Here is a 72,089-nt window from a genome sequence, read left to right as displayed (position 1 = left end):
CTAAAATGTGAGCAATTGCAGCGACATAAATAGTTATAGGATGTTGTTTTGTTACACACAACTTCAAAGAGAGGAGACTTAATTTGCAAGTTAAAAAAATTATCAGCACCAGTTAAAACTTGACTTGCGTCATCCTACAACAACCCTTACCAAACGCAAGGAGTGTATTACATTGCATGCTAGTCAAATTTGAAACTCGGATATGTGAAATCAAGGTCTGAGTCTAGAAAGAATGAGCTAAGTACTCAAGCAACAATAAGTCAATCGAATGAATTGAAGGAAATGGAAACTATCGGGTCTTCTGCTAAGACCGATAAGATGTTAAATCTTACTGGTCTACCGGTCCAAAAATCGTTTGGGTGCTGGCAAGATATTATAAAGGTTCCTAGTACAACTGAAAAATTAAGAATGAATGTTGGGTTGATCTATACTGTAACATGGACAATTGTTGATGAAATTGGGGGAAAACTCATTAACGAATGCAATTCAGTAGGACCCTCGGTCTTCTGGTCAAATGGATGTTTTTTAGAAGATCATTTAGGCCTAAGACAACAAGAAATTCAGGGAGCAAATCAAAGCTCAATGCAAAAAGAACTGAAGACTTATTGAAAACCTCGGGTGAAGCTGAGGAACTGAATAATAACAGATCTGTTAGAACCGACAAGAAGATAGACTCTACAGATTTATCGGTCAATTAGAAACTGTACGCATCTCCAACAAATTATCAAGATCCTATACTGCTGAAATATCTATGTTCAAAGCTGGGATGAATGAACCAAGTGTTGATACTATTCTTAGCCTATTGAACTCAATTAGACATGATGCTAAGGTTGATGATGAATGCACATATCCTAATATTGGGTCAACTAAGGAGGAAGAAGCAAAAGTTGTGTCAAGTGCAGAAGAACATAATACATGAATTACTGGGTCTAAACCTGATGTAGATATAAAAAAAAGTTAACAGTTTTGATGAAATTAAAAACAAATGTACTTAAATTAAGAGGACTTAAATTGCTGGGTCAAGCAGATGAACATCAGGTGCATAATTAACTATTAAAATTGTTGAACTAATGGTGGTATGATAGAAGCTAAAAGTGGGATCCATAATCCATATCTTGTATATGGTGAGAAATAAGGGCTTCGACCAAGAGAAATTTTGATGATAACGATCAAAATATGCAAAAATCTGAAAAAGATGAGAAAAATGGATCTGATTTAGAAACTAACTCGATCAAAATTACTAGTGGGTCTAGGATTGATGCAGCTCAGGGTCAAGACATGGGATTAAAAAACAAGAATGCAGATTATAGAAAGACTTAGAAGCCTCATTTAAATTCTGAAACCAGGACCGATGTAACTCTCGGTCCTTCAGCTAATATTACAAGACTGAATGCTGAGAATTCTGGATCCAAGCATTAACTAACTCGGTCGATATTAACGGTCGATATTAAAAAAGGGTCTAAGTCTGAATTTGTTATTGAGCACAACATGGGAACAAAAGATGAACATGCTGGTCCATCACATGAGAAAGCCAAGAAATCTAAAACAAAGACAGATGCAGAAATCAGATGCAGAAATCAGGACCGAGAGACCCATTAAACTCAGTCCTCCTTCAACCGGGAATACTAAAAACCTCGGTCCGAAATTTAAAACTGAAAATGTTGATATGTCAAAGTTCAAAACCATGGGTCAATTTAATAGGGAAATTGGACGAAATGACCCTAAAAATAGGCCTATTTGCCTCCGTGGTCATCTTTAATAAAATTTGATCTGATGACCACTTATTTTTTTTTTTGACGAATTTACCCTTTTCGCGTAACGCGAAGGGACTTCGCGTTTCGCGAAGTGAGACGCTGTGAAAAGTCCAGAATACCCTTACTATATAATAAAATCCGGCCATCTTTTTTTCATTTCTTTTCTTCCCTTCTCTTTCTTCCCTTCCGCTTTTCTCCTCCTTCTCTCTAATCTCGCCGGCGACGGAGTTCAACGGCGGCACTCAATGAGCTCCACGACGAGCACAAGCACTGTAACAATTGGTAAGTTTATGTATTTCAAGTTTATTATTGTTCATTTATGCATTTTCGAATCACTATGTTGTTTAGGGTTTCATCTGATGATACTTCCCGTTTCGCGAAGTACTTCCCGTTTCGCTAAGTACTTCCCGTTTCGCTAAGTACTTCCCGTTTCGCTAAGTACTTCCCGTTTCGCGAAGGGTTTCCATTTCACAGTATTAATTATCTCGTTTCCAATTTTTCTTGCAGCCGAAGTTTTCGTTTTCTATAATGGAGAGTGGAAAGTTGATGCTAATGGAATATGGTTTTTTGATGCCTCTTCAATCAAAACATTGGATTTACCCCAAAGTACTCGTTATGCTGAATTAATTGATAAACTCCATGAAAGACTTCAAGTGCAGAAATCTACCTATGATTTAGTGCTGCAAGTGAAGTATGATATTCCGAATATCACAAATCCTAAACCCGTTTTTATTGAAGATGATGAGGATCTGAACATATATTTATCACGCTTGATTTTGGGTCGAACTGTGTCACCATTGTGTGTGTCTGTAGTAGAGAAGTCACAATTTACTAAAGAAAAGATACCACTACTTACCTACCCAACTCAAGAAAGTATTCTCACACAATTTACTTAGAAAATTGTACCAGAAGCTTTACCCTCGGAGGTCTTTGTTGAAAGTAATGAAGCCGGAGATAACTCTTTGCCTCACATCCCACTTACTCAGGACTTGCATGCATCGATACCTACACCACATAGTGCGAGAAGAGCATCAACGGGTACACCTACTAGTGCAAGAAGATCATCATTGGGTACACCATGTAGTGCAAGAAGATCATCATTTGGTACACCATCGACAGACATATCACCGACAGACATATCACCGACAGACCCCTCATTTGCGTTGGCGTTAACTACTGAAACTGTATTGGAAGTCGGTGCCTTGTTTGAAAATAAAAAAGAACTACAACTGATGCTATATAAATATGCGATGGCTAATCATTTTGAATTCAAGGTGGAGAAGTCAAGAAAACATCTTTGGTATGTGAAATGTTTGGATGAGAAATGCAAGTGGAGATTGCGTGCCGTGAAAGGTAAATTATCTGAGATGTTTGAGATCCGGAAATTCGACCAACAACATTCATGCTCAGTTCTATCTAGGCTAGAGAAAAAAATGCAAACACCAGCATGGGTTATTGGGCAGTGCGTGAAGAGTAAGTATATGGACCATCACCATAATCACTTGCCTAAGAAAATAATTGAAGACATGCAGGCAACTTATGGGGTAAATTTGACTTATAATAAGGCTTGGAGGGCTAGGGAAATGGCATTAGTGGCGGTGCGAGGAACGGTTGAGGATTCATATGAAAAATTACCCTCATACCTATACATGTTGGAGAAGCATAATCCTTGTATCATAACAGACATCCAAACAGACGAGGTCGGGCACTTCAAGTATATGTTCATGTCCCTAGGCCTCTCTATTAGGGGTTTCAAAGCATTTTGTCGTCCCGTATTGTGTGTTGATGCCAGTTTTCTTAAGCACAAGGTGGGAGGTCAACTATTGGTGGCTATTGCATTAGATGCTAATGAACAATTATATCATGTCGCATTCGGAGTTGTTGATTCAGAGAATAATAACTCTTGGACTTATTTTATGCAAAAATTGAGAGAAGCAATTGGATTAGTTGATGATCTCGTCTTCGTATCCGATAGACACCCAAGCATCGCCAATGCCTTATGTGCTGTTTTTCCAGAAGCATACCACGGTGCGTGCACATATCACATAAAAATGAATATCAACGCGAAATTCAAAACTGATAATTGTCATATGGAGTTTGATATGGCTTCTCGTGCGTACACTGTCCACGAATTCAATCGTTTTTTTGACAAGATAAGGGTTAAAGATAATAGGATTGCTGCCTATTTGGAAGAAATTGGATTTCAAAGATGGAGTAGAGCATTTTTCCCCGGTAAGCGATACAATCAACTAACAAGCAATTATGCTGAGAGTTTTAATAGTTAGAGCAGGGAAGCCAGAAAGTACCCCATTTCCTCAATGGCCGAGTATTTAAGATTGACAATACAAGGTTGGTTTAATGAGAGAAGAGAAAGAGCGTCCAACCACCGAGAAGTGTTATCTCCAACATATGAAAAGTGGTTACGTGAGGGATTCGAGAAGGCTAGATTCTATACAGTATCATCGCTTAACCGATTCGAGTTTTATGTGCATGACAATCAGTCTCATTTTAAAGTCAATTTGAAAGACATGAACTGCACTTGTAGGGTATTTGAAGTTTCTGGTCTTCCTTGTACTCATGCAATGGCTGTTGCCCGTCACCGCAATTTGGTTTGTTATGACTTTTGTTCAAGGTATTATTCAGCTCACATGTTCAATCTATTTAACCAATTGTTTAATCGTTTTATTTTCCATTCTTACAGATATTACACAACTGAATCTTGGATGAATGCATATGCGGAGACATGTTACCCTGCTGGTGATGAAGACGATTGGGATATTCCCGAAATGATCAAGGAACGTGTATGTCTAAAACCACCTGTCAAGGTTAAGAAAGGGCGCCCACAAACAAAGCGTAGGTCATCTCAAGGTGAGGTACGTAAGGCTCCGAGACGATGCAGCTCATGTGGTGGACTAGGACATAATAGGGCCACATGCAAAGCAGTCATGCCTGCTCCATCTACTGCAAAAGCATCATCATCTAAGCATCATGACTCATCTTCTCAACAGCACGAGCCATCATCTCAACAATATGAGCCTTTAGATTGATTGGGATAAGTTGTATAAGTGTTTTGGATAAGTTGTATTATGTTTTGGATAAGTTGTATTATGTTTTCGGATAAGTTGTACTCGGATAAGTTGTACTCGGATAAGTTGTACTCGGATAAGTTGTAATCGGATAAGTTGTAATCTGTATGTTGTATCTAGTTTATCTGTGTACTGAAGGAGTACTTATCGTTTCGTTAAGTACTTAAAGCTTCGTTAAGTACTTAACGCTTCGTTAAGTACTTAACGCTTCGTTAAGCACTTAACGCTTCGTTAAGCACTTAACGCTTCGTTAAGCGCTTCGTTAAGTAAAACTTGGTTTAAGTGAGTTTAAGTTAGTTACTTGGTATGATTTATGTACATTGATTTATATGTTCAATTCTTTGGTATGTAAATATCAGACTACCAACCAACCAGACTACATTAAAACTACAAATATTTTAACATGAAATGTAACTTAAGTTGAAGTTCTACCCAAAAAGTAATACAAGTTCAGAATATATAAGCACAAGTCAAGTTCTATCCAAAAATTAATAAACGATTACAATACAAACTAAGGTTCTGTAATTTGATGAAATAACCGGACCGCCATCTTTTGTCGAAAAACTCCATTTCATTGGAAGTCACCTTCTCTACACCTAAACCAGCAGTCAAGTATTCCATGTGCATAAGCATAAATACACCACAATCCCCACTTTCTGCTGCTCTAGGGACTTCCCCATATTTGGCGACTGCATTTTTGGCTGGATGTGGCAACCTTTTATATGTCAGTTTCTGGAAATTGAAATTAGGATACCGTTGTAGCTCAGCATCACTGGCTCCCATTGCATATATTCGTGGAAACATCTCACACAAAGGTCTCATGTATGGATCGAGATTCCTATAAATACTCGAGTCGCAGTCATAAACGTCAATGTGATTATCTTGTACACGAACGACGCACAGTACCCAATGCTTGTTGCCAATGTTCAAAGGCACGTAAATATCGTCTACTAGTGTCCATTCTGGCATATGTCTATGGTCCGCTCCCCAGAAGTACTGAGAAAATACGTCTGCTATTGGAAATTTTTCAGGATCTTTTTTAAAGTTCGGGTACTCTCGCCTCATCATATCTGCTAATAAGCAATCCCCTATTGATACTTTACAATGTTTATATGTCTTGGGATATTGCTCAATCCTTTTGCGCAACAAGTGGCAGACTGCGTCGATTTCCTACAAAATGGGGGAAAAGGCAGCATATATCAAAAACCTTATTCATAAGTTAAAGAATTAATATGAAATGCAAGACTTACAGGATCTTTAAGCCATGTGCACTTTGTTAGAACTCTAACAAACAACTTCTTTCGTGCTTCGCAAGTAAACACAGTCTTTGTCTCATCATTGGTAGCTTCATCTTTCAACCAATTCTGTAATTGAACCAACAACTCATCATCAAATTTTTGAAGGGGATTGATAGTTAATGGATCATTCGTCTTTGGCTGTTTTGACAAAGAAGGGTTGGTGTAGTCTTCATCTTTCTTCTGCTTCCTCACTCTTTTTTTGGGAACTACTCCTTTAGGTGGAGTGTTGTATAATTCGAAATCATCATCATCGTTCTCATCCTTCCCATCCCTCGAATCCTTCCCATCCTTCCCATCGTTCTCATCCTTCCCATCCGTGGCATCCTTCTCAACCTTGACTTTCTTCTCAACCTTCCCAACCTTGAGTTTAACCTTCCCAACCTTCCCATCTTTGGCTTTCTTCTCAACCTTCTCAACCTTGACCTTATCCTTCTTTTTCTCAATTATTCTTGCATCATATCGGAGAGCAACATCTCCCCACCATCCACCTTCACATCAGTCTCAATCTCCCCAACATGCACCTTCACCTTGACATCATTCTCAATCTCACCACCATCCACCTTGACATCATTCCCAATCTCACCACCATCCACCTTGACATCATTCCCAATCTCCCCACCATCCACCTTCACATCAGTCTCAATCTCCCCACCATCCACCTTCACATTATTCTCAGTCTCGTCCACCTTCACCACACTATCCTCCGCCTTCACATTATTCTCAGTCTCGTCCACCTTCACCACACTATCCTCCGCCTTCCTATCCTGCAAAAATAGAATAACGGTGTGGTCAACGTTTACTTCCCGAAACATATGACTTCGCTAATCAAAACTTACCTCAGTTTTATCCTCCACCTTCACACTCTCCTCCTCCACCTTCCCATCCTTCATCTCCATCTCATTCGTCATCATCTCCTCCACCTTCCCATCCTGCAAAAAGAAAACAACAGTGTGGTCAGCGTTTACTTCCCGAAACAACATTTGACTTCACTAAGTAAAACTTACCTCAGTTATATCCTCCACCTTCTCACTCTCCTCCTCCACCTTCCCATCCTTCATCTCCATGTCATTCGTCTTCATCTCCTCCACATTCCCTTCCTGCAAAAATAAAACAACAGTGTGGTCAGTTAAGAACAACAAAAGATAAGTACTTAACGAAGCGTTAAGTACTTAGCGAAGCGTTAAGTACTTAGCGAAGCGTTAAGTACTTAGCGAAGCGATAAGTACTTAGCGAAGAGATAAGTACTTAACGAAGCGTTAAGTGCTTAACGAAGCGATAAGTATCTTTATCTTACCTCAGTCTTGCCCTTCTTTTCCAATTTGCTCTTCTTCTTCTTCTTCCTCTCCTCCTCCATACTATCTAATTTGACTATTAACGTGGCCATCCTTTGGTTGGATTTGGCTAATAACTGTTCGCACATACTAACAACCAACTTTTTCATATAAGCCTTGTGATTTGTTTGAGTTTCTTCGTAAGCTGTTTTCATCTCTTTGAGCTCCTCCTTCACCTCTTTGATGAGCTCCTCCTTCAGCGCTTTTACCTCCTCTTTCAGCTCTTCACATTTACATCCAACAGAAGATGTTGGAGGTAATCCAAGACTAGTAGCGGATGGGGGGCTAGGAATGTTGGCAGGACTAGATTCATAAGCAAGCTTCCTCTTCAGGTTTACTACTTCTTTGAGATTAAGCACAGCCTTTCTCTTCCGGGTGTTTGGTTTGGAAGTAGGTTCTTCATGTTCATCCTCAGGTTCACTTCCCTCCTCTTCATCATCATAATCCTCCTTCACTAACTTCCCTTCTGTAAATCCCTCAAAAAATTCATCAGTTGACTCATCTATTTGTTCAAAGTCCTCACCACTGTATAACCTCTTCTCCATGGAGGACTCTTCCATCTCAGTCAGATCCGTTGTCTCCAGGGCAGTCTTTATCTCGATCAAGGTGTTCTTCCTGTTGGAATGATAGACTAACAACCTTGGGCGTAGAGGATCATTAAGCTCATTCTTTCTAGCAAATTTAGGAACAAAACCTTTGATGACCTCATATGTCCACACTTGAAATGCCAGTGCAAACCCATAAATGTTATAAGCAAAAGGAGCATAAGGATCAGTACTCTTTTTCTTCTTCTTATAATATTTGTGACTGAGATGTCTCATGTTCTTGTTCAAACCTTTGAGGGTGGCTCTAAAGGTCACCTTCCCCCAAGGAAATCGGAGGAAACTTTCCTCGTCTTCGACCATGTGGAGGATTTTTGCAAATACCACCCTCCTTGGGTCAAATGAAAATAGGTACTGGCAAATCAGGCATACCAGCCTCATCTTCCAGGCATCTTCCTTATCTCTACATTTCAAAAAAGCAGTCTCCAACTCTTGCATTACTACACTCGTCTTCCCTTTAAAATATTTTACCAACAGAGGTGGACAACCTCGGCATTCTTCTTCGTTCACCTCAGGAAACCTTCCGAAGTTTAGGCCCGTCACCAAGGCGTACTCTTTCATACCAAACACAAGTTCTTGCCCATTGATATTGAAAGTTATCTCCTTGGAGGTTGAGGTTACCCTCCTAAGCAACATGTGATGTACAATAGTTCCTGAGAACTGCAACACTGGCGCAAAGACTATATATCTGAATTGGGTATTGTACACCTTCTCCACAAGATCCATTTCCTCAAACTTCATAACAATCTTCTTTAGGCAGAGGGCGCTTTTCCAAGAAATCCGTCCAGGAAAATCAGGAACGGTGGTTTCTGCCATCTACAAAAGGAACAACAACAAAAAATGTAAGAACAAATACATAGACCACACCAAACGTTAAGTACTTAACGCTTCGCTAAGTACTTAACGCTTCGTTAAGTACTTAGCGAAGCGTTAAGTACTTAGCGAAGCGTTAAGTACTTAACGAAGCGTTAAGTACTTAGCGAAGCGTTAAGTACTTAGCGAAGCGTTAAGTACTTAACGAATCCCTAAACCAAAAACAATAACCAACAACCAGAAACAAACATGCAAATATAAGGCAATAATCAATAACCAGAAACATACATTAAACGCTAAACCTAACCAAATAAACTGAAACAGCCAAAACCCTAAAACTAAACATGCAAATATGAAAACCCATAACCAAAAAAAGACATGCAACAACCAAAAAAAAACAAACCTGAGATTTATGGGGAATCAATGATAGAGATGGAGGACACGAGGGGGACGGGCAGATCGGCCTTGTCAAAGTCTTCTTCAGTGAGACGGTTGTAGTAGAGAGAGAGGAATCGAGAGAAGAGGGAAAATGGAAGAAATGAATGTCGAAATGTTTGATTTTTTAAAATATATGGTATGGCGCGTGCATATACGCGCGCCTCTTCGTCTTCCTACGCGCGCGTGCAGAAACGCTAAGTACTTAGCGAAGCGTTAAGTACTTAGCGAAGCGTTAAGTACTTAGCGAAACGTTAAGTACTTAACGCTTCGCTAAGTACTTAACGCTTCGTTAAGTTCTTAACGCTTCGTTAAGTAACTAGCAGAAACGATATCATCTGCAAATATCATCACAGCCAAAAGAACAATCAATAAGATGAACAAACTAATAAATCAATATGAACAAATATGAACATATATGAACAAATATGACCCAATATGAACAAATATGATTCAATATGAACCAATATTAACCAATATCACCAAAAAGAACATATTTAGGGTTAGGGTTTCATTAAGAAATACAAATAAGAACATAAATCTGTTATATAAACATAGATTCGGGGATTAGGTTTCTTATCTTGTAGATTTAGTTCATAGGAGTCGCCGTCGCCGGAGTTTACGCCGCCGGCGACAAACTCAGGAGGAAAGAAAGCATGAGAGAGAAAGAAAATGAGAGAAATGAAAAAATTTGAGTATATATATTAATACTGTTTCACTTCGCGAAACGCGAAATCCCTTCGCGTTACGCGAAAAGGGTAAATTCGTCAAAAAAAAAATAAGTGGTCATCAGATCAAATTTTATTAAAGATGACCACGGAGGCAAATAGGCCTATTTTTAGGGTCATTTCATCCAATTTTCCATTTAATAAACCCAATAGAAAGAATTCAGAAGCTAACACAAACTCTGAAATTGGGGCTGGATTTGATTCAAATGTTAGCACTAAATTCGATGACATGCAATTATATTTTAAATAATATTTATAGATAAATAATCTCGTGCATTTGCACTGATAAGAATATATTTAAAATATTATTTATCTATAAATATTTTAAATAAAATTAATATTATTTAAATTTAATTAATTTAAAATTAGTTTTAGTTTGTAAAAATTAAATTTAATCTTAAACTTAATGTTAACATATATTTTATCCCTTCGACACCCCACTTGACCCCTCAATTGACCTTCATCTAGTGACTCACACTTTTTCATATGCCTTTTTTATCCCCTCGGGGAACCAACCCATCAATCTTAATCGACCTCAATTGATGACACATTTCTTATCTCTCGTCAAACTCAACCACCAATCTTAATTCCGACTTCACACTCGACAAACCACCCACCACCCACCTGACCTTCATGTCATGACCTCACACTCGACAAATCACCCATCACCCGACCTTCATCTCATGACCTCATCACAGTCGACAAACTACTCACCACCCACCTGACCTCTATCTCGTGACCTTACACTTTCAAATGATCGCCAAATCAACCATTAATTTCGACCTCACACTCAACAAATCACCCACCATCCGATCTCCATCTCGTGACCTCACACTTTCAAATTCTCGTCAAACCAACAACTAATTCTGACCTCACACTCGACAAACCACCCATCACCCAACCTCAATCTAGTAAATTTCAAATTCTCGTCAAACCAACTATTAATTCCGACCTCACACTTTTAGATGACTCGTATTCTTTGTTTAAAATTTGCGTCACCATATATTATAGTCAATAATATATTTGTTAGATCAAAATATACAATTAACTTAGGATAATTAGCCAATGATTGTAAAATCGCCAAGTTTTGAATATTTAGCTTAAATAATCAAAAAGGGAGAAATTGTTAAATAAAAATATTAACTATAAGTGTACAAATAAAGAACTGAATTGTGCTAAATCAATTTTGTGCAGTTTGAAGAAAACCGGAAAGGAAAAAGTTATCCGGTAGTTGATCAAATCCGACATTTGATCAAATTTCGGTTTTATCACCAATTCGATATTTTATACTTCGGTACTATATTGGAAACGCATCCGGTAGTTTGTGACTTCGGTATTTTACAAACACGCGTCCGGTAGTTTGTGACTTCAGTATTTTACAAAGGCGCGTCCGATATTTTGCAAGTTCGGTTTTATATTGAGACGTATCTGGTATTATATTAAATTAGTATTTTACAAAGGCACGTCCGGTATTTTGCAAGTTTGGTTTTATATTCAGACGTATTTGGTATTATATCAAATCAGTATTTTATAAAGACGCGTCCGGTATTTTGTATCTTCGGTTTTATATTGGAGTGCTTCCGGTATTATATCAATTCGGTATTTTATGAAACGCATTCGGTAGTTTACAAAATCGGTATTTTACAAAGGCATGTCTGGTAGTTTGTAAGCTTCCGGTATTTTATCAAGAAGCGTGCCCGGTAATTTATCCTAATCGGTTTTTGGATAAACGTCTCCAATATTTTATGAATTCAGTCCTACATAAGGCGCTTTCGGTAATTTCCAAGTTCGGCACTTTGACTAAGCGTTTTCCTGTACCTGATCAATCTCAGCTCCCGATTAAGCACTCGGTATGGGTAGTCTGACACGGCAACAGAATTAGGCTTACAAAAGACTTTTATGAACCAAGACAAGTCAAACCCTCTGAGTTGTACGTTCTTCGTACCTCGTAATCCCATTAATGAGCATTTTGGCTTACTATCATCCAAGTACAGACAAGATCAAAGAAGATCCTCCTTGATGTACCATTCTAGAACTCAACCAATCAAATTAGGACAGGCGTCCTCTGAAGCAATCATGTCTTTTACATGTCCGTTGCAGATTGCATATTTAAGAAGAAGATAGAGGACAATTTGCTTCACCAGCTTTTGAATGATTAACTGCTTTCACAACCTTTTGAAACATCGTTCGTCACCACTCTCTTAAGCTCCAAAAAGTCCTAAAAGCCTTCAAGTTTGCTAGAGTGTTAAAATTGTATTGCATACTATTTATTCTATGTGAGTCCGTGTGAATCCTTAGTATTGTAAGTTGACAGAATTTATTTTTATTCATTAGAGTGTTGTGTTCTAGGAGTTTAGAAATAGACAGTGTTTAAGTCCTGGTTGTCCTACTAGGTTTGTACAAGTGTTGTATTCAAACCAAATCTTCTAGTGAATATTTTTCTCAAGGTTGAGAAGAAGGGATGACGTAGGAGTTTCTACTCTGAACGTCCATAAAATCCTTTGTCTCTTGTGTTCATTCCTTTCAATCCCATTCACTTACTGTTTCAAGTATAAATAAACATTTTCGCACTTGAACTCGGTTCAAGAGTTTGTGACAACTTGCGAAGAATAGAAACGTATATTAACTTCTAACAGAGTTAATATCAAACGAAGTGTGTAAGCGTTCAACATAGTCAGACCCCTTAAGATTGTGAACACTTTAACCGCTAGACCACTTGAGATTGTTAAAATAATTTTATTATTTTGTATATATATATATATATATATTGTATTTAATATTTATTAAGGTAACTACATCTAATAAATATATATATATATATATATATATATATATATATATATATATATAATACATGAGAGAGAAAATAATTAGGAAATAAAAAAATAAAAAATAAAATATATTTATAGTTTTTAAAATCTAAAATTTAATTAAGAAACATAGAGTAAGAGAGATGAGAGATAAAATATCTGATGACATTATACCTAATGATATGTAGATTAATGTACATGTTGACTTTAAACATCAATATATATATATATATATGGAGTATTTATTAAGGTAACTATATATATTTAATATATATATATTATATATATAAATTATTAATAATATATATATATATATATATATATAAAAGTTAATGAGAGAGAAAATAATTAAGAAAAAAAATATAAGATAAAATATATTTATAGTCTTTCAAATCTAAATTTTAATTAAGAAAGAGAATATGAGAGATAAAATAAATAATGAAGAGGATTATACCTAATGATTAATGTGGTGAATGTTGATTTTAAGCATCATTAATTATTTTTCTCTGTAATATAATAATATATTATATTTTTCTTATTTTATAACCATTTTATATCACTAACTCTAATTATATTATAATTGTAACGTGATTTTAATTTTTTTTATCATAAATCAAACTTATCTTAATTGTAAAAATTATTTTGAGGTTACACTTTAATACTCTTAAATTTATTTATTTATTTGTTTATTATTATTATTATGTTTATCTTTATAATCTCTCCAAAATTACCTAAAATATATCATTATTACCACAAGTATTTGATGAAGTTATATATTTAATTTGTATATTTAATATATTTTAGTATCACTATTATATTTATTTTAATTTTGGGATCACAAATTTTAAATTTACATTATGTTTTCCATCTCTAAGGACCTAGCCTAATTGCATCTAAAATTTTCAAAGCTGATTTTGCCAATGCCATTGTGAAAATGGGAGATATTAGCCCTCGTACCTGGGGATAACGGAATCATAAGAAGAGTTTGCAGCACTCTTGCCTAGTGGATTTATAATTCTTTTTATTTTTATTTCCGATAAACAAGTTTATTCATTTAATTCAATCATCTGATACTTTCCGTTATTTTGGTTATTTAATTGTATTTTTCAACTTTGTTTTGTTGTACTATTTATACAAGTGTGGACATAAATAACGAAAGGGTGATATTATGCATGGTGAGATATTGGATAACACAAAATCACAAAATTGCCCATTTTTATTGACTAACTCAAAATAAAGAATACAATTTTAGAAAGTTAGCCGAAGGCTAATAGTTTGAAATGTCACACGACCGAAAAAGTTAACCAAAAGTTAAGTTTAGTACAATCTAAATCCCTTAACAAGATCTACTGGAAAACAAGTGTCGTGCCTCTTTCAGCCGGCGTTCCAATAGCATATATTTATGTTGTTGAATTTAATAAGCTCGTAGTTAAAGTTTAGACGATAATAAGAAATCTCTATTTTATTTTAAAAGGTGTTAAAAAAATAAAAAATAAAAGTGGTGTAGGATTGATCTTGCAAATGAAAAATAAGTGAGGACTTGTTTGATTCATATTTTCATTTTTCAATCCTGTCAGCCAAAACAATGATCCCTATGAGTTATATATATTTAAATAAATAAAACATAAATAAATAGTACTAAATAGTATAACGTTTTCATTTTTTATTGGGAATATGAGAGAACTCGATTACATTTCAGCTTTAGTCGTTTCGTACACTCTTTATCTTCCCTTTTTTTTTTCTCAAAAACGAATTATTCTAATAGAAATAATCAATAGTTAGTGGTACTTAATGGGATCATGGTGTTGGTTATCTATATTTATTTATTTTCTATAAATATTAATGTATAAAAACTGACAATTCCTTAAAAAGGTTCAATGGGTTATGTAACTATGTAAGTGTGCTCTTTCTCATTTGAATGATCAAAGATGGCGGAAGAGTGTTCATCTTCTTCATGCAAGAAAAATGTTGAACTTGAAGCTACAGACTTGACTAAGTTGGTTCTTTCCTGGTCTCTAGACGACATATTTAACGAGAATCTTTACATAAACAAGGTGATCTTCTTACTTTCTTTAATACCCTTCACCATTTTTAATATCTCATGGTCTGTGATGAATACAAACTTGAACTATCTCTTGTAGATTGTGGATATACCATCATCGTTCAATTCAACTGATCAATATTTTGGATCATTTATCTACCCTTTACTGGAAGATATCAGAGCGAAGCTATTTTCAACCCTTGATGACATCTCTAATGCCCCATTTGCAGAAGTGACATCATTAAACTTGTTGAAATCATCTGACAGATTTCTATACAATGTAAGCATTAACCAGTGGATGAAAAAGGGGCGTGGGGAAAAAGAGTCGTACAAAACAATGCCAGGTGATCTTGTATTCTTTTCAAATGGTAAGCCTGAGATTGTATCTGATTTACATAGGTATGGAAGAACATGGACTCTTGCATCCATCATAAATTCAGAGTCCATTCCATTCACAGTCATGGCCTCGAATGAGATAGATTTTAAAGAGGCTAAACAATCGTTGTACATAGTGTTCTTGGTAAATGTATTTTCTGAGAAAAGGATTTGGGACTCACTTCACAAGCCTTGGAATAATATGATCATCCAAAAAGTTATAGGACCTAATTGTGCGGTATGAATTTTGTTTTATAAATACTATACTTGAGATGATAATGTTTGGGGATTTTGATCATGTTTTTGTTATTAATTAAGCAGGTTGTTGAAGACTGCAGAGTTTGTGTCCCTATGAATAGTCTGCAGTTGGCTGCAATATGTGATGATAATATCTTATCCGAGCTAAACCAATCCCAAAGGGATGCTGTTGAGTTTTCACTTCTCCGAATCAACTGTTTGCACAGACCCTCTTTAGAACTCATATGGGGTCCTCCGGGGACTGGGAAAACTAAAACTATTAGTCTAATGCTTTTTAAACTCTTGAGTACGAAATTCAAGACTCTTGTTTGCACCCCAACAAATATAGCAATAAAAGAAATTGCTTCTAGGTTACTAAAGTTACTCAAAGATTCTTGTAAAGGGGATTTGCTCTTATTGGGGAATAATGATAGGCTGAAAGTAGATGGTTGTCTTGAAGAAATCTATCTAGACTTTCGCGTTGAACGTTTGACTCAGTGCTTTGGTTCACTTGGGTGGAAACATTGCTTGAATTCAATGAGTGTTTACCTTACTAATTGTGTTCAACAATATGATGTTGAAAAGGGAAATGGAAAAAGGGTATCTCTCCTTGAGTTTGCAAGGGAAAGATTCGATCTTGCTGCTTCAAGTTTGAGAAATTGCATATTCACATTATCTACTCATCTACCACAACATTTTATCAAGGATCTCAATATGATGGAAGTTATCCATCTTATTGATCGATTGAGAGGACAGCTATTTGATGGAAATGTCTCACCGGTTGAACTAAGAAAGATCCTTTCCCATGATTTTGATGATGATTCATTATCATCCTTGCCGTTACAAACAAAGAGAAAGACTGTATCAGCCTTAAAGGACCTTCAAGTTTCTCTTCACCATCTCGAGCTTCCAACTAACATGAAGGAGAATACTGTGAAGGAATTTTGTCTTAATGGGGCTTCTTTAATTTTTTCAACCTCTGTGACCTCATATAAGTTGCATTCTGCGAAAATGGAACCCTTCAAAGTGTTGGTTATTGATGAGTCATCACAAATGAAGGAGTGTGAGTCAATTATACCACTTCAACTTCCTGGAATCATGCATGCAATTCTTGTTGGTGATGAACATCAATTATCAGCTATGGTAACTAGCAACGTAAGTTTCTTTTAAGAAAATAATTTTTTTTAGTTTGTTATATATTTTTTGATAAAACAGTTACTTGCATGCATGGGAATTCATAGGCTTCTGAAAGAGCTGGCTTTGGGAGAAGTATGTTTGAAAGACTTGGTTTGATGGGACATTATAAGCACCTTCTTAATATGCAATACAGAATGCATCCGTCAATAAGTTTATTTCCAAGTTCAAAGTTCTATTCCGATATGGTAATGAACGCAGAGAATGTCACGAAAGATTATGAAAGAAACTATCTCAAAGGACCAATGTTTGGGCCATATTCTTTCATCAATATTTCTAGCGGTGAAGAAGAAAAAGAAGAAGAAGCTGGGCGTAGCCTAAGAAATCTTGTTGAGGTTACAGTTGTCTTGAGGGTACTGCAGAATCTTCACAAAAGTATGTAAACTTATTTTCCATATCATGATGAAGATATAAAGCAAAAAAATTCTAGTATTGATGTTTTTTCTTTGTTATTCACAGATTGGAGTGTCTCGAAAAAGAGGCTTAGCATTGGGATTATATCGCCATATGCAGCTCAGGTTGCAGAAATACAAAAGAAACTTCCATCTACTTATGAGAACCTTGATGGGTTCAAAGTGAAGGTCATGTCTATTGATGGATGTCAAGGAGGAGAAGAAGATATCGTTATGATATCGACTGTAAGATCTAATGCTCATGGAAATGTCGGTTTTATGTCTAGTCATCAACGAACTAATGTTGCATTAACAAGAGCTAGGTACTTATTTTCATGATTATTATCTAATATTTTATGTTTCTTCATATAGTTCTTACTATTTTTTTTGTTTGCAGGCATTGTCTCTGGATTCTTGGTAGTGGAAGAACCTTGGAAAAGAGTAAAACAATATGGGGATCCTTGGTCCGGGATGCAAAGAATCGTGAATGTTATTTCAATGCTGATGAAGATGAAGATCTACTTAAGGCCATATTAAGCATCAAGATAAAACTTGATCAATGGAATGATATGCTGAATGAGAATAGCACATATTTCAAGTATGCACATTGGAAGGTGAGGTGAAACAACTAATTCATCAATGGAATGCTTTGTTTTATTTATGCATCTACTTCATCCTTTATAATTTCCTCCTGATCAGGTTCTTTTAAGCCATGATTTTAAAAAATCATTTTCCAAGTTATGCCCAACCAGCAAAAAGAATCTAGTGATGAAACTGGTGGTTAGTCTCTCAAATGGCTGGCGTCCCAAGTTTAGAAACGTGGATCTTTTATGTGAAAACTCATCATATGTGTTAAAGCAATTCAAGGTTGTTGGGCTGTATGTTGTTTGCACCATTGATATAATGAAAGAGAAAGAAATGTATATCCAGGTTATGAAAATCTGGGATTTGTTGCCTTGTTATGAAGTCCCAAAATTGGTGAAACGTCTTGAGGGGTTGTTTGCCATGTATACCGATGATTATATCAGTTACTGCAAAGAAAAAGTTCTTCATGGGTATTTTTTTTCATTCAGTTATGTTCTTTGATTTGTTAACTTGCAAATAACTGCTTACAAACTATTTTTTTATTGTTGATTTGATTAGGAATTTGGAGTTCCCCATGACTTGGCCAGCAAAGTTTAACATTACCCAATACAAGACTCCTGGTCAGGATGAATGTGAAAATTTGAACCGCGACAAAGTTATTGATAGTTGTAATTATGTTGAGAATTCAAAGGTTAATGAGAGCTTGTTATTAATGAAATTCTACTCTTTATCTTCTGGTGTGGCTGGACATTTATTGTCAAATGAAGAAGGAAAAGAACTGGAGTTACCATTTGAATTATCAGACCAGGAGAAAGGGTTAATTCTTTTCCCACAAAGCACATTTATTATTGGAAGGTCTGGTACCGGTAAAACTACAGTTCTAACGATGAAACTATTTGAGATGGAGCAACGGTATCAAATTGCTTCAAGAGGATTCACTGCTACTTCAAATGAAGTTGGTGAAACTAGTCGACCGAATAATGAAACCATCATCCGCCAACTTTTTGTGACAGTCAGTCCAAAATTATGTTATGCAATTAAGAAATATATTTCTGGACTAAAAAGGTGTGCAAATAAATAAGTTAATGTAGATTGTATATGGACTTCTCTCTGATTTCTAAATGTTATTTTGTGGACAGGTTTGTTAGTGGAGGAGGGTTTTCAGTTGACAACAAATCAGAAGATTCAGATGACAATGCATATGATGATATTCCAGATTCATTTCTTGATATCCCTCCTCAATCATACCCTCTTGTGATAACTTTTCACAAGTTCTTAATGATGCTCGATGGATCATCTGGTCATTCGTTTTTTGAAAGGTTTGTGAGTATTAACAAACATTTTGGAAAAACTTCGAATTCAAAGTCAGTTGCGTTGCAGACATTCGTTAGAACCAAGGAGGTGACATATGACAGGTTCTATTCGTTCTATTGGCCTCATTTCAACTCCAATCTAACAAAGAGGCTTGATCCATTGAGAGTGTTCACTGAGATAGTTTCTTGCATAAAAGGTGGCTTACAAGCTGGGAAGACTTGTAGTGGTAAACTTGGTCTGGAGGAATACCTTTCATTGTCTGATGGCAGGACATCTAGTTTGATCAAACAAAGGAGACAAGAAATCTATGAGATTTTTCTACGTTATGAAAAATTGAAGATAAAAAATGATGAATTTGATTTAATTGATTTGGTTATTGATCTTCACCATAGACTAAGTAGAGAGAAATTTCAGGGCGCTGAAATCGATTTTGTATACATTGATGAAGTGCAAGATCTCACCATGCAACAAATAGCTCTTTTCAAGTATGTTTGCAGAAATGTAGAAGAGGGCTTTGTTTTTTCAGGTGATACTGCGCAGACCATTGCAAGAGGAATAGATTTCAGGTTCGAAGATATAAGATGTCTCTTCTACAATCAGTTTATATTGGAATCAAGAGGAGGGGTTGATAATAATGTAAAAATATCTGATATCTTCAGCCTTAGCCAGAACTTTCGAACCCATGATGGTGTTCTTAGATTGGCACAGAGTGTAATTAACATTATTTACCATTTCTTTCCTCAATCTATTGATTTCTTACATCCGGAGAGAAGTCTTATATATGGGGAGGCTCCGGTTCTCCTTGAATCTGGAAATGCCATTTTAAAAATATTTGGGAGCAGCGAAAGCAAGAGCAGGAACATTGTGGGGTTTGGAGCTGATCAAGTCATACTGGTTAGAGATGATGTTGCCAGAGAGGAAATATCGTACTATGTTGGAAAGCATGCTATTGTTCTTACAATTATGGAGTCAAAAGGGCTGGAATTTCAGGTAACTAAACCGTTTTCTTTTTTTATATTCTGCTTTTAACTTTGGATTTTTGTAGCAGATAATTTGTTATAGGAGGTAACTTATAATACTCTCTTTTCTTTAGTTGTCATTCTTGTATATTTTGATTACTCCTTTTACAATGAAATTATAAAATAACACACAAAACATGACATAGACATAGATAGTTCTTGTCAAGAAGACCCATTCTCTGCTAAATTCATCTTACAATATTTTCTTCAGTTTCTGTTAACCATTCAAACACTTTGCTCGAATCCACAGTAATGTTTGAGGGCCATCTTGAGTTAGAACTCTCAAAGGAAGTTGTTAGTTCATAGCATTCATTGATGACCCCTTCATGGATCATCTAGTTGTTCCTAGTTTAGGAAAGTATGAGGTTGATCACATATTCCAAATATTTTGTACTATGATCCAAATTGACTTTAATGCCAAGTCAACAATGCAATAGAGTACTTCTCCACTGCCCTTGAAACATTTCTAATACTCCAAAGGCATTGTTTAGTTTCCACTGCCACATATCTCATTAATGAACTTCCAAAGGTTTAATGCTTTCTCTAGACATACCCACACACCAAACTTATCCCATAATCTCCAACCCAAAACATTTGGGCTCCTCCACATCAATCCAATATGCCATGCCGAGAAAAACTTGATCCTTGCTAAACCAAATACCTTTTTCTTGGTGATGCTCCCATCCTAAACTACAACTCCCCATTACAAAGAAACCCTATATTTTTATGCGAAGATATTATCTTGTATATTTAAGTGATGTTTACAATGATGCAAGATTACAAAAACAAATAGGTGGAATTTGATTAAATGTTTTCAATACAATAAAGTAGCTGATAGTTGGCCATTGGAACTCTAAATTACTCACTAGTTCTTCACTATGTATGTCACTGTTTTGGAAAATCAACCATACTATCCAAATCTTAATATTCAAGAGAGAACTTGAGTGAATATCATCTCAAAGAACACATGAATGTTGTGTAAAATACTAAAGTGTCTATGTAGGACTCCTTTTCCTAAAGGTTAATCAAGCAACAATATTTGCTAACAATTGTTTTCAGGGCTATCACCTTCTTTGGACAGATCTTCCAACCCTTTCACAATTATAGTTCAATGTCCTTTACTTTAACCCCGACCAGAGAAGCACATTGAAATTGGTTTTTCATAACCGAAAATGTGGTTGATGAGAATATGGATCTCTCCTACATTCCACTATGACATCAAATTGTGGATATCCTTACAAAGGCTCTCCCACAAACAAACTTTGTTAATTTATGAGGACAGTTCGAAAACATTTAGGTATATATATAGAAGGGGTAGTGTAGCAATCTCATTATTTGGGTTTTAAATGCTGCTCATTTAATGTTCTATTTACTTGTCATTCTTACTTGTAATTTTGTTTTGATTACCCTTATACAATGAAATTATTGGAAATAACACACAAAACAAAACATATAGTTATTCTCAATCTTCATGTCTTTCTTGAAACTTTTCAATTTTCACATAATTTCTTTTGACTTTGATGAATCCTCAATAGGATGTGTTATTATATAATTTCTTTGGTTCATCGCCTCTGAAGAATCGATGGAGACTGGTTTATGAGTTCATGAAGTTTCAAGAATTACTTGATGATAATTGCGAGTCCTTTCCAAGCTTCGATACCACAAAACATGGTATTTTATGCTCTGAGCTGAAACAACTTTATGTGGCCATTACTCGCATGAGACAAAGGTTGTGGATTTGTGAGAACAAAGAGGAGCTTTCGGAACCCATGTTTGACTACTGGAAGAAGTTGTTCCTTGTCCAAATTAAGAAACTGGATGATTCTCTTGCTCAAGAAATGCAAGTGAAAAGTTGCTGTGAGGACTGGAAACAAAGGGGCATAAAGGTATTCATCTATTTATTTAGTAGTATATGGTTTTCTAGTTTTGACAATGATTTTCTAGTTTTGACAATGGTTTTTCCTGTTCTGCAGCTATTTTATGAAAACAAATATGAGATGGCAGCAATGTGCTTTGAGAAGGCGGGAGAGTTAACTTGGGAGAGAAGAGCTAAAGCTACTGCGCTTAAGGCTGGTGCTAACTGTCTTCGTGGTTGGAACAATGAATTAGCTTTTTCAAAACTTAGAGATGCTTGTAAAATATTTGAATCTATTGGCCGTCCTGAGTCTGCTGCTGAATGCTTGCTTGAAATGGGAGAGTATGAAAAAGCTGGTAATATCATCTCTTCCATTTACTTTTATTGTTTAACATGATTTTTGAGATCTTTTAGCTTTTCATATAACAATCTGCAATGTACTCCAGGGATAATTTATAAGGACAAGTGTGGGAAACCTGAGTTTGCGAAGGCTGGAGAATGTTTCTTTCTGGCAGGATGTCTTGACCTTGCTGCAGATGTATATTCACAGGGCGGCTTGTTCGCTGAGTGCTTAACTGTCTGCACTAAAGGAGAACTCTTTGATGAGGGCCTAAAGTACATTGAGTCCTGGAGACAACAAGAACTTGCATGTTTTGATGGAATCGCACAAAATTTCCTCCATAGTTGTGCAATGAATTACCATAAACTTGATGACCGAGCGTCCATGATGAAGTTCATTAGAGCATTTAGATCAATAGATGAAATGCGTCAGCTTTTGAAATCTTTAAATTTCAAGGATGAGGTGTTGTTGGTGGAACAAGAAGAATCGGGTAACTTTTTGGAGGCAGCTGAAATTGCAAAGTTGAGGGGTTATCTTCTAATAGAGGCTGATTTATTGGGGAAGGTTGGTCTTTGTAATGAAGCAGCAAGGCTTGTCCTTTGGTCAGTCTTTCAAAACTCTCTCTGGGTGCCTCGAAGCAAAGGTTGGCCTCTCAAGAGTTTCACCCAGAAAGAGGAGCTTCTGGAAAAAGCTATTTCATTTGTAAGTAATGAACCTGACTTCTATGAATTGATATATATTGAGGCCAAGATTTTATCAAGTAATAAAGCGAAATTGTCTGATTTGACTCAGTATTGGCATTCTTCTGTTAGCTCTAAGAGCTTGCGTGGTGAAATTTTGTCTATTTGGAAAATTCTGGATAATCATTTGAATGTACATGCCTCCAAGTATAAATTGGATGATGAACTAGTAGTTGATCCGATTAGTCATTCTGTCGCATCATTGTTGTTTATCTGGAATCTTTGGACTGAAAAGATTGACAAAATCACAGATTTTTTGGAATCTACAAAGACAAAGGATGTTGATGAGAACAATGGCTATGGTCTGTTCTGCTTTGAATACTTTGGTGTAAGGAAGCAGTTTAACAATCTGAATATTAACACCTACCTTTTGTTAAATCCTAAAGCTGATTGGGTAAAACAAATTGGCAGAAGATCTCTTAGAAAGGAAGGAAGCCTACTTTGTGTTGAACTTTCCCATTTTGCCTCATTTGCTTTAAAATACTGGTGTTCAGAATTGGTCAATGTTGGTCTGAAGGTGTTGGAAACTCTTGAAGCCGTGTATGCACATACTATCGAGACGTCTCCATCTCTTTTTTGTAGGACCGTGCCTCTTCTAAAGGTGTTGACCTCTCTAGAGGCCAAGATTTTATCAAGTAATAATGCAAAGTTGTCTCATTTGATTCCATACATGCATGCTTTTGTGAGCAATGGGAATCTGCAAGGTGAAATTCTGTCTATTAGGAGGATTCTTGATATTCATTTACATTCGAATGCATCCAAGTATGATTTGGAAGATGAACCAGTAGTAGTAGACACCAATGGTCATTCAAAGAATGCAATTTCTTGTAACAGTGTTTCTGTCACATCATTAGTGCACTTCTGGACTCTTTGGAGCAAAAAGATAGAAAATAGCATCAAGTATATTGAATGTCTAGTGAAACTTGATGTTGTTGAGAAAAATGGATATGCTTCGTTCTTCTTTCAATATTTTGGTGTAAGGAAGAAGCCCAAAAGTATGAGTACTAGCAACTACCTTCTGTTAAATCCTGAAGCTGATTGGGTACAAAAGATTGACAAAAGATTTCTTAAAGAGGAAGGAAGCTTACTTTACACTGACTTTCACAATTTCTCCTCTGTTGCTTTGGGCTATTGGCGTTCAGAATTGGTCCATGTCGGTCTAAAGGTGTTGGAAGCTCTCGAAGCCATTTATGCATATTCTATCAGGACTTCTCCATCTCTCTTTTGTAAGACAGTGCCTCTTCTAAAGGAGTTGATCTCTATAGAGGCCAAGATATTTTTGAAAGAAAATTTGCCTGATTTGGTTCGATACTTGCATGCTTTTGTGAGCAATGAGAAACTGCATTATGAAATTCTGTCAATTCGGAGAATTCTGGATATTCATTTGCATTCAAATGCATCCAATTATGAATTGGAGGATGAACTTGTAGTATTAGACCCCATTAGTCATGCAGAGAATGTAATTTCTCGTAACAGTATTTCTGTCACATCATTGGTGTACTTCTGGAATCTTTGGGCCGAAAAGATGAACAATAGCATCAGGTATATTGAATCTGTCGAGACAGTGGATATTGATGAGAAAAATCAGTATGCTTTGTTCTTCTCTCAATATTTTTGTGTAAGAAAGAAACCTAACTATAAGAATAATACCAAGTACCTTCTGTTAAATCCTAAAGCTGATTGGGTTAAAGAAATTGACAGAAGATTTCTTATAAAGGAAGAAAAATTAGTCTATGCTCACTTTCGCAATTTCTCCTCTGTTGCTTTGGGCTATTGGCGTTCAGAATTGGTCCATGTCGGTCTAAAGGTGTTGGAAGCTCTCGAAGCCATTTATGCATATTCTATCAGGACTTCTCCATCTCTCTTTTGTAAGACAGTGCCTCTTCTAAAGGAGTTGATCTCTATAGAGGCCAAGATATTTTTGAAAAAAAAGTTGCCTGATTTGGTTCGATACTTGCATGCTTTTGTGAGCAATGGGAAACTGCATTATGAAATTCTGTCTATTCGGAGAATTCTGGATATTCATTTGCATTCAAATGCATCCAATTATGATTTGGAAGAAGAACTTGTAATATTAGACCCCATTAGTCATGCAGAGAATGTAATTTCTCGTAACAGTATTTCTGTCACATCATTGGTGTACTTCTGGAATCTTTGGGCCGAAAAGATGAACAATAGCATCAGGTATATTGAATCTCTCGAGACAGTGGATATTGATGAGAAAAAATGGTATGCTTTGTTCTTCTCTCAATATTTTTGTGTAAGGAAGAAACCCAACAATATGAATACTAGCACCTATCTTCTGTTAAATCCTGAGGCTGATTGGGTAAAAACAATTGACAGAAGATTTCTTAAAGAGGAAGGAAATTTACATTACTCTGACTTTGACAATTTTGCCTCTGTTGCCTTGGGCTATTGGCGTTCAGAATTGGTTCATGTCGGTCTAAATGTTTTGGAAACTCTTAAAGGCATTTACTGGACATCCCCATCTCCGTTTTGCAAGATCATGGCTCTTTTATTACGCATCTTTTTGATTTCAAAATCTCTGGATCTAAAGCTTACTGATAATACAAACTATCATGATTTGGACTCAAAAGCTCTGGATTTAAAGCATATTGATATGACCAACAATCGTGATTTGGACTGGAACCAAACATTTGCTGGCAACTTTTATTCTATTAGAAGTAGCAATGATTTCCAACTTTTATTGCAAGAATCTATGCTTGAAGGTGTCGCGTCCAAAGGTAGTCTAACATATGGGCAAATCGGGAGAATAATGGTTTTGTATCTTTCAACTGGCAGACCAACTGATGAATTGTACAAAAATATTGCAGAAAGGCTCAGTTGTTACCCATCTTGGAGATTGTTCTTTGAGGATCCCAATCACAGCATAGAATCTTCTGCATTCAAGCTCATGATAGCCTTGAGAGATACTTTCAATGCCAACTGGAGAATGCATGATTACATATCGCCAACATGTCTCTTGTATATCTTGGAACGCCTTCTTCTGCTCGCTACCTGCTCCCATAAATTTCTTTACACTACAAAATCTGTTTTTGTAGAATGGCTTATTTATGAGAAACATGGTGAGAATCATACAAATTATCCAGGAAAAGATACACTTGAACACAAAGATTCCCTAGTCGAGATTTTCAAATTTATAGAATACTTAATCATGGAATTCCTTTCTGGCCCCGAAACACAACAATGGATACTGAATTCCGGTGTTAATGTTCTTAACTTCTATTCGACGATGGTGTTGAGATGCGTTATAATGTCTTGCTTGCTTTACTTACATACGGGTAATGACATGTTAAACACCATTCTGATACAGAAACACATCACTTCAAAGCTGCCAGCAAACTTTTATACTGCTCTAACAAGAAATACTAGCCTGAATAAAGATGTAATCTCAGAGGCACTGGTAATCATTGGTAATCCACTTGTGATTGTTTGTCGGCATGAAAGATATCCAGGAACTGTATCTCCTGGTGCCATTTTGCTGGACTTGATAGATGAAAAGAATAGAGAAAGTATATTAAGTCTGTTGTTTCCTCGGAAAACAACCCCTCCTGAAGGGGATAGAACTGACCCGAACATAAATGAATCTGTAAAAAGTGAAGGCCAAGGGGAGGAGACTGCCGATTCTTTGTCTTTAAGTGATCCAACAGAAATCTCAGCCATGTTCCAGGAAATATCTAATGCTTTGAGATCAGCAGAGAATACAACAACTGATAAGAGTTCTGATAGGTTTACATCACATCTCCAAAATATAAAGGTAAAATGACTTTTGTTTAATGTTTTAATTAATATGGAGTTGACATTTTTTTCTGGTGTCATTCAATAGATTGAGCTAGAGAAGTTGGTTATGTCCATGTCATCTTCCCAGAATCAGACTTCCATGGGAGAAGAAGACAGAGACTTCATGCTTGAAGTGAATCACACATTTGAGGATCTAAAGAATCAGCTTAATTGTGCATTAGATATAAGGTATTATTTTACCTTAAGACTCGAAACCAAAATTAAAAAAATGAATCAAAATCATTTTCTGACACTTCATAGAATCTGGTCGTATCAACAGCATAGGATAATAAAATTTGTTGGTGGTTACAGGGAACTGGAAGAAGGCATTCCATTGATTTTGGAAATTCTGAAAAAGTTAAACATGCAAAAGCCAATACTTGAAATGTTCTTCAGAAAGCAGCCAAGGCATGAAGCTGTGAGCAAGAAATCAGAGGCCACAAACAGCGGCAAAATCAAAGATGGTGAATCTTGAGGCCACCAATTACATTAGAGGACACTCTGGTTTTGGATTTTTAGAAATGTACAAGATACTGTATTTTATTGATAATGCACATGACTAACCTTATGAAGACATGTCTCCCTTATTTTTGTGTATTAAGAAACTTTTGACCATTTAGCAGATCATTCACAGTCCAATCATTAGTTTCATGCTACTATATTATATGTCATGTAACATATATCATTGATATGAAGAACTTTGGCTTTTAGGAAATTGTTAGAAAGTCACGATTTTGGCTACTGCCAATTAGTTTATGTCGTGGATAATTAACAATAGCATAGCAGGTTAACTTCTTGGCTGAAATTTAAGTGCACTGGATCGACTTCAAGATAATAATTGCTCTAGTGAATAACTAAAGAAAATGATAGATGAGAGATAGAAATAATAGAAATAGAAGAGAAAGAAACTTATTATAGAAATATCTCAAATATCTTTAAGAAATTTGGCAAGAACGTCTAACCCTCTTACCGTGTACACCTGCTTGAATGAACTCGATCATGTCAAGCTGTTAAACAAGCCAGGCTACTTTCATCGAACTAAGACTAGTGAAATAGTCAATCCCGAAGGATAAACTATTTCAAGTTTTTGAGAGCGAAAAGAAGAGTAAATTACTCTTTATTCTTATCATATTGTAATCACTAAAAATCTAATCCTACTTGGGAAATTTGATGAGATGACCCTAATAATGGCTTTAATTGGGGACATCACCAGCGCCTAATAAAAATTGCGCAAATGACCATTTCTTAGTTTTCGGATGAAAATACCCCGTCGCGTCACGCGATGGAACCCCAATTCGTCGAGTGTCGTGCTGTCGCGAGACGCGACCGTCATCGCGGCGAATTAGGGTTCCGTCGGGTATTTTCGTCATAACACAGAGGAAGTGGTTATTTTCGCAAGTATTATTGGGAGCTGATCATTTTCCCAAATAAAGGCTTTATTAGGGTCATTTCATCAAATTTCCCTCATAATTTATAATATTAAAATAAGTATTTTGAATTATTTTTAAATAAATAAGATCAAAATTATTAACCTCATGGACAAAAACTTATTTAAAACAATTAACTATAATTAATTAATGTGTTAATTAATCAAATTAATTAGGATTTAAGGACAAAATTTATACCCATAATGTCTCAAAATAATTTTTGAAAAATTAAAGAACAAAATTAAATAATTTTGATTTGTATTCATTTCATCTAAAAAGAATTATTTATTTAAACTCTAAAAATATAAAAAATAAAATAAAATAAATTGGAAAAATATTTGTCATATTTATTTTAATATTTTGTGTATTTAAAATGATCAAAATTAAAGTTAAAATTGTGAAAGAATAATCAATTTCAAATAAACCCTTAAGGATTTAATAAAAATATAAATATGTGATCCTGTGTGTCCGAAATCGAAAAAAATCGGTTGCAGTAGAAACCACGTTCATTGGATGGACGTTGTAATCACATCCAACGCACAAGAGCGCTCCGCGTAGCCAGTTGTAAATAAAGCAACGCGCGCCCGAGCCATAGCGGATCGACAAACAATCATTAACCGAATCGCTAACGGACCGCCCAAACGCCAACGGCGCTAGACAGAACGCCTAAAAGCACTCAAAACGATGTTGTTTTGAGTGCCACATTCATCTCCAACGCGACGCTGGAGTGGATAAGCTCGAAGATCCATCTTCGATTTCTCTTTTTTGGTACTCAGCCTACAGTCAACCAAAACGGCTAATTCAAAAGGTGAAATGATCACCCTACCACGGGGATCATTTCCCCTACAAGAATAAGGATGAATCATCCATATTTCGGTCATTTGAGCAAAGAACATTCAAAACGTCATTAATGGTTTTTGGCTGATTTGATCCATTAGGATGGATCAACCGACTTAGGAATGCTATAAATAGTTTCCCTAAGTCATTCCGAAGTTAGAACCCATTCACCACCTTCAAATCGAAGAAAAACAAAAAATTGTAATTAAACTTGAAGCTTTCGGATTTTTCAATTTTCTGTTTGAGGCCTTAAAACTTGAATTTGAGCATCCATAAAACTTCTTTAAGGATCAATGAGTGTTCTTCAATCCTTGATAATATTTCAATCACTCTCTAATTCATATTTACTGTTTGAATTTGAAATTTTTATATTTCAAATTGCATAAGCTTGCATGTTTGTTGTTCATAGTGTTTTATGGTTATTGATTCTATGATCATTTAGAAACTATCTAGATATGATAGAACCGATCAATCGATCTAAATAACAAAAACCCAATTTTGAATTTTGTAAAATCAAAATATCGGGTTTGTTGTTCTTAGATTAATTCTGTTGAATCATATCCAAGAAAACTTCCCAACATGATTGTAATAATGTTGAACAGCTGTTTGGATCATGTTTGATCCATCCCGATCATGTTTGATCAAAATAAAAAAATTCAAAATAAATGAAAATTTTGAGTTTTTGAATTAGTTCAAACAAGAAGCTAGTGTTTTTGTTTTGGTACCAATCAAGAATATGTAATATAAGGAAGCTATTGAATATTTCCTTATACTTCAAAATAACTTTAAAATCAAACACCAAATTCTTTTATCACAAACTATTTTGAACAAATTGATCATCATAAAGGTCGATTGATACCTTAAAATGATGATCAACACGTTCCTGTGAGCCTTGTCAAGCTACCTAAACTCTTAGATCAAATAATCTAAGCTCAAAAATAAGAATTATAAACCTACATTTTGTGTTCTTGAGGACCGAAGATCGAGAAAATTCGAACATAGGACTGAGAATTTCAAATAGGACCGAAAGGTCCGACCGATGTTATTGAGCTAGGACCGAGATGTCCGACCGAGAATTTTCATCATGGACTGAGAGGTCCAACCTAGGACCGAGAGGTCTGAGTTTGGGACTAAGACTCCTGAACCCTTGGACTAAGAGATCCAATATTTGGATCGAGAATCCCAAACCTAGGACCGAGAGGTCTAAGTCTAATACCGAGACTCCCAAGACCCATGACCGAGAGGTCTAACCTTGGGACCGAGAATATTAGACTTAGGACTAAGGATCTCAAATTTGGGACCGAGGATCCCAAACTTGGGACCGAGAATCTTTAACCCGGGACTGAAAACTCCCGAGCCCAGGATCGAGGGACTTAGCCTAAAGTTAGCATAGGACCGAGAGATTTATACACCTCGACCGAGAAACTTAGCACAAGGCTAACCCAAGACTGATAGGTTTATACACCTAGATCGGTAAATTCCAACCAAGGACCGAAAGCCCTTAGCATCCTGACCAAGAAACTCCGGTACTTAGACAGAGAATCCTAAGCCTCGACCTAAACCGAGGGTCTCCGAACCCCAACCAATAAAATCGAACCAAGGCCTAGGACTTCGGTCCTAAGGCCTATTTGGTTTCACTTTTCAAAATCCAAAATTATTTTTATAATTTTGGGACCTTAATCCATTTTCTAAAAATCTCGAGAGATTGGAAAATGATTTCAAAATATTTTCAGGATATTTCTCAAACAAATATTTTGACTAATGATTCGTTTGGTGTTTATTTTTAAACTCTAACATCCTTAAAAATGACTGATGTTCTTCATGTATAATCATCCCTAGTAATCATCAGCAACAGGTACCAGCATTTTAATATTATTGTTTCAATATTTCAAATAATGCTAAAACCTATAAGTATGACTAGGACTGAAAGAATAATTGGTTAAAATTCAAGCGTTATACAACTGATTTTCAAAAGCTAAGTTTATAAAGTAGAAATCGTTTTTAACGGGTACTGAGGACATAGCGCGAAAGCCCTTTCCCGAATATCACCAAACTTCGAATCAAACGAGACTCTAGTGTAAAATACGTTTGTATACGTATACCCTTTTTATTGAATTTTTTAAAATCAATTGGTGACTCTGTTTTCAAATAAATAATATTTTCTTAAATTAATTATGTTTAATTAATTTAAACCGAATTTCATTAAAAAAAATCGCAAATTCTTATATTATTAAAATTTGAATAAAATTAATTATTTTTACATAATTAATTTTGAAGGCGGTATCAAAATCTTTTAAAATAATATTTTATTTTAAAATAATGTCTAATAAGCAAACCAAGATTTAAACCATCGAACCTCGACCCGACCTACCCCACCACAACGTTGTGGTCAACAATATTTTAATAATTTATAATTTCAACTTGTTCAAAAATACATTTAGATTACAGATTTTAATTTTAATTTTAAGAACACTTTAAACATCACTATAGAATTATATATATTTGACATCTAATATAGAATCTTGTTCAAAATAAGTTACATTAAAACATATATAATTCAGCACCTATTTTAACTTTTGTTAGAATAATTACATTAAAACAAATATAATAATTTATCCATATAATCAAAAAGTTAAACATTACTATTTATCCTAAAGAAAAAGTAATAGTTTTAAATTTTGGAGTGAAAAAAAAAAAAAGACTTGGGAGTCAAGCAGCGGGAATCTGTGTAGACGTGGAGATGATGACGAAGGCAGAGCATCGTCATGCACTGCAGTGGCCAGTGGGAATATGAGAAAACGCGATGATTTTCTTTCTTCAGCTTTAGTCGTTTCATTTTCTTCATCTCACTTCAGTACACTTTTACTTTCAACAATTGATCAGTTGTCGTACTGTCTGATCATCTTGTGATTCCTTCATCAGTAAGGAATACTCAACTTTTTCTTGTCTTGAAAATCTCCAAAGGGGTCCATGATCATCTCATTTCCTTCGCTCTCATGAAACCAAAATCAAGCACGTCCTTTTCCAACCTCTGTTTATAAATGTTGTAAGTTTATCTTCTGGGTAGAGTGCGAGTGTGTGTAATACGGGCGATGATGATGGTGGGTGAGGCTTCTTCTTCTTCCTCAGGGAAGAGAAAGGTAAAAGTTCATGACTCAGGTTTCACTCAGTTAGTCCTCTCCTGGTCTGTTGCCGACATTTTAAACGAGGATCTTTACAAATACCAGGTGGCTTTCTCTACCCGTTCTTCCAATTCCTTTATCTAGTTATAGAATTATGCATTATGCAAATGGTAAAGCATCTGGGTTTTGTCCATAAATGTTCAGTCTAGTAAATAGTAATGATGATTTATGATTGCCTATATATGTAACAGAAGAGGTTACTTTATCTTTAATTAATTTTCTTTAGGAATTACTCTGTATTTTTGTATGATCTGCATATGACAACAATATACTTGAATAGTTACATTGCTGCGATCTTTCTCCATATTAATTAAAAGACTTTCCTTTTTCTCATATGGGTTTTAGGTGATGGATATACCAGAGTCATTTCATTCAATAGATCAGTATTTTGGATCATTTATCTTCCCCTTACTGGAGGATATACGATCTAAGCTATATTCTTGCATGGATGAGATCTACAAGGCCCCATTTGCGGAAGTGACATCCTTAAAGGTTTCTGGGCCAGAAGAGAACTTCACATATAATGTAAAAGTTAGTGAGTGGAGGAAAAATGGTCATGGGAAAGAGCTTCACAAAACAATGCCAGGTGATCTGGTTTTCTTTTCAAATTGTAAGCCTGAGTATGTATCTGATTTACATAGGGATGGGAGAACATGTACTCTTGCATCAGTCATCAGTGTCACTGATGACGGTGATTTTATTGGGAACGATTCGTCAAATCAATTCATTGTCATTGCATCTAATGAGATAGATGTCAAAGAGGCGCATCATTCACTGTATCTGGTGTTCTTGACGAATTTATTGACTGAGAAAAGGATTTGGAACTCACTTCACAAATCCTGCAATGCTAAGATTGTCAAGGAAGCTATACGAACTAGTAGTGCTTTGGTAAGAATCTATTATTTGGATAAAGTTTTCTAGTTAATCTTGTAAACATTTTTTTCTCAGTCAATGGCTATTATTCCATAGAATCAAAAAATGGTGTTCAGCTACATTCAGTTTAATAACATATATAACTAATATGTAATTACATTTTCTGTTTGTAGTTGCTTACTTTTTATATTGATACATCATTCCAAATCATGTCTAAGGCTTTTTTGTTGTTAGTAGATTGCTGTTTAGTATAATATGTTTTTATGTTTTTGATTTTGTTATTGTTATTAAGCAGGATGTTGAAGATTGCAAATTTTGCGCGCCTATGATGAATAGCCAGTTGGCTGCAGTATGTGATGATATTCATTCATCTGGGCTGAACCAATCCCAAAGTGATGCCATTGTCTCCTCAATTCTCCGAACCGACTGTTCGCACAAACCATCTATAGAACTTATATGGGGCCCTCCTGGGACTGGGAAGACTAAGACTATTAGTGTGTTTCTTTTTCACCTTTTGCATATGAAATGCAGGACACTTGTATGCACCCCAACAAATATAGCAATAAAAGAAATTGCTTCTAGGACACTAAGTTTACTGAAGGATTCGTGCGAGGAAACCTTCTTGCTTCCTCTCGGGGGATTGCTCTTGTTCGGGAATAATGATAGGCTGAAAGTGGATGGTAGTCTGGAAGATATCTATCTAGACTTTCGTGTTAAACGGCTTACTGAGTGCTTGGGTCCAATGACTGGGTGGAGGCATTGCTTGAACTCTACGAGTGATTTTCTCACAGATTGTGTTCCTCAGTACGAAGTTTACGTTGACAATGAGTTAAAACAAGCAAAAGAAGAAAGCAACAGAGAAAGGACATTATCATTCCTTGAGTTTGTTAGGAAAAGATTTACGAATACTGCTTCGAGTTTGAAAAGATGCATACTCACATTGTTTGCTCATTTACCTCAGAACTTTATTAACGAGCATAATAAACATGACACAAGAAGACTTCTGCATCTCATTGATCAATTAGAAGGACATTTATTTGATGATAATGTTTCACCAGAAGAATTAAAGAAGATTTTTTTACTGTTCAAAGAAATATCTTACGACTCTGATGAAGCAATATCCCTGTCACAAACAATGAGGAAGACTGCATCTGCTCTAAAAGACATTCATGGTTTTCTTCATAAACTTGAGCTTCCAAATGCCATGATTGAGGATTCAGTGAAGAAATTCTGCCTTAAATGGGCTTACTTAATTTTCTCTACTGCTTCGACCTCATATAAGTTGCATTCCCTGTCATTGGAACCTTTCAAAGTGTTAGTTATTGATGAGGCATCACAACTGAAAGAGTGTGAGTCAACTATACCACTTCAATTTCCTGGACTCATGCATGCAATACTTGTTGGTGATGAGCGTCAATTACCAGCTATGGTTACCAGCAAAGTAAGTTTTGTCACATGAGCTTACTGATTCTTTTCTAAAATATTTTTGGCCAATCATAGCTAAATTGAACATTCATGGGCATTCTTAGGTTTCTCAGAGTGCTTGCTGGCTTTGGGAGAAGTTTGTTTGAAAGGCTCAGTTTGTTGGGCCATTCTAAGCACCTTCTTAATATGCAATACAGAATGCATCCATGCATAAGTTTCTTTCCAAACTCAAAGTTCTACTCCAACATGATACTGGACGCACCAAATGTCATGAAAGATTATGAGAGAAACCTGCTTACAAGACCAATGTTCGGGCCATATTCTTTCATCAATATTCGTAATGGGGTAGAAGAAAGAGAAGATGATGGACGTAGCTTACGAAATATGGTTGAGGTTGCAGTTGTCATCAAGATACTAAGGAATCTTTATAAAGGTTTGTCAAGTAAATTGATATCTGTTTGTATGTTGGATTCATTCATATGTGTGCTTTAAAACCATTCAATTTATAATTTATTATTGGTTTCTATTCAGCTTTTCTTACTAAATCTATATATTTTTGAAAATATGTTTTTTTGGTTTTTTATATTTGTTCATACAGAAACAATTGTAAAACATATATTTATTTTGTGCTTTCGATTTCATCAAATAGATGAAGACAACAAATGAAGGAGAAGGTGCAAGTTAGTTTCTAAAAACAAACATGACTTTCTACTCCTCTTAAGAGTGGATCATCAATATTTGAGAAATTAAGAATAACAAATGCAGCTAGATCCTTGTACGGGATGATTTTATTTTAAAGAGGGCATCTAACTAATATGTCCTCCCCGCTGCATAATATTTGAATGCCCCCACTTGTTTCCTAGTATGAATATTTGAATATTTTTCTTTCTGATTCACAGCTTGGAGTGTCTCCAAACAGAGGCTTAGCATTGGAATTATATCTCCCTATGCAGCTCAAGTTTCCGCAATACAAGATAAACTGCCTTCTATTTACGAGGACCTTGATGGATTAATAGTGAAGGTCATGTCTATAGATGGATTTCAGGGTGGAGAAGAAGATATCATAATGATATCTACTGTTAGATCTAATGCTAGTGGAAATGTTGGATTTATGTCGAGTCATCAACGAACAAATGTTGCATTAACAAGAGCTAGGTACATACTTTTATGATTATCTCCTACTATTTTGTTTTTCATTATTATCACCTAATAAATTTAAATATTTCTACAGGCATTGCCTCTGGATTCTGGGATGTGGAAGAACCTTGGAAATCAGTGACACAATATGGGCATCCTTGGTCCATGATGCAAAGAAACGTCAATGTTTCATCAATGCTGATGAAGAAAAAGATTTAGAGAAAACAATACTTGACATCAAGAAACAACTTAATCAGTGGAACGATTTGCTCAATGATGATAGCATATATTTCAAGGATGCTCAATGGAAGGTAAATGAATACATTTCTTTTATGCACTAATTGTTTGTTATCTACTTTATCCTTTACCTTTTCCTCAGGTTCTATTCAGTGAAAATTTTAAAAAATCATTTTTTAAGCTGAGTTCAATACGCAAAAAGCAGTCAGTGTTGACTCTCTTGCTTAATCTTTCAAGTGGTTGGCGTCCCAAGAATAGAAATGTGGATTTGATTTGTCAAAATTCATCACATATCTTGAAGCGTTTCAAGACTGAAGGTCTTTTTCTTGTTTGCACCATTGATATCAAGAAGGAAGATATGTATACTCAAGTTTTGAAAATATGGGACGTGTTGGCTTCTGATGAAGTCCCAAAATTGGTGAAACGTCTTGAGGGGTTGTTTGCCATGTATACTGATGAATACATCAGTCACTGCAAAGAAAAGTTTATTCAAGGGTACGTGTTACTACATTTTCGTTTATTGGGATGAAAGACAAATTTCCCTTTTTGAAATTATATTTTATTTGCATTAGGAATTTGGAGTTCCCCAAGAGTTGGCCAAGAACATTTAACATTATCCAATATAAGACTCTTTGCCACCAAGAAGCTGGAACATCAACGAATAACAATAATCTTATTACTAGTAATAATTATGTTGAGAATTCAAAAGTTAGTGAGAGCTTAATGTTGATGAAATTCTACTCTTTGTCTTCTGGTGTGATGAGCCATTTGCTGTCTGATCAAGAAGGTAAAGAACTGGAGTTACCATTCGAAGTAACAGACCAGGAACGTGAGTTAATTCTTTTCCCACAAAGTACCTTTATTCTTGGAAGGTCCGGTACAGGTAAAACTACAGTTCTGACGATGAAGCTATATGAGAAGGAGCAAAGGCACCAAATTGCTTCAACTGGCTTTGGTGCATTTAACATTAATGCAACTTTTAATGCCATAGAAAGAAATGAAGTTGGAGAAACTAGTCGACCGGTAAATGAAACTGTCCTCCGTCAACTTTTTGTAACAGTGAGTCCAAAGTTATGTTTTGCCATCAAGCAACATGTTTCTGGACTAAAAAGGTGTGTAAATCACTTGGTCAGTTGTTCATTGCAATTGCTTATGTGATACATGTAATTATTCATGTTACCATAGTTGAAATACCTTTTACAAGTGGAATTTGAGAAATGTTTAATAAATCAGTTTTGTGCAATGTGCAAAAAAATTTAAATAAGGCAATTAACTATATTGCCAAAAGTCAGAGTCCTGCTTAGAAGGAATTTACCGTTAGCATTTCAATGCATTAATCGAATGATGCTGTCAACTCCATGTCTAAATTTTGTGTTCTCTCGTTAGACTTGCGATGCATGAATCTATGAATTATACTCTGCTTCTTGATTTTCTTTGGATATCCCTGAGGAAATTATGATACTGACTTTTACATGCATTAATTATTGATATAATATTTAAATTTTGACACAGATATTCATTCTGTATTTTATTGATTTTCAATGGAATTTACTTGTTTCTGAGTCTTATATTGTGGACAGATTTGCTTGTGGAGGAAGTTTCTCAGTGGACGAAAAATCTGAAGATCCTGATGATAATGCATGGTTTACTGATATTTCTGATTCATTTATCGACATCCCTCATCAAACATACCCTCTTGTTATAACATTTAACAAATTCCTAATGATGCTTGATGGAACATCTGGCAATTCATTTTTCGAAAGGTTTGTTGGTGTTAGTGAGCTTTATGGAAAAACAATGAATTCAAGGTCGATTGCTTTGCAAACATTCATTAGAAACAAAGAGGTCAACTACGATAGATTCAATTCCCTCTATTGGCCTCGTTTCAACTCCAACCTGAAAAAGAAGTTTGATCCATCCAAAGTGTTTACTGAGATAATTTCTTGCATAAAAGGTGGCTTGCAAGCTGGGCAGACATATAGCGGAAAACTTGATCTGGAGGAATACAAAGCATTATCCGATGGCAGGACATCTACTTTGACGAAACAAAGGAGACAAGATATATATGAGATTTTTCAAGATTATGAGAAAATGAAGATGGAAAATGGTGATTTTGATTTAGCAGATTTGGTAATTGATCTTCACGATAGGCTACGGAAAGAAAGATTTCAGGGTGATGAAATCGACTTTGTATATATAGATGAAGTGCAAGATCTCAGCATGCAACAAATAGCACTTTTCAAGTATGTTTGCAAAAATGTAGAAGAAGGCTTTGTTTTTTCAGGTGATACGGCCCAAACAATTGCAAGAGGAATAGATTTCAGGTTTGAAGATATAAGATGTCTTTTCTATAAGGAGTTTATAAATGAATCAAGAGGAGGGGACATTGTTTCTGGAAGAAAGGATATTAAAGGGCAAATGTCTGATATCTTCAACCTTAACCAGAACTTTAGAACACATGATGGTGTTCTTAGATTAGCCCAAAGTGTAATCGACCTTATTTACAATTTCTTTCCTCAATCTATTGATTTTTTGAATCCAGAGAGAAGTCTTATTTATGGTGAATCACCTGTTCTACTTGAATCGGGAAGTGACGAGAATGCAATTGTAACTATATTTGGGAGCAGCGGAAGTATGAGTAGTAACATTATTGGGTTTGGAGCTGAGCAGGTGATTTTAGTTCGAGATGATGATGCTAGAGAGGAAATATCTTGCTATGTTGGAAAGCATGCTCTTGTTCTTACTATTACGGAGTGCAAGGGATTAGAGTTTCAGGTAACAAAACATACTAGTTTCTCTTAATTTTTTATTGTCTGCATTTAATTTGAGAATTTCATTGAATTTATCCTTAATAGGATGTGTTATTATATAATTTCTTTGGTTCATCGCCCCTGAACAATTGGAGAGTGGTTTATGAGTTCATGAAGCTTCGAGAATTACTAGATGATAAATGCATGTCCTTTCCAAGCTTCGATACCACGAGGCATGGTATTCTATGCTCTGAGCTGAAACAACTTTATGTGGCCATTACCCGTACTAGGCAAAGGTTGTGGATTTGCGAAAACAAAGAGGAGCTTTCAAAACCCATGTTTGACTATTGGAAGAAGTTGTGCCTTGTTCAAGTCAGGCAATTAGATGATTCTCTTGCAAAGGCAATGCAAGTGGCAAGTTGCCCAGAGGAATGGAAACAAAGAGGCATAAAGGTCTCTTTTGTTCTATATTAACTACTAAATCTTATCTTCCTATTGTTGACAATGTTTTTCTTTACTGTTCTTTAGCTATTTTATGAGAGTAACTACGAGATGGCTACAATGTGCTTTGAGAGGGCGGGAGATCTAACCTGGGAGAGTAGAGCTAAAGCTACTGGACTCAAGGCTGCTGCTAACCGACTTCGCGGATCAAATGATGAATTAGCTTTTACGATACTTCGAGAAGCTGCTAATATTTTTGAATCTATTGGAAGGAGTGAGTTTGCTGAATGCTTGTTCGAACTAGGAGAGTACGAAAAAGCTGGTACCATCATTTGTTCTTTTTTTTCCTTTTCTTTCACCTGTGTTTTCTTGTTTTCTTTTATTCAGTGTGTTTACATTATTTGTAATGGTTTCCAGGGAGAATTTATTTGGACAAGTGTGGGAAGCCTGAGTTAAGAAAGGCTGGAGAATGTTTCTTTCTGGCAGGTCGTTCTGACCTTGCAGCTGAAGTATACGCCCGGGGAGGCTTCCTAGCCGAGTGCTTATCTGTATGCACTAAAGGAAAACTCTATGATATGGGCTTGCAGTACATAGAGTACTGGAAACAACATGATCTCACAGATGGTAGTGTTGTTAAAACTAGTAATCGAATTGTTGAAATGGAACAAAAGTTCCTCCAAAGTTGTGCCAAAAATTACTACGAACTTGAAGATCGTGTATCCATGATGAAGTTCGTTAGAGCTTTTCAATCAATTGATGCAAAACGTGAGCTTCTGAGTTCTTTAGATTGCCTGGATGAGCTTTTATTGGTAGAACAAGAATCTGGTAATTTTTTGGAGGCTGCCGTGATTGCAAAGATGAGGGGTGATCTTCTTTTGGAGTCTGATCTATTGGGGAAGGCAGGCTGTTCTAATGAAGCTGCCAGGCTTCTCATTTGGTCGGTCTTTCTTACGTCTCTCTGGGCACATGGAAGCACAGGTTGGCCTCTCAAGAGTTTTGCTACGAAAGATGACCTTTTGGAAAAAGCTATTTCATTTGCAAGAACAGACCCAAACTTCTATAAGATGATCTATACTGATGCGATGATTTTATCAAGTGAGAAAGCAAAATTGTCTGATTTGATTCTTTACTTGCATGCCTCTGTGAGGAATGGAAGCCTGCGAGGTGAAATTTTATCTATTCGGAGAATTTTGGATCTTCATTTGTGCGTAAATGGCTCCAAATATGAATTGGAAGATGAACTGGTAGATGATCCGTTTAGTCATTCACAGAAGGTTGTTTCATGCAACAGTGTTTCTGTCGCATCGTTGTTGTTCTACTGGAATCTTTGGGCCAAAATGATAGACAAAATCATCAGCTTTCTAGAATCTTCTAAGAAACTGGATCTTGATGAGAACAATGGCTATGTTCTGTTCTGCTTTGAATATTTTGGTGTAAGGAAGCAACTTAACAATGTCAATGCTAGCACCTACCATTTGTTGAATTCTGAAGCTTATTGGGTAAAAAAGATTGACAAAAGATTTCTTAGAAAGAAAGGAAACCTACTGTATACTGACCGTAGCGATTTTTCCACTGTTGCTTTGGGCCACTGGCGTTCCGAATTGCTTTTTGTCGGTCTAAAGGTTTTGGAAACTCTTGAAGTCATTTCTGGCAGGATTTCCCCATCTCTCTTTTGCAGGACCATGCCCCTTTTACACATGTACATGATTGCAAAATTTCTGAATTCAAAGGATCTTGGGAAACATCATGATTTGCAGAGACTGCAATATTTTCTTAGAAAATCTCATCAGCATTTTCAGAATGTGTTTCCATTGGACTGGAACCAAACTTTGAATGATAACATTGTTTTTTTGAGAAGAACGGACGATTTCCGAAGTTTATTGCATGAATCTTTGCTTGAAGGTGTCTTGTCTAAGGGTGGTCTTACACATGGGAAAATTGGTAGAATAATGGCATTGTATCTTTCCTCTGGCAGACCAACTGACGAAATGGTCATGAAGATTGCAGAAAGGCTCAATTATCACTCATCTTGGAAAATTTTCTTTGAGGATTCGGATCAGGACATAGTGACCCGAATTTCACAGAACCAGTCAATTATAGTGAAAATATCTTCCGCATACAAGCTCATGACAGCTTTGAAAGAGACATACGGAGCTAACTGGAGGGTGCCCGATTACATATCTCCAATATGTTTCTTGTATATCTTGGAACGCCTTCTCCTGCTCACTTCCCGTTCCCAGAAATTTCTTTACACCACAAAATCTGTTTTTGTGGAATGGCTTATTTATGAGAAACCAGGTGAGAATCTTACAATCAACCCAAAAGAAGATGCACTACACGAGATTTTCAGTTATATTGAATACTTAATCAGGCAACTCCTTTATGACCATGAAACAGAACAATGGATACGGAAATCCGGTGTTAATATTGTTAACTTCTATCCGATAATGGTGTTGAGATGTGTGATAATGTCTTGCTTGCTTTACTTAAATACGGGTAATGACATGTTAAACCAAATTCTTAGACAGAAACACATCACTTCAAGACTGCCGGCAAACTTTTATACTTCTCTAAGGACGAGAAATACTAGGCTGAATGCAGATGTAATATCTGATGCACTTGCAATGATTGGTAATCCACTTGTGATTGTTAGTTGGCAAGATAGATATCCAGTAACTGTATCTCCTAGTGCCATTTTGTTGGAACCCAGAGATGGAATGAACAGGGAAAGTATATTAAGTTTGTTGTTTCCACAGAAAAAACCTCCATCTGAATCTGTAGAACATGAAGAAGACCAAGTGAAGAATGTCGATTCTTTGTCTTTGAGTGAGCCCACTGAAATCTCCGCCTTGTTCCAGGAGATTTCTTTTGCTTTGAGATCAGTAGATGATACAACTGATAAGAGTTTCGATAGGTTCATATCTCATCTTCCACATATACAGGTAAATTGAACTTCTCAACGTTGTCTAATGTTTAATTCATATGGAGTTGACACTCTTCTTTTCATTTCTTGTAACATTCATCAGGTAGAGCTAGAGAAGGTGATTATGTTGATATCATCTTCCAGGAAACAGACTTCTATTGGAGAAGACGAAGGCCTCTTACTAGAAGTGAATCACATATTTGAGGATCTGAAACCACATCTTAATTATGCGTTAGAGACGAGGTATTCTTATGCTTACTAAACCAAATAGTATGTAGTTCAAATCTTTGATTATTTACATGAATCTGATTTTTCAAAAGTTTGCTTATCTTGGACAAAGATAAGTAACTTATGCAATTGGTAACTTATGTGTGAATCGCTACTGCATCTTTGTTTTGTTCTTCTTCCATTGCTGTCTCTGCTTCATTACACACATTTACTTGAACTGGTCTGGCTTTTGGATGCTATATTAAGTGTGATTTCCAAACTTAATCATTTTATCTATGAAATTCCTATTTAAAAAACAATCGTGTTTGATTATTGTCAAAATATTTATGATATCTCCAATGATCTTTGTTATTAATTTTGTCTATACAATGTTAGTTTTCCTGTTATGATGTGGAGATCTCTGTCTGACAGTCATTGTTGGTGGTTACAGGGAACTGGGAGAGAGTGTTCCAATGATTTTGGAACTTGTGAGAAAGCTGAACATGCAAAAGTCAATACTTGAAATGTTCTTCAGCAAGCCACCAAGGCAGGAAGGGGAAGAGTCTAGGATTAAAGATGGTGAATCTGTGAACAAAGAAGCAGAAGCCACAGGAAGTGGAGAATATGAAGATGATAATGAGATAGCAGAGTCCACAAACAATGGAGAGGAAGTAGAAGTTGAAGAATCCCAAGGGAAGTTGTTGCAAGAGAAAAAACTTAATGTCATTAAAGACAAGGGAAAGAAGAAGAAGAACAAAAAGAAGAAGGCAAGAGGTCGGTAGAAGTAAACTTCTTCCTCTTGTTGGTATGTATGTAATCTATAAATTCAGCTCACTATGAAGATGTGTTGCCTTCCCTTTCGTTAGATATTTTATTATGGTAGTATTTCTTGTAAGTTGTCAAGATGGGCAAGAATTTATTTGAAAAAGATCCCCTATTCCAAGAATTGGAGTTTAGTTAGTCCTGTAGCATCCTAACAAAGTTGGTGATCTCCTGTAGAATATATGTTTATTGTGGAAGTGAGGGTATGTGAATGTTTTGAATTTCTTTTTGTTCCTGTCAAAACATGTTGATGTTATATCAAATTGTTTTATCTTTGTGTAATAAGAAAAGACTTCTCCGGTTAGAGTTTTCAGATATTCACGGTTATCTTCTTTAATTTGCATAGATTGTTCTTGTTTCTACAGTATTCAATCCATAGTATTAAATGATGAGATTTGTAATATGGTATCAAAGCCGTCTGGGCAGAAGAATGATCAATTGGACAGACAATCGAAACAAAAGTGGGGTTATTCAGCCCATGGCAGTCTGGTTTCAAATTAAAGGAAACAAATTGAAAAATACAATGAACATGATAGCCAATGGACTTAAAGATGAAGGACTTAATTTTAGCCCTATTTGATTCTTGTTTCAATTCACTTGATAAATAGACTTCCTATCTAGGGATGAGAAACCTGAAGAATTACTTCAAACAATTGGTGATAAATACTTCCTGTAGAATCATGGGATGAGAAGCCTAAAGAATTACTTGAAGTTTGGTTGTTTTCAAAGTTGGTCCAGTTACTAGTTGGGACTCTAATATTGAAATGAGCAATTTGAGTCTTGAACATACACATTTTTAATGATAGGGCTTTTCTGCTAATTGAGCAATTAGATACTACACATGTCAATGATAAACTGTTTTCAATAAAAATCCATGTATCATGAGGTTAATCTTTCAGAAACCGATATCAAATTGTCTAAGAATTAACTTTCTGAATGTTGAGAATAGAACAAGTTTTTCTAATCTTTGAGAGTGGTGTGAGCTTGGATAAAGTAATTCTATTATTTTCTCAATTTAATCATGTCCCGAGTATTGTCAGAACTCATCAATAATAATTTGTAAGATATAGTTTTGTATATATCCTTCCAAATATGAAGTCATTCATTGCAAAATAGTATGCACGATATAAGAATAACAGTATTTGCAGTTTGTATTCCATGTATAGACATTGTTGATTCACATGCTGTGATTTATGGGATACCATCTACAAAATAATGATAAATCAGTAGGGTGATATTGAATGTCTTGAATTGTGTGATAATAGGTTCAATAGATGATTGCCAATAAAGAGAAGTGTTTGGTATGTCATGTTGGAATATGCTAAATTATGTAATGGAAGGTGATATGAAAGGGGTAAAATTATGATATGATGAATGTAATGTCATGATTGTTTTTATGAGGGTTTAAACTGAAGCCATAAAGACCTTCGCAACCTGCATAAAATTATATGATCTCTCAGCAAAGACAGGCAAAACAGTATATGATCTCTCAGCAAAGACAGGCAAAAACACAAAACAGACTGAATCAATCACAATTAATATAAAACCAGCTTGTCACCTAAACCACACGCAGCATCACATGATTGAAGCATCACATGATTGAAGAGGCATATTATCTGGGCACAACATACAAATATAATCCATAATATGGCAACACTAGCTTCATAGTGTAACTACACAGCTAAATTAAACCAAAGTCTACACAACTAAATTAAACCAAAGTCGATGATGACGAGAATACCAAGCATTAATGTCTAACACATGAAATCACTAATTTAAGTTCAAACTAAAGGTTGTGTTCTAGATTATGATCGATGAGAGCATGTTGCCCTGTTGTGACCTTGACCACCACATATGTTGCATCGTCTCACAATACGAGGATCACTTTGAGATGACCTACGCTTTCTTATTCGCCCCCTTTCCTTAACCTTACCAAGTGGTTTTAGGCACACCCGTTGCTTGATATTTTCGGGAATATTCCAAGCGTCTTCATTACAAACTGGATAACATGTTTCCGCATATGCATTGAACCATGATTCAGTTGAGTAATACCTGGAAAAAAAAATTTAAATCGTTATATTTTCAACATGTGAGCAATTGGTTAAATTCAAAATGTGAGAAAAACGTTACCTTGAGCAGAAGTCGTAGACATCCAAGTTTTGATTAAGGGCAGCAGCCAAAGCATGCGTACAAGGAAAACCGGATACATCAAATACTCTACAACTACAAGTCTTGCTTTTGAAGTCAACTTTAAAATTAGATTCACTGTCATGGACATAAAACTCGAAATGGTTAATCAATTGGACGTTATAGAATTTGGCATTGTCGACTTGCTCACGTAGAATCTTTTCAAAATATTGAGATAAACGTTCGGTGTGATTGGACGATTTTTCTCTTCTATTATTAAACCATTCCTGTATTGTGAATCTTAAATAGTCGATTAATATTGTTATGGAATACTGAAGACCATTTCTACTCTGACTATTAAAGTTCTCGGCATAATTGCTTGTTAGTTGATTGTATCGCTTACCGGAGAAAAATGCACGACTCCATCTTTCCAACCCAATTTCTTCCAAATAGACAGCAATACGAGGGTCATTAGCCCTGATCCTGTCAAAATGCCGATTAAACTTTGAGTCTGTGTAAGCGCGAGAAGCCAAATCAAACTCCGTGTGGCAGTGATCAGTTTTAAATTTGTCCATAATATTCATTTTGATGTGGTATGTGCATGCACCATGATCTGCTTCCGGAAAAATTACGGACAAGGCATTGATAATACTTGAGTGTATATCGGATACAAATACAAGATCCGGGACTGATCCAATTGCTTCTCTTAACTTTTGCATGAAATATAGCCAGGAATTATTATTCTCTGAATCAACGACTCCAAAAGCAACGGGATATAATTGTTCATTCGCATCTAATGCTATCGCCACCAATAGTTTACCTTCAACAGTGTGCTTTAGAAAACTGGAATCGATGCACAATACAGGACGGCAACAGCTTTTGAAACCCCTAATTGAGACGCCTAGGGACATGAACATATACTTAAAATGGCCGAGTTCATCCGTATGAATGTCTGTTATAGTACCCGGATTATTCAACTCCAACATATATAGGTATGATGGCAATTTACTATAGGAATCCTCTACAGTTCCTCGCACCGCCATTAATGCCTTTTCTCGGGATCTCCAAGCTTTATTATAAGTCATCTTTATCCCATAACTTGTTTGCATGTCTTCAATAATTTTCTTCGGCAAGTGATCATGGTGATGAATATACTTACTCTTCATGCACTCCCCAATAACCCATGCTGGTGTTTGTCTTTTATCCAATTGGTTTGTCACAACAGAGCATGTGTGTTCTTTTACAAATCTCCGAACCTCAAACATCTCGGAGAATTTATTTTTCACAGCACGCAATCTCCACTTGCACTTCTCATCTAAACATTTCACATACCAAACCACTTTTGTTGACTTCTCTACTTTGAAATTAAAATTATTAGTCATCGAATATTTATGTAACCTCAGTTGTAGTTCTTTTTTATTCTCAAACAAGGTACCGACTTCCAATCCAATTTCACAAAATAATGTCGCAGATATCGTATCATCAATGCTCACGTTTTCATGTGAACAAAACAGCTCAGGCATCGGGATTACGTCAGGATCATCAAATTCTGGAGTCACTCGTGGTATACTTTCTTGAGTTTGATCATCACATTCTGAAGTAACTCGTGGTATACTTTCTTGAGTTGGATTTGTAAGTGATGGCTTCTCTACTAAAGAGACACATAGTGGAGTGCGATGCTGAAGTGAAGTCGAGATTTCATTTAAATAGAACACCACATCCATATCTTCTTTGATAACAACGGGAGGGGAAATTTCAATACCCGGCAGATTATACTTTACTTTAAGCACTAAATCATATCTAGATTTGTCCACATTAATCGCACGATAGATGATATCAACTAATTCGACATATTTAGTATTTGGGGGTATAGTCAAACCTCTGGATGAATTTGGAACAAAAGAACTAACACCATCAGTAATTTTCCATTCTCCATCATAGAAAACAATTACTTGAGTAGCTGCAATTGAAAATAATTGAAAACAGTGAATGGATAGGATAACACATACAAGATCATGAACTACACAAAATCGCTATGAACTACACAAAATCGCTACGAACTACACAAGATCGTCACAAAATAATTGTGACCAAACAATTACTTGAGCTGCTACAAACAATTGAAAACAGTGAATGGATAATCGTGACAAACTACACAAGATCGTGAGAAACTACACAAGATTATCACGAAATAATTGTGACGAAACAACTATAGTGCATGTATAACAACCACTAACAAACACATTTCACACTAAACAATTATAACATATTAACATACCCATTTCGCGATGATGGTTGTCTCCTTCAAACTAGAGAGAGAGAATATGGAAAGACGTGTTGATGTTGGGAGAAACGTCTTCCCAGCGAGGGAGGGAGAAATCGTTGCCGATGAGCAATTGATCCTGAAATCGACGAATATGACAAATATGAACACTAATACTCACCTGAATATGACGAATATGAATCTTAAAACCCTAAACCATAAATATGGTGAATATGAACCCTAATACTCACCTAAATAATCAAGACGATGAACGACGAGACGAGCTTTGATGGAAGAGTCAAGGCGGTAGTGAAGATGAGCTGCTAGAGAGAAATGAAAATTTAATTAGAATTTTAATCAGAAGATTGTTATGAATTTACAATATCGTCACGAACTACAAATAGGTTCAAATTTCCCTTTATTTGATCCAAATTTTTAATTTTATGTTTTCTAACCCTATTCCCTAATCTGATAAACACAAAAATAGTGTTAATAGCAAACTGTGTTACTAGATGATTATATTATTATCTAATAAACACAAATTATGTTAACTGGTAAAATTGTAAGAAGATAAAACCAAATTAAGAAAATAATTAAAGAAATGTATCAAATAATTTATCAAAAACATATTTGATTTGTGACCTAAATAATGAAATTTTGATTTAAAATTACAGCAGTTTAAATTTGAGGTTAAAATTGAACGAAAATAGTTCTGGAAGAATGAAAAGGGCTAATTTAATGAGCGGAAGAAAGTTTGAAGTCTTAAACAGTATTCTTCTTAAGTAAAGTGTAAGAAAATTAGGGCTTACGTTTAGACTTGCGGCTGCCGATCTCCTTCGTTGAAATTGAGCACTTTCAGAGCATCATCGTTGTATGCATCTTGAACAAGTATTCTATCTCTCGTCTAAAGGATCAACATATTTCTGCATTCTTCATAAATGGTTGAGAATTAAAGAGTTATTCTTCTTAAATAAAGTGTAAAAAAATTAGGGCTTACGTTTAGACTTGCGGCTGCCGATCTTGAAATTGAACAGTTTCAGAGCATCATCGTCGTAAGCGTCTTGAACAAATGTTCTATATCTCGTCTGAAGGATTGAGAATTGAAGGGTTATTCTTCTTCTGAAACGTCGCGAATCGTCGAAAGATGAAAGATGAGATTAGGACGTTTTAGAGGTTTGAGATATGTTCTGATTTGGGGGTAAAACATATAAAAAAATCGGTGTGGGCTTAAGCCCACCATTGAATAATAAATTAAAAAATAAAATAAAATTATTCTTAAACTTAAAAAATTATATAATATATTATATATATAAAATAAAATTAATCCATATCTTTTTCCAAGTATATTAGGTACATATATTTTAATTCTTTTATATATTATAATTTTTATATAGTTTTATTATTATACATAAAATTCTTTTTTTTTTTTAAGAAAATTCTAATTCTCATGTTTTTAATTAGTATAATTTTCAATTTAATTATATATATCATATTTTTAATTAATTTTATGTATATTTAAATTAATGTAGAATTTTAAAATTTTATCATGTTAAATTATTTATTATTTTTCTTGTATTTTTTCATTATTATATTTTAAGTATTTAATAGCACATTAAATGTTTATTTAAAAAAAAAATTAATGTTTTTTCGATCTCAAATTTCAATTATTTCATAAATATTCTATCTTAAAAATTGTGTATAGGTATATAAAAAAAATGAAATATGAATTTGCTGTAAAAAAATGTATTAATATCTTCATTTTCTAAAAAATGAAATTTGAATTGACTTCATTTTGATGAAGTTCAATACTCAGTTTAAAGTTTAATGAGTGTAGAACTTTTTACTAAAAAAAGGAATTACCTATACCGAATGGTGTTGTTCCAATCGGTCTCAATCTCACTCGGTAGAGAATCTCTTGGTGTTACCGCAGAAGGTAACACCGATTGATGCATAACCAATCAATGTTGTTAAAGCTAAAAATCATTCATCAGTCACTTATTTAAATAACAATACCACTTATAACAACAACATCAAACAGATTCAATGATCACAATCAAAAGTTCTATCAATTTTTTAATGTACCTCAAGAATAGTCTAATGTCAATTTATTAATATACCTCAACAACAATCTAATATACTTCAATCCACTTACAAACACATTAGCCTTCCTCAACTAGCTCCTTCAACCTAACCACAAAAGTTTGAATAAATTTGTATCATTGGAACTAATTACAGGCTAGTTAACCAATTTTCTCCTGTGCAGAACCCCGTTTCTCTCTTGTTTCCTCAAATTTTCATTATGTCTGATGATCATAGCCAACTGATGGGTTATGTCATTCTGTTGGAACAATGTAAAGAGTCCAGCAGTAAATTAAGCAATTTAATCAATTAAGAATATTGTACTAAATGATGTACATAAATGATGTACATAAATGTTTTACAACGTCAGTTAGCACAAAACTATAGTGAGAAATTTCCACTGTTAATAGAAAACCTACCTCACTGCGCGCAGATGCATCCATCGTTACAGAAGGCCTCACAGGAGGAGGCGGTATAGGGAGAACTTGCTGAATCATCCAATCAGGACGAGCAAACTCCGGATTTAGGCCTAGCAATTTGCAGTCTTCAGCACATTCAGCACCTGAAAACAGATGATATATGTAAATTCCAACATAAGTTTAATATTGAAAGCCATTAGTAAACTGGAGTTACCCTTTCAGTAGTAAGTTGTTGCTTTTTTTCTAACATAAAAAAAAATTAAATAGAATAAGCAACAATACATTATCTACAGTTAGATTTTCATGCAATGGCATACTAATCCTAAAGTAGAATGGCAGACATTGACATAGAATCATATATAATTCCCTAACCCTAAAGCTTACCTCATCAAATGATATTACTTTATCCATGGAAGCCATGCTAACAATAATCTGCAGTTTTCTTGATGACAATTGGAGCCACAATTAAAACAATAACTTGCAAATGTTCTCGTCGACCTGAAATGCGGATTGACAGAAATAGGCATATTAATTAGTAAATTAGATTAACTCAATAGGCTTAAAAAGCCAACCAAACAAGGATTTGGGGACAACAAAAGCATCCGAGGTCTAAAAACAAAGAACAAATGAAGTTTGAAATATGCAGGCATAGAGGTGTGTTGTGTTTGCTCACATGTTTCATTTTTTGGATTTCTTTTTTCGTTGTTTTGCAGAAGGCTTCTTCTCACTTGTCCTTGTCTAAGGAGTTCTTCAAATGGTCTGGTTGGGGATCTTCGGGTAGAGTCGTGTGCATTAATTTTTTGTTGTTGCCAATATGTTGACATAATAACTTCAACATATTCTTTCCCCTCATCCATTTGAGCATTATCTTCATGTGGGTCTTGCTGTTCAATCCATCAATACTAGCTTCCTGAATGTTTATACAACCAAACAGAACATTATAACTGACACCAATACTTGGGGATGCCACTAGTATACAACAAATTTTCCAATACTTGATTTGAAATGAATTAGAATTAGAATCTAGCCTTCATAACAACTAATGTAAAATTAGGTTCAAACTACAACATGATCATTTAGATATTGTGACTCAGAATCAAGAAGACCCAAATAGTCCCCTTCAACAGTTAAATCATTTAGCATCTCTTCCAACTCTTAAATATCATTACCCATCATAATAACACAATCAGAAGTCTTCTTTGTCTAGAACATTAAAAGATTCCCTAACTTATTCAAATGGAGTTTGTATAGAACTCTTCCAGGAATCAACTCCAGTGCAGCTAATGCATAAAAATGAGGCCAATTCAAGATAACCACGAGCATGATGGCCATAGTGACAAATTCCATCTAAGAATTAGTTCAATAGATAGTGGTTCAACTACACAACAAGCAAAAATACGATCACAGTAACTAACAGCATTAGGATTTATTGTCAATGATGTGGGCTTTGGAAAAATTAATGCTTTCAATAATTTTCAGTTCAGAAACTGAGTTTCCCAATCTATACTAAAATGGGACAGGAAAAGAGAAAACCTTGGCGTGATTTCAAGTGTTGCTGACAGTGAGTGGACCATTATGCTTGATGATACCGTAGAGGCTTTCAGCAATGGATGCCGCCTCTTGAAAGCAAGTCGTATCTATATCTGTGATAAGAGATCGATCTATATATATGTCTCACCGAATCCAGCAATATCTATCTAAACGAAGAAGAAGGAAAGGAAGGAGATACCTTGGACAATCGGAATCTTAGACGGCGAAATGTTGAGGACGTCGGCGCGCAGCAGAAAGAAGAAAGGGGATCTCGGGAGCAGGGGATCTCGGGAGCAAGGGAGGAAGGTTTTTTTTTTATATATTTAAAGGAATCAATCACCTGGTAAGGCAACTAATCAAGACCTATGTTTCATAAACATGGCGCCATTTATTTCGCGGTATTTCATGTATTGTACCTAGGCATGGCAAACCAAACCGGACTCGAATCCGAAGTTGCCCCAAATAATCGAGTCCACGATTTATTCGAATTTGATGGTTCCGACCCGATGGGTACTCGAACTGGTCCGGACCCGGACCCGGACCCGGACCCGAATTTAAATTAGAAGTTCAAAATTTTATTTTATATTTTTTTAATTTATCTAATTTTATCCTATCCATACTTTTATATTTTATTTTCAACTAATTAAGTGATTTAATAAACTAATTTAAATATTTTGATGTGAAAAGAGTGAAATATAGTAAAGAGAAAATAAAAGTAAATTTCTCTCTAATTTGAGAACAGCTTTTGTTTTCTATATTAGGGCACATGAATCCATTATATTTATAAAATGAAATAAATTTATAAAAAAAATAAAATCAAACAAGTTCTAATTTAAAAAATTAATTAACAGGTTTATTTTTCACTCTCTTAAACTCAAACCCATACCCAAACCCATTGATAAGTGATAACACATCCGCCATGGATAGAATCTGCCATTGACAGATCACATGATCATCCTATCTCTCTCAGCTTTGCGATCTCTCTCATCTTTAAATCTCATAGATCTCTCTCATCTTTGAAATTTCTGATCGGGTCTCGGTTATTTGATCGAGGATCGGTTCCGACCCGAAATAACCCGAAAACGAACTACAAAATAAATACCCGAACCAATCGGTTCGGTTCCTTCAGGTACCCGAACCGTCGGTTCCATTCTGCCATGTCTAATTGTACCGATTGTACCGATTGATTTTTATGTCAATCGGTATTCGAGAGTCGAGATGTACTATCTTTATAATACCGATCGGTCTTTATCCCAATCAATTCGTGAAAGACTATTTTTTTTGCTAGTGTCATCTAATAGTGATGTTATTTGTAAGATTTTAACGAAATTTTATCCTAAAAATTTCATAGAATAAGACATTATTACTTTAAAGTATGAATTGGTACATTATAAATTTGATGTGATACAAAATTTGAAGGTTTCTACATTTTTTGAGTTGTGACAATAATTGACTGATTGTGGACTATCAAAAGTTTATGTTATGTTGACTAGATTGATTCATCTTGTTTTAGTTTATATCGCTACTACTGAGAGAGTATTTTCAGCAATGAAGAAGGTGAAGACGGAACTTTGTAATAAAATGGAATATGATTTTCTTGCTGACTGTTCACACTGTATATTGAATGAGATTTAGGTATTGTAGATTCGATTATAAATGCGTTTTATGTTGTAAATCTCGTCAAGCTCAACTTATTTAAACATTATAATATTTTTTATATGTATATATTTATATAATTTAATACATTTTGAGTCCATCCCTAGAAAAGGGAAAAGGATAAGCTATTTCATAATGTATCTCCCTTTCATAATGTCATTTGAAAAAACATAAAACGATGATGTAGTTTTATGATTAAATATATACCTTTATTATATTTTTTAAATCTTCTTTTTCAAATGGTACGGAGGAAGACGGTTATGAAACAGTTGGTCCCTCCTGCATAGATTAAACAAAATTTGTTGTAATCTTATTGACTTAAAATTCTCACGTCAGTGTCGGTCACCGAAAACTTCGTCAAAAGAGTAACTCAGCTATTTTTTTTTTGATATTTTTTAAACACGAGATAAAATATATGTTTTTTAAAATATAATGTACACATGTGTCTTTGTCCCAAAATTAAATTGAGATTTAAAAAAAAAAAATTAATTTGTATTGATTGATTGATTTTATTTAAAACATTTATATTTTTTTTATTTAATTTAGGTTTTTATCCATCAAGAAGTGAAGATGAGTTTTATGTTATTAGAATTTATTTGACAAAAAAAAAAAACTCATCAAATCAATTAAAATGTGATATTTCAAAATTGCTGCAATACTTCGCTGTGAGAGTATAATCTGTGTTTTAGTTAGTATAATGGTCCCGGATTAAAAACTTTGAACCCGAATTTAGACTTTTTATATAATTTGGGTATCGAATTTTGAAAATAGGTTGGATAAGGCTCAAATTTGCACTATTTAACTATATCACACATAGTGAATGGAATTTTGATTTTTAATTAATTTAAAAATACAAAAACTTATCTATTAAGAGTGATCTGGAATCAATTTTATTATTATAGTTTTATATGTTTTTATTATTATTTACTTCTTAGACTCTATATAGTTAAAATAATATTTATTGAGTTCAATTTGTAATATAATTTGTTATAAATTATCTAAAATCTACTCAATCAACATGAAGAAAACAACAAACATCTATGATTAAAAACAAATATAATTCATAATCATCTCTAACTTGGAAAGTCAATAATGACTTCCTTATTTCTTTGTCTAACTTTTCTAAATCATAGTTTACATAAGTGTCTTAGCTTGAATGCATAAGTGTGAACTTTGAATGCTCAAGTCTAACTCATAATTTATTCACCTTGTTTTTATTTTCATTCATATGTTTGTGCTTTTTTTTTTTTTTTTGCGAGAAACTTCTTGTTCGAATATAATATCGTGTCACATCTATTACCGTAAACAAAATTAAGCCTCGTTTATTTATGTTTATTATTCATATTACTGATTATATCTTTTTATCATTTTGTATTATTTGTTCAATTAGTTTATATGTGTTAACTGTAATTTTTTGGTTCTTTATCATTGAGATTAAGGATGACAATGTCTACTCGTATACATGTGTCTACTCTATTTGTATTTTTGAATACTTACACATGTATTATTAGTTCAGGTTCAAAATTCTCAAATCCTTAATGGATGTTGATAACATAAAGAACTTGAACTGGTGCATATTCACACTAAAATGATTGGTTGAAAGTGCCGCAAGATGGCAAAAAAAAATAAAGAAGATAAAATTCCATATTTTGATGGACCTCTAACCTTTTTATTGGTAAATATCATATTCACTAATAATTATTCTCTGGCATATGATTTATAAATATAAAATATTCACTAACATGTTTCCCTTTTCTTCATATATGCTATATAAATGGTGTTTTTGTCAATGATGTACGTCATCCTTATGAAATGTCTTTTCCAATAATCTCTTACTGGGAGGACACCACATTGTTAGTGATTACCACGTTAGAAGCTCAAGCAGATTGTTTTGGGCTGGGGAGGGCAATGGCTCGCCTAACAGAAAAAGAACCTGAAATTCCAGTCAATTTATTGGAATTACCTGAAGACAATGTATATTCAATGACGAAATTGACTCACATTTGTCTATACTTTCTTGTATTTGAGACTAATAAAGTATGTTGTTTATAATCTACATATGTTAACATCGAAAGTCTTGCAAACTTTTAAAGATACGACACAACAACTGAAGTACCTATCAGGCGAGTTGGAGAAACACAACATCGATCCCAAGCCTATTTTTGAGGTCCGTTTCCTAAACCTAACAAAGTCTGAAGTGTTCATGAAATACTTGAAAGTGAATAATGCTGAGGGTTGTGTAAGTAGGGAAGATCCTCTAAAAGAGGCACTTGGGGACACTTTAGAGAGTGCGGGTTTGAAAATGAATAGTCCCTTGGTTGAATACCCCTATGAGGATGCAAATGCGGTCAATGAAGATAGTCCAACACACTCTGTTGAACAGAATGATTTTGATGAGGAAACCAAAACTTGCGAAGCTTCTAAAGTTGATGAATCTTTTAAAGATGAAGATGAAGGGGATGCGTCAACATTAGAGACTATCCTAAGAGAAAGATCACAAAAATTCCGTTCACCTTCAATCCCCTTACATGCAAGTCGTTGCGAGAAGTTGGAAAAAATAACCAACAAGGAACAAAAATTGGCCGATTTTGTGTTTTGTGAAGACCTTGATAAAACGTAAGTGAATCATGCTTTTCTAAATTTTAAAAGTTATGTTCTAAATGAATCTATTTTTCATGGAGGTACTGTACGAAGGGTTTCCCGGTAATATAACCCGTGCACGATTACAAAAAGTGAAAGAAAAAAAGAAGTTACGAGCGAAGTGGTGGACGTTTGTGCCATACATTTGCACTTCAAATTTAGTAGGTTTGCAAGACATGAAAAACGAATAATTTGTTTTTCAACAGTATCATATGTAAGTGTTTCACTTAGTTTTGTGCTATGTATTGCTCAATGTTCATGACATTGATAATTTAGAGTTTATTTGCAGGTTAATATGCAATATGGTTACAGCTTATTTGCCGGTACCCTTCAAGAAGAGATGAAGAACTTCAAAATAACATAAGAACACATAAAAAACGCTGACCTGGTATGTACATAACCATTCCAAGTAACAAATTCGTTTATGCTTATATGCAATGATATCCAATAATTCATGCTTGTATTCTTTTTACAGATATTCCTACCGTTCATCCAAAACGGTCATCCAAAACGGGCATTACTTTCTTGTATGTGCCAATATCTCTATTTCCCAAATCGAAATACTAAACAACATCAGACATCCGCGTGCTGTTAAATTTCTGGAGAAATATACCAAATTGACAAACCATATTTAAAATTTTGTGACTTTCTTGAAAGAATTGGGTCTAGTAGAACTAGTTGTAAAAATTGAAAAAATGAAGATGACTTCTCTAAAATTGAAGTGGCAAGATAATAAAAATAAAACCTGTTGTGCTTTATATTGTATGAGGCATATGGAAACATATAGAGGAGATCGGAAGAAGTGGAATATTGACATCACTAGCGACAATGTAAGTGTTAAACATATGTTAGTCATTGACAATTTTTTTTTATATTTTCTTATACTTTCTCTTATTGTTTTGAAGGCCGAAAAAACTTTGAGTACACTGATGATCAAATATTTATACAGAATTCTTATGTCATACCACAATGTCAATAAAATTAACTTAAAGAAGTCACTTAGATTAAGATCTTAGAGTTGTATGTATAAATGAATTTGAATTAGTGTACTTTCACTTTATGCACTTATAATTTATTTATGGTGATAATAGAAAACTTTCAATGATTATACATTCTGCACTTCTTGTACCCATATGTATTGAAAAACATCACTTCATTAATGTGAAAACATTTATTCCTTTCATGTAACACCAGATAGTGAGTAATGTAAAAATATTAATACATGAATGCAAAATCATTTATTACTTCATTAATAGACGCTACAATTTGAAATTTCGCCTCTTCAACCTCATAGCTAGTGTCATCTATTTAGTCTCTCTCTGTTTTGACTCTCTCCTTCTCAAGTCTCTTCCGGTAAACATGTTCATTGACTACCTCATTCTTTTTATTCATTTAGTGATTTACTCATAGATTACTTAGGAGCCAAAGATGTCAGTTTTATTGCAACAATAGTTAGAGCGATACTTAAGTCTGATCACCAAGGACCCTAACCCTTTTGGTGTCTATAATGTAGATGGGATTCTACCGCTTATCCGAATAAACGTTGACGGAGCACTGATGGCCCACATGCAGAGCAGATGAAGTCCGGATAGTCGTTCTTTTGTCATTTGGGATATGCACATCTGCCCGACGATTGAGGACTTCAATTCAATCCTTAGGTGTGGGACTCATGTACTCATGGTTCTATCTATCGATCCTGAACCTCAATTTGCATTCGAAATGTGCTATAACTTCTATGGTTGTACAATGTTTGACGCTGTATTGTTTACCCTTCAACATGGATTTATCAATATGACACACCTAGACGATTACATTTGGCATGTATAGGGAGCGGAAAGGACCATCAGCCACACACAAAACAAACTAATTATGCTTGTGGTTCTTGCTCATTTTTTTTGTTCGACTGAAGGACAAAGGCCTCCGGATAGGATCCTAGAGGTAGTTCCTGCACTGATGGGAAATGGTCGATGTTTGGTTGGCTACTCGCCGAGACACTCCTTAGTCTCAACGACTTTGTTCCAGACCCAACTAACTATTCCCGCCGAGGATCACCTTTGGTTCTATACCTCTGGTTGTTAGACAAATTACATATGTTTCCTCATCCTTCAATTCCTTACCCTTCCTTTGCAAATCTTCAGTTGCAAAGGATGACTGGAGTCATGACTTGGAATTTTATTTATGATGATCACCCAATTCGGTTAATTATTCCGTGGTATCTCTTTAATAACATGATGTGCGAGATGGGGGTGCTCCATTCATCATTGTGTTGGGCCTAGAGGGATCTACCTCCTACTGTACCGCTGTCATATATCGACAATTTGGCCTACGGAACCCCCTTCCTTGAAATGCAATCAATCCTCCTGCGGACTTGAAGCCTATTTCTCCTAATCTTTACCTCATGTACCCATAAAGATTGAAGCTTGCTCTTATAGTTCAATTCCCAAATCGATGGATCAATGATGTGAACGTAACAATTCATCTATACATTCCACCTGTCGTTAAACAAGAAGTCGTAGCTATGACAAGACCGTATGATGAGTCAAGCTCTGATATAGATTATGGCTTAATTTATTTATGTACAACTTCTAACTTGTGAACTGCTGTTTGGTTGCTTAATCTGTATAATTTATCTACACAAATTATGAAATGTTTTTTTGTTTTTGTGTACCCAAATTCAGATATATTATTGTAAAACCCCCAAGGCATTCATGTAAAAACATTAAAGGGTTCATGAAAAGCGTCTCATGGCTTCATGTAAAACCAATGCTTATAGAGAACGAAACTTGGTTCACTTCACTTGTTAATTATTATATATTTAAATTAATTTTTATTCATTAAAACGATCATGTAAAACCCCTAAGGAATTCATGTAAAAAAATTAAAGGGTTCATAAAAAGCGTCTCATGGCTTCATGTAAAACCAATGCTTATAAAGAACGAAGCTTGCTTCACTTCACTTGTTAATTATTATATATTTAAATTATTTTTCATTCAATAAAACACTCATGTAAAACCACTAACGCTTTCATGTAAAAACATTAAAAGGGGTCATGAAAAGCGTCTCATGGCTTCATATAAAACCCCTAATACAGGGTACAATGCTTAGAGCGAACGAAGCTCGCTTCGCTTCACCAGTCACTTCGGCTATCATGATTATTTTCACCTCGGAGGACGAGTTATCAGTCCGTATACCATCCCATCAATTGTCAATCCGCATTAATAAAATTATTATATCTTTAAATTAATTTGTATTCATGTAAAACCCTATGCTAATGCTAGAATTAATTTTTCATTATAGTGCATGAAGCGCCAAAATTTGTCTTGTCACTTCAGCTGTCATGTATTTCAATTCGTATGACGACAAAGACTGTATACGGCATTGTCTCTTTTCCAACTGCTACCATCCTATCATTTTATTATATATTTCAATTCATTTGAATTCATTATTTTATAATTGATATAATTATATGTGAAATTAAAATATATATAAGAATTAATTTATTTATATGAGGATTCGATATAATGTTATTGTAAAAGACATATTAATAATTTCAAATTAACACAAAATTCTTCTTATATTATTGTAAAATCATTATTATTATTATCAATCGGATTGGATGAACTATATTCCATTTCATTACAACGTTTGATAAACAATTCTAAATTATAACAATATTCATCTATAACAATATTCATTCATCTTCATATGCATCTGCATTACAACGTTTGATAAATAGTTCTACATTATAACAATATTCATCTGCATTGAAGCGACAACAACTGATCTCCTAACCGACGAACATTCCTAATCGTTTAGGGAGACTCGCAAAGTTGACGCTTCCCACCTGGTGAGATTCATACTTTAGATGTTTTCCACCCCAGGGAATCTTCTACAGTTGTCTTTTCTCACTAGTGGTGGACATGAATCATCTTCATTTGGTCGGTAGTTTCAACTTTAGGTATGAAGATTTCGTAGTCACTGAAGATATTTTCCACCACAACTGGACACTCTTCATCTTCATTGAAGACGTTTTCCACCACAGAGAATCTCTCAAAGAGTATATCCGAAAACAAAAGATTTTAAACAACACACCCACATTACTCATGCTCAAGAATTCCATTTGGACGGAAAGGAGATCTCATTTAAGTCCCTCCTTTATAAAAAAGATTTTTTTAGCGAGTCAAGATTGTTTCAATAGTCACTCTCGTGATGAAATATCACATCGGAGGACGAGTCTGCAATCCTTACGACTCATCTATTTTCTAACTGCTGCCATCCCATCAAAGGTCAATCTGCATTAATGAAATAATTATATATAATTTAATTTTTATTCATGAAAATGTTTTTGTAAAACCACTAAGGCATTCTTGTAAAAACATTAAAGAGTTAATGAAAACCAATTCTAGGCTACATGTAAACCTGGAACAAACGCTAGATATATTCAATGAAGCGCCAAAATTTTTGTCATATCAATTTACCAGTCATGTATTTCAATTCGTAGTCGTAGTCTGTATACGGCTTGAAATTCCCACTGCTACTATCCAATCAATGGTCAATCCGCAATAATTCATTTATTATATATTTCATTTACTTTTTATTCACACTTTAAAACAAGCGTAACGAGTGAAGCTTACTTCACTTAAACGTGGTTCTTATATTTTAGCAATATTGAATTATATAAAACATTTCTTAAGCGAAGCTTGCTTCACTTAATCGAGCGGTAACGAGTGAAGCTTGCTTCACTTATTCGTGGTTTTTTTATTTTTACAATATTGAATTATATAAAACATTTCTTGAGCGAAGCTTGCTTCACTTAATTGAGCGGTAACGAGTGAAGTTTGCTTCACTTATTTGAGGTTCTTTTATTTTTACAATATTAAATTATATAAAACATTTCTTAAGCGAAGATTGCTTCACTTAATCGAGCGGTAACGAGTGAAGCTTGCTTCACTTACTCGAGGTTCTTTTATTTTAGCAATAATAAATAATGTAAAACATTTCAAAGTTAATGTAAAACCACAAACGCATTCGTGTAAAAGCCTAAACAGTGTCATGAAAACCCATTCACTCTGAGCAAGTATTTTTAAAATATAATTTATCAAGCTCGAGTCTGGTCGTTCTACCCTTAGGTTACTCTTCTCTACTCGTTCGCCTACCGGATTCTCTCCGTTCGTTCGCCTCTGAAGCTATTTCTCTTCCAGTATCGATCTTCTACTATTGGAATAATGGTAAGAAGGGTTTTTTTAGGTGCTGGTCTTTTTCGTTTGCTTATTTATATTTGTTTGAAGCTAAAAGTGAATCTATCATTTGAGAATCAGGATTCGGAGAAGCAAATAGTTCCATATATTGAATCGACAACGCAAATGGATGTTAAAACTATGAGGTAATTATTCTAATGTTAGAAAATGTACACATTTGCTTGATTTATGTTAATGGAGTTCATCGATTGTTTTGTATATACTTATTACACACATATTAATGTAGGGTTAAACAATAGAAAAGAAAAGTCACTGCATCAAGTACGCCCTCGACACCATTGGACATACTGGTGACAACTGCTAATGAAGAACTTATTGAGAAACATGTTAAGAAAAGAAGAAAGACTCGTGATGCTGATGCTGATTTTAAGAGCCGAACCTCTCCATCGGGCCTTCACTACATGATTAACAAATTATCCTAAAATAAAAGGATGCTGTGAGGGACATAAGATTTAGTTCACTTCTTTCATTGGACATATCGAAATGCCCAATGGAATTCTCCCGGAGCATTGTGAGTCTCTTCAATCCCAGAAGGAGGAGCATCGTCCTGAATAGTGGAGGTCCTTCGACCCATATCATGACGAAGAAAATTCTACAGAATACAGCCGGAGACAATAACTTCAAGATACACTTCGTTGTGTTTGTTATATCCAGTTTTTTGTGAACTTCGCAAATTCCACAGTGCATGTATACTCAAACTACATAGCAGAATTCTCTATAATTTAATTTTGACCTTCTTGTAAAATCATTTGGTCTTGGTGTAAAGCTAACTCGACTGTCATGTAAAATGATTTGAGCCTCTATGTTTTTATCCAGATTCAAAATCTTGAAATCCCTACAAAATGTATCTAAAATTAAAGATTACAACTGGTGCAAGTTTACTTTAGACGGACTTGTTGAAAGTGTTTATAAGTGGAAAAAAAGACATCATATTTCCATTGACCACTTACGTTTCTTTTGGTGAGTGTAGAAATTTATTTGCAGCAGGTTTTAGCTTAATAATTTTTCATTTAGTTTAACGTAATATATTTATTAATGCAAATGTATCAGTTGTGCTACTTGGACCGGGTCGTTGAGTACAAGGTAAATAATAAGATCTCAAGGAATTTCCATATTTTGGGATGCTGGGACGACCAGAAGATGTACGACATGGTTGGGTATGAGGCTGCCCATGGGGGTTTGGACATGGTAGGTCATTGATCGCATAGCCATTCTGAATGAGCAGCCAACGAATCACCAATGTGAAGCCTCCACTAGAACAAGCTCAGGATGATAAGGCTAAGAATGAGCTGCCCCTGAATGACCAAAATCAGAAGCCTAGAAATGAGCAGCCTCCACATGACTAAAATATTAAGCCTCATACTGAGCAGCCTCCGAATGACCAAATTTGGAAGCCTCAAACTATGCAGTTTTGGAATGAGCATTTTAGGAATGCCTATACATCCAATCTTGCATCATGTTTGAGGAAGGTTGCTGCCGCTACAAAACCATTGACACGAGGTGCTAAATATCTAAATGAGGTGCACCACATTAATGCAACTGAACTTGTACAATCTACTTTTGAGCCTTTTGCCACGGTCGTAAACTACCATTCAATCCTGAGGGAAGACTTAGCAAAGAGCTTAGACTAGACAAAACATCATCAACCAAGAGAACAAGAACATTCTTCCACAACCGAAGCCAACAAGAATATCATTACTCCCAAAAGCAAAGCCAACAAGAACATCATTCCTCCCAATACTAAAGCCAACAAGAACATCATTCCTCCCAAAACCGAAGCCAACAAGAACATCATTTTTCCCACAACTGAAGCCCACAAGAACATCATTCCATCCACAACCAAAGCCAACAAGATCTAAATTTCTCTTACCAAAATTTTTCAAGAAACAGATCCTGGACCATCAAAGCCCTTAAATTTGTGCAGAAAATACCCCCGAAATTTGAAAACTGATTGGTTAAGCGAGGCAATCACCACCGAAACCAACAACAACTCTACTCTCTTGTCGGTAGTAAAAACTGAAGAACAATACATCTCTATTCTACCACCACCACTTAAACCTACATTGCCTTATATACCATATAATGATGAACGAATGACTTGAAGGATTAAAATTGCCCCTAGCATTGAATACCCCCTATTACGATAAAATATTTATGGATGTCAACTTATCAACCAAGCAGAAGATAATTATGGGGTTCGTATTTGATAAATGACAGAAAAATGTAATGTTTCCTCTACATTATTATTTATACTGAAAGAAAAATACTTTCTACCTCATTCTAAAACATGTTTTCTTGTCTTATGCAGTGACATGTTATTTTATAGTGATAAACTCACTCTCCACCTGACACGCGAGGACATGCTTACCTTGGCTGTTGATAAATGGGTAGACAGTCTAATTGTTGATGTTTGGTCGTATATGTTGAACGTAATTTCTAGGAGAAAACTAAAATCTACACACAATAAGATTTACTTCACAACCATGATCACGGTAAGTTGTACTAATATTATTGTTTATCAATTATCTTATTAGTGTTATAATACAGACTATGCTGTAAAAAGTCTTTTGCTAAAGATGTGATTGATTCGAAAGAGAAATTTGATTTGAGGGTCCATCAGGAAACTAAGAATTTCAACATTTCGAAAGCAGACCTCATGAATGCGGAGCTTGTGAGTAAATATGTCGCTGTGATATCATTTAATAACATGTACACCTCTATGCAATCTTATTTGTTTTAATTGTGTTGACATATTTTTTCCCAGCAATTCATGATGGACACTTTTACGTGGTTTTCTATAACTTCATAGAAAAGGAAATTTAAGTAATTGACAACAAGGAGTTGATAAAATCGCTCTTTGAGAAAATATATCAGATTGTCCTAATTTTGGTAATACACTAAACTAAACTTCGGTTTTCTATTTTCATTTGCAAATAATTTTTGGTTATTTGACATTACATCATGTTGTTCATTATGCACCAGAATGACTTTTTTAAATGATATATGAACGACATTGACCCCGTTATTGGTTCTAAGGTCTCCAATTTGGGAATGAAATGTTTAAAATTGTCATGGAAGGATGAACATAATTTCAATAATTACGGAATTTACTACATGAGACACATGGAGACATATGAGGGTAAAATTAAGGGTTGAAGAAGTGGTTTAAGCGTTAAAAAAACAGTGCCCAAACAAATAAAGACCTTGAGATTTTTATATATTTGGGGTATCATCGAGTCAGATCTAAACAAACGAAGGATCAATGTGTTGGAGGACTGCATGAAATGGATCAGTGGATCAATTTGAAAAAGTATACATATTGTGAAATTAAAATTTTCAAATAAATTTAGTTGATAGTTTACAAGAATGTGTATATTGCTTTACATTTCCGTGTTCATGGTTTTACATTTCAGTGTTTACCGTATCTCTAGGCATAAAAATTAATTGAAGCGAAGTATGCTTCATTAAAGCGAAGTATGCTTCACTGAAAAACGCCTCTTCATTATTATTAATTTTTTTTAATTTTTTATTACATATATATTTATTTATTTTTAATTTATTTATTTTACATACATGAATGAATAAATATTTTTACATGAACGTTAAAATGTCTTTACATAGATGTGTTGGAGGATTTTCATGAACCTTTAGTCATAAAAACTAATTGAAGCAAAAGAAGCTTTGGTCCATAGCGCCTCTCTATATTCCGTTTACATGGACAATGGGCGAAGTATGCTTCTCTCAATACCGCCTCTCTATATTCCGTTTTACATGGCACATGGGCGAAGTATGTTTCGCTTCATAGCGCTTCTCTACATTCCGTTACATGGCGCCTGAAGCGAAGTAAGCTTCGCTTGACACCGCTTCTCTTCATTTCGTTTTACATGGCGCATGAGGGAAGGAAACTTCGCTCCATACGTTATCTCTACATTCCGTATACAATGTTTATTGTTTTACATAGAGAAACGTAGAGAAGAGATGAATGCTTCATTTCCGGTTGACAATAATTGATCAATAAGTTTTCATTACTTTGGTCAATGTTTTACATCATCCCATGCATACATTCTAGCTTGTTCATGGTTTCAAATCAAATTTACATACAAATATATTTCAGTTTTCACATGAAACTGGAAGTTGAGAGTTGAGATGACAAAAGAACAATGAACGGAATATTGACGTCTATGTTGAAACTTTCGACCCATTACTGAGAAGTTGAGAATTGAGCAGTTGTTGTTGTTGGCATTGCATTTGATGGCTGGAACGGTATAAAAATTTAAGAGTTGTTAGTAAATGAAGAATAATAACACAATTATTATTCAAGTAGTTAAGCGAGCAATGACATACCAGATTTATTGGTGATTCGCTTGTTTTTCTTGTTAATTTTCTTTTTCTTGAATTCTTCTCTAATCCACCTTTCCTTCTATTACTAGACTTTGTTTTCTTCTTAGATTTCATTCCTTTCGCTCGAAAAGAAGCACCCTCACCAGAACCTGATACAACTGGTGGTGTTTGCATATTTATATCCTCTTGTAATTTTTTATCCACAAACTTACACTGACTAAGCATAATTTTTTTCACATGCCTATAGGTGTCATCTTTTTCTGCTTCCTTTGTAAATAAATGCATGGACAAGCCACATAAATCTTTGTATCTGATGTTTTAAAGCTCACTCGGATTAATACTACTATTGTCCACTAGTGGATCAGTTCCAAAATATCCATCTTTTGTTGTTCTTATCCACCTCTTTAATATCAACGCATGAGGAATCTTTAACACGTCAATCGTCGTGAAAATCTTTAAAATGTGAGCACACAAAATCCCTCCAAATTCAAATTTACAGCAGCTAGACTGGATATTATCAGCATCTTTATGAACTGTAACTGTATGAGGGTATCTCCTAGTGTGGGAGGTTACTTTATATTTTCTGTGTGTCCACATCCTCTAACATTTCTATAGCACAATCATGCGATATAAACTATTGTTGTTCAAAGCACTTAAATACCTCTAGAGTGTAAAAATTACATGCATCCTTTAAGATCAAAACTGGGTAGTTCAGACTTGGTTTGCTAGTAATGATTTGAAATCATCCTTTAACACATCATATCTTCGTTCGTCAATTAGTCTTTCAAAGTGTTTGAAAAATTCTAAGAACTTGTGTTTGTAGGAGCAATACCTTTTCAACACACTGTTCATGCTCTCACTTCTCTGTGTTGTCGTTATATCAGCACAAAACATATATCGTCCATACATTAATGCCCACTTTCGCCTAATGCAAAACACACGCTTCAATTAGTCGTTGTTTTAAAGCCCATAGTTTGTCAATATTTGATTCTAGACTTCAAGAAACTCGACCTCTTCATCAAAATTATATATACATGAAGAGAAATCCTTCGAAAGTTCTTTGAAATCATGAAACACAGAGCTTAGATGTATGGCTGCATTTTGAAATATGTGCTAAATACAGAGATGATGATTTGTTTCGGGCCATGTAGATGTTAATGCCTTAGCCATGGCTGCGTCTTGATCTGTAAGAATGATTTTGGTTTTTTCCCACACATAGTTGTGGTGAAAGTCTCAAACAACCATTCAAAAGTCATAGCAGTTTCATCGTATAATAGAGCTGCACCAAAATTAATAGATTGTTTGTGATGATTCACACGTACAAAAAGCGCAACTGAACGACCTTCCTTATTCTTCTTGTAGGCCGTGTCGAAACTAAAAACGTCTCCGAAGTATGAATAATCTGATTGCATGTTGGAATCACACCAAAAAATATTCGTTATCCAATCGTCCACATCAAGTTGAAAAGCATTATAAAAACCTGGTTCGTCCGATTATTTTTCTGCAAATACTCTAATACACCTCTGTATCCCCAAAATTACAGTCTCTGGTTCTTTTTTATCGCAAATAATTTTTGTAATCATCAGGAAGAAAACCAAGATTGTCCCTGCCACCGATTTGTTTGGCCATTAGAGCATGGGATGCCTTTTGAGGGATTTCCACATCAGATGACATCTCAATATGTAAGCTTGCTGATGCATAAATATTCATATGGAATCTATACATGTGAGTTTTCTTTGGACTTGCAAGAGGATGACAATGCTCACTAATAAAAGTTACCACTTCAAACTTTCCATTTTCTTCCCTTTTTATCATCAATTTCGCTTCACAACCGAACCTTTTTACCTAACGGCTACGTTTCACATAAACATCTCGTTTGTCTTTTCCCCGTTGACCCTGTGCACTACAACAAAAAAACTCTATCTAGTAATTAACCATCTTTGTCAACATGTTTTGAACTGCGCCTTATACCAAACCCTATTATTTTAGCGTATGCTAAATAGAATTCATAGGCATCTTCTTCCCTCTCAAATTCCTTACCTAAATGTAGAATCAAGTCGGCTGCACTGTCCTCCAGAGGTTGGTTGTTTTCATCGAAATTTAATTGACGGCGACAACTCGCAGATTCGCTGGTCAATTATAGAACAAGGAGAAAATAAAATGAATGAAATAGAAGTGAAGAGCGCTTCACTTCACTATGAATAGAAACAACTTATAGTATTAGAGAAACAATTTATTATAATATATACCTCAAATCATCATTATCATTATTGTTCATGTTGATTCCTTCTTGAAAATTAACAAGAACGGAACAATTCTAGTCAAGTAGTGAAAAAACAAACAAAAAGTTATTAACAAAACTTCTCAAGAAGATGACATAAAATTTGAAAATATCATTGTCACTCCACGATTCTAATTTAGGAAAATGGATTATTGCAGCGATGAATCGTGAAATATGATTTTCCGGTGAAGTCTTCACCTTATCATTATACATGAAAGAGAGAAATTAAATCGTACAAAGCTAGCATGATTGCATGGCAGTATTAATGATGAAAATAGGTATTAGTTGAGGTGAGGTGATGTGATGTGAGGTACAGTGACTTCACAGATAATATCTATATTTTGATTATAATTAAATGAATAACACAATTATAAATTAATATTATATTGAAGAATGCTTCAGCAATGTATACTTGAAGAGTTTGATAGTGAAGATTGCTTCACAAATATTGACAATTGTAAAACATGTATAGTGCTTGATAGTGAAGATTGCTTCACATTTAATTGACATTGTAAATACACCTACAGCGTTGGCGTCATAGATTGATTCACATGTTATAGTAGATTAATCATGTGTAAAGTTTAACTTTACAAAATTATCTTTGATTTCACATTGTTCATATATTAAATGAATACTATGAAACAAACAAACTACAATCTTATTTAAGAACAAAAAAATGAAATATAAAATCACCATTTTAGGAATCAAATTAGGAATGCAAATATTCAGTATTGTCAATAAAAATAGTCTACAAAATTAAGTAAACAAAGACTGCAAATCACAAGAAGCTATAGCTTCAAGCAAGCTTGTGTGAGGAACAACATATTCATCCAAATATGCTGACAAAACATCCACTTCCTCAAATACCTAAATGTATTCATTGACATTGTAAGAACTCTCATCGTATATAACTATAGTCTTGTCGTCCGAGGGCTCAACAAATGGATTCTCAATTTCTTTAGTGGTACCTCCTCCAGTAATTACAAACTCTATGAGATCCTGTTTGTAAGCTAGGAAGAAATCCCCTGCAAAAATGAAAGTGTAACTGTCGAACAGTTTCGGCAACTGAAAAACAAACAAAACAATTTTCAGTTATTAAGCAAGATAACGAAGATACAGAGGATGAATCAAACTTACATTGTTCAAATTCCGAAGTCTGCCAGCTCTTGAACTGCCCAAGGTCCCATGATTATCTTGCTTAACCTCGTACGGTTCTTCATCAACGTAACTTTTTGATTTCAATGATGATTTTATCCCTATACAAAAAACAATTTGTATTTAGTTTCCTATATGTGAAAATTAATATTGCGTTAAGACTAAGAGAGTCTCACAATCAATTGTAAGGACCCATCTCCCGTTCAATATTGTCTTCAATACTTTGATAGTTCGACCACATCCACCATTAGCATTAGTGGAAGCTATGACATGAGTTACATAATCTCTCCACCTCATTGACACTGTGGCACCACAAGTGTCATCATATTGCACCATCAACAGTTGTGTAAAAACAATAATATTATCTCTTACAAACATGATCATTACAATGAAAACTTACATAATATTGACAAAATAGATATTGGTCAAGAATAGTACTATATTTTCACTAGATAATTGCTTGGGGCAAAAGAATCATTAATTCTTTGTCTATAGTGTTTTGGACGATTTCGTTGTTTGTTGCCTGCATATTAAAAAACATGCTTTGTTATTATCAAAAGTAAGTTTTCACTGCATCAGTAACTAGGGTTTCGTGGAAATAATATACACAACCCTAACCCTAAGTACATTTTCCTAAATCCGAAGGATTTTCATTGAACGTGACATTTTCGGAGTCGGATTTCCTAAATATGAATGAAATAACGACATCATTGTGCGTACGTAATCCTAGGGTTTAGTGGTTTCATAAATATAATGAAAAGTTTACTATTTTGGTGTACGTACCAATGTCGAGACATCAAGAACTTCTGGTCTGGTAAACAGGGAGCAGATTCGAATCGCCGTGAAAGAGGGAAGAAGCTTGAAGAGAGAGAGGAATCGGGCGAAAGTATTTATAATAATGATATTAGAGTTTATATATATTAAAGTTGTTAATACAAGTGAAGTAGACATCGCTAAGTAACTCTTGAAGCGAAGTATGCTTCAATGAAAAGCGTCTCTTCATTCCGTTTCACATGGCGCCTGTGCGAAGTATGCTTCACTGAAAAGTGTCTCTTCATTCTGTTTCACATGGCGCCTGGGCGAAGTATGCTTCACTGAGAGGCGTCTTTTCATTCCGTTTTACATGGTGCCTAAGCGAAGGATGCTTCGCTCGATACCTTATCTCTAGCCATATAAACTAATTGAAGCGAAGTATGCTTCACTGAAAAGCGCCTCTTCATAATTTTTCATTTTTTTATTTTTTTACTATATAAAATTTTTATTTTTTCTTCATTAATTTATTTCACATTCATGAATATATGTTTTTACATGATAGTTAAAAGGTCTTTACATGGGTGTGTTGGAGGTTTTACATGAACCTCTCGACATATAAACTAATTCAAGCGAAGTGTGCTTCACTGAAAAGCGTCTCCACATAATTTTTACATGGCGCCTAGGCGAAGTATGCTTCGCTCGATACCTCTTCTCTACATTCCATTTTACATGGAGCCTGAAGCGAAGTAAGCTTCGCTCGATACCGCTTCTCTTCATTCCGTTTTACAGGGAAAGAAGTTTCGCTCTATATTTTATCTCTACATTTTTTTAACGGTGTTTGGGGTGAACCCGGAATAAAATCCGAGTTCCAGATTCTCTCTCCCTTCTTTTTAACCCAACTTTCATTTATTAATATAATAATGCTTCTACATTTTGATTGATTCACACCAAAGAAATGCATGTAATCTGAATTGAAAGTAATGAGATGGGAAAAGAAGAGGTGAGGACTCAAAGGAATGTTTGATAGACAATTCAGTTTAGGGACAATTTGATTTGATTTGATTTGATAATAGGAAAGTAATAATTGTAATGTCAAATTACTTGATTTGATATTATAATATGAAAGTGTGAGTTGTAAATTCAAATTATAAATATAAATAATCATATTTTGATATAATTATATTTTTTATATATATTATATATATATATATTTATATAATATACATTTGTTTAAAAATGGATATAAATAAATTATACTAATATATTTTTATATATATCATTTTATATCATATTATACTATATATATATATATATATATAATTATATATTAATAAAAATTAATATATTCATATAATTTGTTTTAAAATATATTATTTTTTATTTAAATAATTTATTAATATTTAAAATTAATAAAAATATATAAATAAAAATGAGTTTTCATTGATTAAACTATTAGGTTATGAAAATCACTCATACATTTTAGGATTAGCAAAAAATCAAAAAATTAATAACATAGTTTATCAGTTTCTTACCCTATTCTAACTGTTATGATTAATCGAGTTCGTTGAACTATTTAACTAATAATAATTTAATTATATATTTATATTTTTAAATTTATATTAGTTATTTTTTAAATATTAGATATATTATAATAATATTTAATAATATATATTAGTTATTTTTAAATTTTAAATTATAATTTATATAAAATTATTTTTTAAAAATAATAATTTATATAATTATTAGTTTGAAAATATAAACTATGTAAATATATTATAAATAGACAAAAAGATGAAGAATAGACTAAACAATAAATTATTGGTAAATGGATTTGTAAAATAATAGTTAAAACTGAATTTAGCCTTAATCGATCAATTGAACACCTATTTTTTTTTTTAATCACTTATTATTATTTAATATTCAAGTTTTTTTTATTTTATAATATTATGACATTATATATATATATATATATATATATATATATATATATATATATATATATATATATATATATATATATAAATTTTCTTTATAAAAAAACTTTTTATAATATATAATTTTATGTTATATATTTAAATTTTACGTTCTGCAAATGAATATAAATAAATCATTATATCATATTATATATATTTAAAATTATATATTAATGAAAAAATTATAAAATTTATATATTCATATTATTTATTTTTAAATAATTTATTAATATTTAAAATTAAATTAATGAAAATATATAAATTATTAAATATTATAAATATAAAAAATAAATAAACATATATAATATAAGCTGAATCAAATTTAGGACTTATTCGGTCCAAAATATTAAAATAACCTGGAGAGAAATATGATAAATGATAATGATTTTGAAAATATAATAACGTTTTTTTGGGTAAAAACATTTAAATGGTATTTATATATATATATATATAATTAAAATAATAATTTAAAATAATATATATTTTAGTTTTTTTTATGAAACAATGAAATAATTTGATTAATAAGAATTAGTGAAGTGAAGTGATGTTTAATTTATTTTTTTTTAAAATAACTCAAATTCAAAATAAGGTCTTATTAATAAT

General features: G+C 34.4%; 3 protein-coding genes and 1 long non-coding RNA gene across 7 annotated transcripts; 2 read left to right on the top strand and 2 right to left on the bottom strand.

The window, feature by feature from the left end:
• The first annotated feature begins 31,922 nt into the window (after positions 1 to 31,922).
• LOC124909782 lies at positions 31,923 to 34,528 on the top strand. Its single transcript, XM_047450423.1, has 4 exons — positions 31,923 to 32,241; positions 32,542 to 33,084; positions 33,166 to 33,194; positions 33,307 to 34,528. Exons 1-4 carry the CDS (start codon positions 32,107 to 32,109, stop codon positions 34,526 to 34,528), a joined length of 1,929 nt encoding a protein of 642 aa, XP_047306379.1. The 5' UTR covers positions 31,923 to 32,106.
• A 56-nt stretch (positions 34,529 to 34,584) lies between these two features.
• LOC124909781 lies at positions 34,585 to 43,178 on the top strand. Its single transcript, XM_047450422.1, has 11 exons — positions 34,585 to 34,927; positions 35,394 to 35,649; positions 35,726 to 35,942; positions 36,011 to 36,363; positions 36,441 to 36,980; positions 37,449 to 38,643; positions 38,724 to 39,071; positions 39,147 to 39,381; positions 39,477 to 42,001; positions 42,086 to 42,225; positions 42,641 to 43,178. Exons 1-11 carry the CDS (start codon positions 34,585 to 34,587, stop codon positions 42,969 to 42,971), a joined length of 6,483 nt encoding a protein of 2,160 aa, XP_047306378.1. The 3' UTR covers positions 42,972 to 43,178.
• Positions 43,179 to 44,532: 1,354 nt separating this feature from the next.
• LOC124944521 lies at positions 44,533 to 48,564 on the bottom strand. Of its 4 annotated transcripts, none has more exons than XM_047484792.1 (6): positions 48,399 to 48,564; positions 48,211 to 48,331; positions 47,653 to 47,724; positions 47,417 to 47,540; positions 45,142 to 47,098; positions 44,533 to 45,063 (listed from the first exon to the last, which is right to left on the bottom strand). In XM_047484792.1, exons 4-6 carry the CDS (start codon positions 47,418 to 47,420, stop codon positions 44,817 to 44,819), a joined length of 2,208 nt encoding a protein of 735 aa, XP_047340748.1. In that variant the 5' UTR covers positions 47,421 to 47,540; positions 47,653 to 47,724; positions 48,211 to 48,331; positions 48,399 to 48,564; the 3' UTR covers positions 44,533 to 44,816. The 4 variants fall into 4 exon arrangements, with proteins under 4 accessions (XP_047340748.1, XP_047340745.1, XP_047340746.1 ...); XM_047484789.1 differs by having other exon boundaries at positions 47,653 to 47,721; XM_047484790.1 differs by having other exon boundaries at positions 48,211 to 48,324.
• Positions 48,565 to 49,489: 925 nt separating this feature from the next.
• On the bottom strand, positions 49,490 to 51,755 carry LOC124910723. The gene is made up of 5 exons (XR_007096452.1): positions 51,629 to 51,755; positions 51,433 to 51,542; positions 50,573 to 50,809; positions 50,284 to 50,397; positions 49,490 to 50,042 (listed from the first exon to the last, which is right to left on the bottom strand). It is a non-coding gene; the product is annotated as an uncharacterized LOC124910723 (long non-coding RNA).
• Positions 51,756 to 72,089: the final 20,334 nt, after the last annotated feature.

This window comes from Impatiens glandulifera, chromosome 7 (assembly GCF_907164915.1).
Source record: "Impatiens glandulifera chromosome 7, dImpGla2.1, whole genome shotgun sequence".
Lineage (NCBI taxonomy): Eukaryota > Viridiplantae > Streptophyta > Magnoliopsida > Ericales > Balsaminaceae > Impatiens > Impatiens glandulifera.
This window is presented reverse-complemented; position numbering and strand designations above follow the sequence as displayed.

Excerpts from the sequence above, each read along its gene's own strand:
- LOC124909782 (XM_047450423.1), top strand. The coding sequence starts at position 32,107 with ATGATGATGGTGGGTGAGGCTTCTTCTTCTTCCTCAGGGAAGAGAAAG. Across the intron at positions 32,242-32,541 it reads AGGATCTTTACAAATACCAG|GTGATGGATATACCAGAGTC; the intron begins GTGGCTTTCTCT and ends TATGGGTTTTAG. Across the intron at positions 33,195-33,306 it reads ATGGTGTTCAGCTACATTCA|ATTGCTGTTTAGTATAATAT; the intron begins GTTTAATAACAT and ends TGTTGTTAGTAG.
- LOC124909781 (XM_047450422.1), top strand. The coding sequence starts at position 34,585 with ATGGGCATTCTTAGGTTTCTCAGAGTGCTTGCTGGCTTTGGGAGAAGT. Across the intron at positions 35,650-35,725 it reads GTTGCATTAACAAGAGCTAG|GCATTGCCTCTGGATTCTGG; the intron begins GTACATACTTTT and ends ATATTTCTACAG. Across the intron at positions 39,382-39,476 it reads AGGAGAGTACGAAAAAGCTG|GGAGAATTTATTTGGACAAG; the intron begins GTACCATCATTT and ends AATGGTTTCCAG.
- LOC124944521 (XM_047484792.1), bottom strand. Across the intron at positions 45,064-45,141 it reads GTCTACGACTTCTGCTCAAG|GTATTACTCAACTGAATCAT; the intron begins GTAACGTTTTTC and ends TTTTTTTTCCAG.